The following is a 54730-nucleotide window of genomic DNA, read 5'->3' on the forward strand; positions in this document are numbered from 1 at the left end:
CCAGCCGCTTCAGTTGAAGAGATTCCCACTCCTTCATCGAAAAGGCTGCGCATATCAGGCAAGGAGAAGGAAAAGGCTGATTCTCATTTGTCCACCGTATGGGGTGACGAAGGGCTAGCCATGGACAGGGCGCACGTAGTCGTCACTGCCGAGGACCTGAAGGTTTTAACCGGCATGCCATTCAATGTGGTCGCAAATCAACAAGTCCACAAACTCGTCCAGGTAATCTGCTCGTGCGCCTTTGGTATTTTTCTATCATTTTATTGACGACTTTAGCTTCCTTTTCAGGTGTTGGGGGAGAGTCTCCACATTGCTTCTGAGTACCTCACTTAGGAGGCCAAGGTGGCGTCACTAACGTCCAGAATTGAGGCCCTGGAAGAGGAGAATTCTACAGTGAAGAGGAAGCTCATTGAATCTATGCACGAGGTCAATACTTTGAAGGAAAGCACCAAGACTTTGACTTACGATCTCCGGGCAGAGCGTCAATTAACATTGGAGAAGGATGATCAGCTTCCGGCAGCTAAGGAGAAGCTCAAGACTATTGCTGCCAGGTCCGTCGAGGCTTTCCAGCAAACTGATGAGTACAACACTGTGCTCTTCAGTTGGTACTTCAAAGGCTTTGAGCTTTTAAGGCGGTACCTCATCAAGCATCCCACTGGAGTTGATCTGCAGAATTTGGATCTTGAAGTGGTGGACTAGGAGATGGCAACTGATGAGGCTGCCCAATCTTCTGCTCCTGAGGATGACGTCCCCGAAAAGGCTCCTGCTAATGATGCTGCTGCTGCCGGTGATGACGCTGTTATGGGTGATGATGCTGCTGTTGGCTCTTGAACTTCATACTTGTGAAAATTTCTTCTTTCCTTTTGTTAGCCCGCCATGTTTTGGGCTTTTTGTAAATCTAATTTTAGAACAATTTAATCTATCTTGAGAACAATTTTTTTTGTTGCCCAGTGTTTATGGGCCTTTGGATGTGAACGTAGTGATAATTGCCATCATTTTTGGGCTTTTAAATCCATGGTTGTGGACTTGCTTGCTTACTTACTGGTTCGTCATATGCTTGTGCTGTTTTACATTCGTCCATACCTTGTACTTGGTAGAAATTTTTAGCTATAACCTTTCCTCTCCCTTCGTCACTGATCTGCTACTTAGTCTGCAACTCACAACCCTTCAGAGGAGCTTGGATACAGCCTGAGCTTTGTTTTGATTTGTTGCAAGGTTCTTGTCCCTTTTTTTTTTTTTCTTTTTGGTATGCGGATTCGTCAGTAACCTACATCCATCAGGCAGAATCTTATCACTTGCACCTACTAAGGGATTGTGTCTTTGTCAGTAACTTACATCCGTCAAGGCGGAATCTTGTTACTTGCACCTACTAAGGGATCGTGCTTGCGTTAGTAACTTACATTTGTCAAGGCGGAATCTTGTTACTTAGCCGTTTGACTTATACTCGTTCAAGGGATTTTGTCATGTTTGTGGCTTCGTCAGTAACTTACATCCGTCAAGGCAGAATCTTGTTACTTAGCCTTTTGACTTACACCCATTCAAGGGATTTTGTCATGTTTGTGGCTTCGTCAGTAACTTACATCCGTCAAGGCGAAATCTTGTTACTTAGCCCTTTTTGGTTTTACTGCTGACTAGATCTATTTGCACGAAGACATCGGGTGAACAATTCTTTTATTAATTTCAGGAATGAACATATTCATTTGATACATCTATTGGTGGTACTTTTTCAAGTGCTCAATGTTCCATGGCCGAGGGAGTCTCTTTCCGTCTAAGGTTTCCAAGTGATAACTGCCTTGCCTGGAGTAGTGGACGACTCGGTAAGGTCCTTCCCATGTGGGGCCAAGCTTTCCTTAGGCAGGATCTCTAGTCGCTGTGGTAACCTTGCACAAGACGAGGTCTCCTATGTCAAGTTGTCTGAGTTTTACCCTCTTATTGTAGTATTCGGCCATCTTCTACTGGTACTTCGTCATTCCGCTGGAAGCTTTGTCTCTTACTTCGTCCAGGCAATCCAGGTTGAGTCATAGTTTGTCGTCATTGCCCTCCTCGCTGAATGCCTCTCGTTTGATGCTGGTTACCCCTACCTCGACCGGGATCACTACTTTAGTGCCATAGGTGAGTTTGAATGGGGTTTCTCTCGTTGGGGTTCTTGCTGTGGTTCTATAAGCCCAAAGGACATTGGGCAATTCTTCTAGTCTGACACCCTTTGCGTTGTCCAGCTTGGCTTTGATAATCTTGAGTAGTGTCCGATTCGTCACTTCTGTCTACCCATTCGCCTGGGGATGCCCTAAGGATGAGAATTAGTTCTTGATACCCAGACTCGAACAGAAGTCCCTAAAGCTTTGGCTGTCGAACTGCCGCCCATTATCTGATATGATCATCAGTGGAATCCCGAACCTGTAAATTATATTCTTCCACATAAAGCTCCGAATTCTTACTTCAGTGATCGTTGTTAGGGCCTTTGCTTCGACCCACTTCGTGAAGTAGTCAATAGCAACTAGTAGAAATTTTACCTGACCTTTACCTTGGGGTAGTGGACCGACGATGTCGATTCTCCATTGCGCAAATGGCCACGGAGAGGCTATCGTCGTCAGTCTCTCTGCTGGAAGCCGCTGGACATTCCCGTATCGTTGGCACTTGTCACACTTCTTCACGAGCTCCACTGCATCCACTTGCATAGTAGGCCAGAAATAACCTGTTCGAATGACCTAGGGCTGATGTGGTCCCCACAAATCCCTTCGTGGATTTCTTCCAGTATGTACTTTGCTTCTTCTTCGTCGACACACTTCAAGTAAGGCATGGAGAAGCCTCTTTTGTATAAGGTGTCATTAAGGATCGTAAATCTAGCCGCCCTTTTTTTGATCTTCTTGGCCTCTTCTGTGTTCTGAGGGAGGTGCCCATCCTGGAGGAAAGAAACGATTGGTGTCATCCAGCTGTTTGTGCTTTGGATTGTGAATGTTGGAACTTCTTCAATGCTGGGGTATTTTTGGACTTCCATTGCCAAGCCCGTGCTGATCTTCCCTTCTTCTGACGATGCTAGTTTCGAGACTTTGTCTGCCACCATATTCTCCCTTAATTTGCCCGATCAATAGCTTTGAATCACTTTGGACTAACAGGTTCTTAGCTCCAAGTGCCTTTCCGAGCCTCAGTCTCGTCAGTATTCCTTCGTATTCAGCCTCGTTGTTGGTGGTCGGGAATTTCAGTTGGACTCCGTATTTGAGCACTTCTCCGTCAGGGGTGCTTATGACAACCCATACTCCCCCCCTTCTTTTGAGTTGACGAACCATTAGTTTGTATTGTCCATCGTTCGGCTTCGTTGGTGGAGCTGTCCTCGTCCTGAGAGGTGAACTCGGCGATGAAGTCCGCCAAAACTTGTGCCTTGATGGCTATTCTGGGATGGTACTCAAAGTCAAATTGACTAAGTTCAATTGCCTACTAAACCATTCTTCCGGCTGCCTCAGGTTTGTTCATGGATTTTTTGATAGGTTGATCCATCATCACCAGGATAGGATTCGCCTGAAAATATTGCCTTAGTTTGCGTGAGGCTACTATTAATGCAAACGCAATCTTTTCAATCCTTGGATACCTAGACTTAGCCCCTTGGAAAGCTTGGCTAGCGTAGTAAACTGGGAGCTGTCTCTTGCCTTCTTCTCTAATCAAGGCTGCACTTACTGCTGTAGCTGATACTGCCAAGTACAAATATAGGTTTTCCCCTTCCTTGGACGGACTTAAGAGGGGTGGATTACTCAGGTAACGTTTGAGTTCTTGGAATGCTGCTTCACATTCGTCGGTCCAGGCGAAAGCCTGCTTCAAAGTCTTAAAAAAGGGTAGGCACTTGTCCGTCGATCTAGAGACGAACCTGTTTAAAGCTGCAATTCTTCCTGTTAGCTTCTGGACTTCCTTGACGGTCTTGGGCAATGTCATATTGATTATGGCTTGCATTTTCTCCAGGTTTGCTTCTATTTCTCTTTGGGACACCATGAATCTTAAGAATTTCCCTAAAGCTACACCAAAAACGCACTTACTAGGATTCAACCTCATTTGGTATTGTTTGAGGGTGGCAAATGTCTCCTTTAGGTCGTCTAGATGCGCAAGCTCTTCTTTACTCTTGACGAGCATATCATCCACGTATACTTCCACATTCCTACCAATCTGTTTGCTGAACATTTTGTTCACTAGTCTCTAATACGTAGCTTCGGCATTCTTTAATCCAAAAGGCATTACCTTATAACAATAGAGTCCTTGACTCGTGATAAAAGCAGTTTTCTCCTGATCTTCTTCAGTCATTCTTATCTGGTTGTATCCTGAGAAAGTGTCCATGAAAGTCAGCAGCTTGTGTCCGGCCGTAGAATCCACAAACTGGTTTATCCTTGGTAGAGGAAAACTGTCCTTCGGGCATGCCTTGTTCAGGTCCGTGAAGTCCACACACATTCTCCATTTCCCATTTTCTTTCTTCACTAGGACGACATTTACGAGCCACTCAGGATCGTACACTTCCCGGATGAAGCCTGTTGTTAACAGCTTGGTAACTTCATTTGTAACTGCTTGGTCTCGTTCTGGGGCGAAGACTCTTCGTCTTTGCTGGACGGGTTTTCTTTCCGGGTTCACATTCAACTTATGCTGAATGACTTCTGGAGCTATGCCCAGCATGTCCCCGTGGCTCTATGCGAAGACATCTAAGTTTTCTTTAAGGAACTGGATGAGCCTTGTTCTCATCTCTGGGCTCAGCGTCGTCCCTATCTTCATCGTCTTGGTTGCCTCTCCTTCGATCAGTTTTACTGTTTCCAGGGCTTCCATTTTATCTTCTTCCTTCTCTTTAATCATCCATGTGTGGTTCTCCTTTGCAGCCAAGACGGCCTGATAACACTCTCTGGCTAAGACTTGATCTCCCTTTACTTCGCTAACACCGTTATCTGTTGGGAATTTTACCTTCAAGCAATAAGTGGACGTGGCTACTTTCCATTTGTTGAGCGTGGGCCTCCCAATGATCACATTGTAAGATGAGGGGCAATCTACCACCAAGAAATCTAATTGATGGGTCAACTGCACTGGGTAGGTCCCCACCGTTACTATCAGTGTCACTATACCCCTAGGATATACCCTGTCTCCACTGAAGCTGACGAAAGGGGAGTCAAATAAGCGTAGTCTCCTTGGATCTAGCTTCAGCTGCTGGAAAGCAGGGAGATAAATGATGTCTATGGAACTACCATTGTCCACGAGGATCCTTTTGGTGTTGAAGCCCTCTATAGTCAGCATTATAACCAAAGGATCATTGTGAGGCTGCTTCATTCCCTTGGCGTCCGCTTTATTGAAGGACATATCCTGGTTCGTCCGTTTCTACTTAAACGGAGGTATCATGTTGACGATATTCACCTGTCTTTGGCATGCTTTCTTGAGGGATTTGAATGACCTTCTTGTGAAGGGCCCTCCTATAATCATCTTTATCTCCCCAATCACATCCTGTGGAGGTTGGAATGGACGATCGTCACTCTTGGAAGAGGACTCATGCTGGCTCTTATTGCCGTCTCTGAACTTACTATATTCCCCTTTCTTCACTTATTTCTATAATTTCCATTTCTGTATTAACTCCTCTATTTGCTCCTTTAGGTCCCTACAATCTTCCATGTTGTGGCCATGATCTTTGTGAAATCGGCAGTACTTGTTCTTATCACGGACGTTAGGGGATGAGTAATGGTCTTAGGCATTTGAGATAGTGCTCGTCCTTAATCTGCATTAAAATTTTGTCAACAGGCATAACTAGAGGGGTAAATTTTACCGTTCGAGGACCTTTATCTTCTTTTCTTCTGTTCCCGTCATTATGCTGACGATCTGGGCGCTTCCTCTTTTGACCCCTACGCTTGTCATCCTTTCTTCCTTTGTCTCCTGGCTTCTCTACATCCTTTATGGCTTCTAAAGTGTCTTCAGCATTCATGTACTTTTGTGCTTTTAGGAGCATTTCTGCCATCGTCTTTGGAGGGTTTTTCACGAGTGAAGCCACGAGATCTCTGGATCTCAGTCCTATTTTGAAGGCCATCAGCTTTACTTTGTCATCAGCTTCGTCTACCTCGAGGGTCTCCCGAGTAAAGCATTTCACGTATGACCTTAAGGTTTTCTTTTCTCCCTGCTTAATGGTGAGTAAGTGGTCCACTGGCCTCTTAGGACGCTGCCCCCCAATGAAGTGATGCAAGAAAGTGTTGCTCAACTGCTCGAAGTTGTCGATGGATGATGTTGGCAACTTTGTGAACCATTCCCTTGCAGCTCCTTTGAGAGTGGTGGGAAAGGAACGACACAGTATCTCGTCGGGGGGCTGTTGAAGGCCTAGCGTCATTTTGAAGGTATTAAGGTGATCCTAAGGGTCTTTAAGCCCGTCGAACGGCTCAAATTAAGGTAGACAAAATTTTGATGGCACAGGGCATTCAAGGACTGCTGCAGTGAAAGGCGAATCCGTGGCCCTTACCATTCTGTCCACGCTTCGATCTGTTTTTCCCTTGATGGCATTCCTCAATTTTTCCATCTCCTTCCTCATCTCTCGAAGGAGATCTGAATTCTGCTCGTCCAGAGTAGTAGGTCTTTGATGAATACTCCTCCTATGGCTATCTCCCTCCCCCTTCGAATTATCCTTGGACCGGTTCTCTTCCTGTTGAGCCTGCTGAACCTGCTAAAGCCGTAGCTTCATTTCCTGATTTTGTTTGGTGAGTTCTTCAATGGTGGCCGCAAGAGCTTGGACTTGCTGGGCCAAGGCCGCAGAATCTGGATTGGACTTCATCTGAATATAGAAGTTGATGGAAACTACGTTTTCAAATATGAATCCGAAAATGTCGTCCCCACAGACGGTGCCAGACTGATGAAGCGTGACTTCGTCAATCGAATTGAACGTGCCCAGATGGATCCAAATCCTTGCCTGGATGTCTGTGAAGTTGACGAGACTGCTTCCATAATGGTGGTCATTGGTGTGGTGCTTACCACAACGTCTTCGATGCCAAAGTCAGAACGAGAGAGTATATTGTAAAATGAAACAAAGCAGTAAAATGGCAATCACTATCGTTTTAGAGTATCTGTGTTTTTTTGTGTGTACCTTGTGGTGGCAATGTAGGGCGCTTTATATATGTTGCCCTGGATTCTAGCCGTTGTGTTTGGCATTGTGATGTTAATGTCTTCCTTTGGTAATGCCCCCTGCCTTGTAATGGAGCTTTTAATATGCTCTCAACGGTCTGTAGAGTTGGTTCTGTAACCGTCCGAGGCGTTATTGGTGGCATTGAATGGTCCAGCTGTCTTCGTCAGTGACGTGGGCAAGGGTTAGGCTCTTCACTGGGGGATGGTCTCGTCAGTCAGGCTTATTTCGTCAATCCTATCAAGAATTGCTTGGATTGGATTTTACATTGCAATATAAAGTCTCAGAATATACTTTTAAACTCAAATTATCAACCAAAGGTGGCAAATTTTGGTTTGTCAAAGCCACAAAATAGAGGTATTCTTAAGAATTCACGCTTCTCAAAGATAAGAGGAACCTGAAGTTACATGGCTCTAGAGTGAGTTTTCAATCTAACTATCACCTCCAAAGTGGATGTTTATAACTATGAGATTGTTGTGCTAAAAATGGTAACTAGAAAGGGGCCATCAAGGAGTGTCCATGCTATAGATGATGGGAGGGAGGTAGAGCACAAAAGGCTAGTTACGTGGCTAAGGGAAAAAATGAAGAAAGTGGCTGCAAATACTTCATCACTTGAAGAGATCATTGATCCAATGTTGGAAGGTAAATATGACATGGTTGAGTTGGAAGCTTCGGTTTTACGTTGCTTTACAATGTGTAGAAGAAGACAAAGATGTAAGACCTACTATGAGCCAAGTCGTTGAAAATTGAAATACTTTTACACCAATAAAATAATTCTCAGTGTGCTGGTACGGTGTAATAATGTATGACTAGTGCCAACTTGTGGCCTGCAAAATATGGTACGCCTAGTGGCTATATATATAATTTGTTTCTTAACGCACAGCATAATTGTGAATCTATTAAATATTACCCAACAAATTGGAGTGTTTCGATCCCGGAAGGTACTCTCAAACAAAAGGAAAAACAAATAAAAGATCATGATGCGATTGTGTTTTAAATTTTTCAATAGGTTAAAAACAGCTGCCATGCGATTTAAAAATTCAATGCATTGCATGGCATTTAGCTTGCACGCACTTTGAAGTGAATTAAGAACTTGAACCCGCTCCTCCTTTTTTCACTAGAGTACATCCTATCTTCAAATTTTGCATGAGTTTGGTGTTTGAGTGATAAATTTAGGTGATTCTTTTTTAATAGATTTCATTTTTTCCTAGGTAAAATATTTTCCTAAATGCTCCGCATAATCTTATACTCTCTCTTTCTTGTTCTTTTTCTTTTTTTTCCTTGAGTGAATCCTTATAGCATATGATCATACTTGACCAAAACGTTTACAAAGATGCAAGACATAACATGAGCCAAGTAGTTAAAGCTGAAAACTTTTGTTGAAAGTGTAGAAAATAGATTAAAAAATAAGATAAATAATATAGTGAGACCCATAAATAGTATTAAAAATTGCAATGGAACCCATAAACAGTATCAAAAAGTATAATGAAATTCATAAATAGTAGCAAAAATAAAATAAAAGTATAAATAAACTGAATTTTTCAAATGCTTATGCTAAGAAAAAGATTCAGCAGTGGCGAGTAATATGTCTAATAGCTTTAATTTCTTTGTAAAGCAAGCATATATAGTTGTGAACACTGTTATTCAACAAATTGAAGTCTCTCCACAGCGATAGGCTTTGGCTTGCACTTTGAAGTCTATTAAGAATTTGGCATTTTTTAAATAAAAAAATTATTTCATTAGCGTGCATCTTTTCTTGAAACTGGACATGTAACTCTGCACGCAGGAGGAGAGACAAAGATTACTGGTGTTCAGTCATCTAAAATGACAAAATCATCATAAAATAAAAGGTAAATACAAAAACAGGCAAAAAAAATAATGTGATGGTATTGTTTCCTTTCATCACCTAAATGATGACGAAATAAAAGACCAAACAAACTAAAGAGTTTACTAAAGAGGCCTAACAATCCCAACAAACCATACATACAAAGCACATAATTTCCTTTTTACCAAAAAAAAGAGCACATAATTACATAACTAAAATTCGCTTGGTTCTCTTACGTGGACTATATATATCTTTAAAAAAGCAAAAATAAAAAATAACACCTAAAATTTGTTATTAGCATTTATTGTTTCCAAAGGTCAGGAGTTACATAAATAATCTCTCTTATTATTGGAGACTATAAGGTTGTAACTTTTTTTTTTTTTTTTTTGGAGTAAAATAAGGTTGCAACTTTTAATAATATAAAAGCGTGTGATAGAAAATAAATTAATTGGCACCAAACATATATAAGAGAGCATTAAGACTAAATTACTTTTTTTAACCTGGTTGTTTTTCATCTTAGTCCCTTAAGTTTAAGATTTTTACATTTTAGTTTATCAAATTTGATAATGTTTCCAAAAATAGCCATTCTCTTCATCTCTATAATTGATATGGCCGTTAAATGTTAACAAAATTATGTTATTTTTTTTGGTTTATTCAGTATAAACAAAATCAAAGTAGATTAAATCTAGGCTTGTTTAAATTATTTGCAATCCACTAATTTAATGTTACTTAACGTTCCAATAAGCTCTTTTATAAATGCATGTTTAGTGTTCATTAACTTGATTTGAAAGTATTCTCACCAATGATAAGAGTCGCATACTTATACATCAAGCTTCTTTCTCAAACATTATAACTTTATGGCCTACATTATCATAATTTGAAATTTGCTTAATGAACGTTATTGGTCTCTCAAATTTTAAAAAATCAGTGGAATCAATCATTCTATTAACACCCATTAGTCTTGTTAGGACATATGTGAATCATGTTAGGAACATATGTCATTTAGAATTGGCTAATCCTTTGACAAAACGCACTTTACTTGTAATTGACTAGATCTAGGATGTGTTTAATACTTCAAGAAACAAGAGTTCAAGTCAAAGTGTTAAAACCATGCAAATCTGTCCAAGAATCAAGTGAAGAAGTGCAGGATTTTAAAACTCAACAGATAGCATCTATCGAGTTTTAAAAGGGATCTTCAGCCCGATGCTTGACAGCTGCTCGATAGATAACCTATCTATCGAGATTTACAAAAATCAGTTTTTCAGATCTGATTTCACACTAATTCGTGTATATTTGTTTAGGCTTTCTTTTCTCAAAACCCTAAACATATATAAGGATTATTTTAAGGGCTATCACAGCTGATATAAGTGGATGCAACTTAATGCAAAAGTTTTTTTACAAGTATATTGTGACTGGAAATATAAGCCCTAGTTTATCTTTCTCTTGAAGAAGCTGTTGCATTTGTACGCCATAGGGATTTGTAACCAAGGAGCTTCATGATCATCATCGTGTTGATAAACTGAAAAACTTTGCAGTCAACATTCTTCTCAAGTTAGTGGTTAGTCACGTACTAGAATCTGTGCATCGATTGGTTAGTAATGTACTGGGAGTCGTACATTGAAAATGAGAGATTGTCATTACAGAACAAGTCCAATTGGGTATTGGGGTAAGGGTTTAACTGTAGGTTGGTATAAAGTACTGGAATTCCTTTACTTGTAACTGCTTGTTTTAATAATAGTGGATTCTTGGGAGTAGTGACCTTAAATTCACCCGGTGGGGTTTTGCCTCGGTGGTTTTCCTCATTCCTAAACAAATCATCTGTGTCAAATTTATTTTCCATTGCATTTAACTTAGTTAGTGATTTGTTTGTACTACCACGTTTATTGCATGTTAATTGACTTAATTAATTCACTTGGCTAATTAATTGGTTAATTCATCACAAGGAGTCAATACATTCTTGGCCTTTCAAGCAAGAAAGTGAAAATTCGTACCGTATTGGCCAGTACGGCCGAAAAAATTCGTACCAGTCACCAAACCGGTATCGAAAACGTCTTAAAATGTACCAGTTTAAATACTGGATGTTTCGGTTGATATCAGATGTTTCCATTTGTACCGTCCATTTCGGACAGTTTTTTTACTTCCAGCCAGTATTAGAAATGCTCTTCAAACCTAGTCGCAAGCGCCTTCAACTTCTTCTTTGTCGCTGCGTTATTTTTCTCCTCTCCTTTTCGTCAGCGTCAACAACTCTTTGTAACTATGTATTCATCGTTTCTTTCTTTTAGCTTCTCTTTCTATCTTTTGCTTTCTCTTTTTTACCCCTACTCTTTTATTTCATTGCCATGTTTCCAAAAGTAAGTGAAAGTCTACGGTCTACCCACTAAAAAGTTGTGGACAAATCAATGAATTTATGTGGATTGTAGGTGGCAAATATTAAGTTACTAATTATAAGTTTTGATTTAATTTTTTTTTCATTCTCAAATTAGCAGTTAATATATATTTATATTGAATTTTAACACTTGGCTGGAGCTGAACATATTAATTTGGGATGGACTTCTCATCAAAAATAAATTCGGGATGGACTTAATTACAATTTTCAAAATTTTTAATAGATTATATAAAATATTTATTAATTTAATAATAAAATAGCAGTTAACCTGAAACAGTACACCAGTATTAACCGGTACCAAAATATACCGTTTTTTTTTTGCCAAACCAAAACGACTTTCGATACGAAATTGACTCCCTTACTTTCAAGTTTTAGTGTCTAGGTACCTAATTAGGGATATGATGGGGCAAAATTTGAGTGACATTACATCAAATTTATTTTTTATTTTTAAATTAAATCACATAATCAGACTTTAGCTTCAACATCCATGCCCCTCTTTCTGCCTAATTTATTTTCATAAAGTAGTGTCTATTACACACTTTGAAATTGTAACTTAGGCTGCGTTTGTTTTGGTATAAAAGCATTTCAGGAAATGATTTTACACCTCACCATGTGTTTGGTTGCATATGGAAAATAAAATTTTCCGGAAAAGCATTTCATTTGACCGTGTGTTTTGTGGCTTTGACTTGGAAATTAGTTTACATTTTTATTTTCACTTCAAACCATTTTCGGACTCATTAGATGCGCAAAGAGAGAGAGAGAGAGAGAGAGAGAGAGAGAGAGAGAGAGAAGAAAGAAACTAGCTCACTCACAGTCACACCGATCCACCCACACCGATCCAAGCACCGGCGAGTCACACCCCAGCACCGGCGAGATCGCGCCACGAACCCACCCACCGATCGACTCACCTCGTCCACCGACGAGATCACGCCATGAACCCACAAACCGATTGACCCACCCAATGAGTGACCCACTCCTAGATCGAGCCGCCACCTTCATATCGACCCACCTCGGCCACCGGCGAGTCACACCCACAAACCGATCTCTCTCTGTCCCTCTCTCACGATTGGTCTTGTGATTTTGATTTTTGTTTCTTGTGTTGTTTATATATTTTGATTCTCTGTAATAATATTTGTTTGGATCCTAAGAAAATGTGAGAAACATGATAAAAATGGATTTTTTAGAGCATTTTCAGCAATACAACCAAATACTAGAAAATATTTTCCAAAGCATTTTTTAGAATGCAACCAAACACTTGAAAATATTTTCCTTTTCCAAAAATATTTTCACCTAAAAATATTTTATATTCAAAAAATATTTTAAATTCAACCAAACACAGCCTTAATTCCTCTTGTAAATTATAGCAGTGTCTGTGTACACTCAGCCGTGTGCACTAGTCATTCTCAATATACCTGTCTGCTGTCATATTGTCCCCCATTGGTACGTAGAAACGTGAAACACTTCTCTATTAAAAATAGAATGTTCTGTACTTTTTGTTGAATAACAGTGCAAAGTCACAGCAGCAATAGCTTAGAACTTTCAAGCGAAATGATTAAATTAGATAAAAAATTTGTATCTTTGAGACTGCATGTCACTCCATCTTCTCGACAAATTGCATGAAAGCAGATGAAACTTGGGAGGAAAATCCCTCAACTTATCTTCTTCCCCAATACTACGTCATTCAACAAATTTTATGGATGTCGTATATCTTGTCTTAAGAGTGTAAAATAATATACATCTCCAGGGCCAGCTCAACAACTTTGGAACTTAGGCGAAAATTTCAAAAATTACCTTTTTATATTTAAATATTAATTAAATAATAGATATTGAATTTTTTATTTAAAATCTATTTTTCTTACTTTTTAAAATGTAAAATTACTAATTAAGTTTTTGATATAATACACATCAAATTATTAATTGGTATAATAATTTATACCAATTGATTAAGTGAGAAAACGTGTTGCCTTATAAGTGTGGACTGCACTGTGCAGTGCAGCCTGTGTTGCTGTGTGCCTGTGTAGTGCAGATGTGAGATGTCCAGCCTGTACTCCTATGGCTAAGTGTAAAAGCAAAAAACGGGTCCTATCATAGTGGAAAAGAGTCCAATTAAGGGAGGGGTAGAAAAGGGTCCTATCATAGTAGAATTTTGTATCAATATTTTCCCAGTCTGTCCAATGACTAAAAACGTGTCTCATCAATCAATTGTGCAGTAAAATAAACTAAAATAATAGAGATATGCTACGTCCATAATATTTTTATAACAAATTGTAAGTGGTTAGTTGTTATTGGTTCAAATTTGAAACTAACACTAAGATTACTTTTTTGCTCCAACAATAACAACCAATAACAACCTATCACTTAGAATTTGTTGTAAAAATATTGTGAAAATATTGTGAACATATCATTTCTCAAAATAATATATAATTTAAGTTAAATAAATAGCAGACTAATCATCTTCATTTTCGGAAAGATAGAAGGGAAGAAGATTACCTTTGGTACGCGTCCCCTTTTTAATTTTGAATTTGCTGTGAATTGAAGGGAATCAACAAAGAAAAATTTCAAGCTAGACTGAGTTTATGGAAAAGATCAAGAATCAAGATGAAGATGGAGAAGAGAAAGGTAAGAATATAGAAGGATAGGCAGAGAGATAGAGAGATAAGAGATTTCTCTTTTGTTTTTGAAATTTATAATCTTTATTTTAGCATATTTCAAAACAATTACGTTGTGTTATTAATGAATTTGTCTAGTATTAATTTTGATTTTAGCATATTTCAAGAATGAGTTAATAGATCTGTCTCCTAAAATTTAATTTTGTTAGCTGAAGTTTGACTATTTTTGTTTTTTCCCTTTTTAATCTTCTACATTTTAGAATACAATGGGGCATTTTTAATGCATTTTATTGACCAATAAAAGTGCTTAAATTTTTTTAATTAAAATATATAGATAAATATATATATTTCAAAGTTTTTGTTATCCTTTTTTTTTTTTTAACAAGTGGGAGCCTTATTTTATTTAGGGGCCTTAGGCGATTGCATCAACTGTATCACCTATTGAGCTGGCCCTAATCTCCCCTATATTATTTAAATTTCTTCTTCTTTTTTCTATTGACACAAATTTAATAAAATATATTGAATTAGTCCTGTTGGGCGAAGACCACTTCAGAAATTTCACCCAAAAAAAAAAAAAAAAAAGACCACTTCAAAGTTTTCAAACTCTATTGATGTTGGATAAATTAAAGCGTGTTTAGAGCGCGTTTAATTTTTTATGTTTTTTAACTTGTGCTCCAGTCTACACTCTACATCAGAGTTTTTTAACAATTTTTTTTTCTGGTAGGGATGGTCTTTCAACTTTAAATAGAAAATCAATATGGTCTTCCTTTACCCAGTACCTCTCTAGCTCGAGCTTGCAATCATGGGTTCACTAGTCTTCTTTCACTTCCTTCTACTCTCTTTGTCATTTCCATTCCCACTTTCATCTTCAGCAGTCGTTATCAGTAATGGCACATCCCTATCGATAGAGAATCCAGATATTCTAATATCACCAAATGGCGACTTCTCTGCTGGCTTTTATTCAGTGGGTGATAATGCCTTTTGCTTTGCCATTTGGTTTAGCAACTCACGCACCGTAGTCTGGATGGCAAACCGTGACCAGCCAGTTAATGGGAAGCACCCAAAGCTCTCTATCCTCGAAACTGGCAATCTCATCTTAACTGATGCCTCTAACTTAAATGTCAAAGTTTGGGCCACAAACACTGCCTCACTCTCCTCGGTCCAATTATTTCTCTACGACACCGGTAATCTTGTTCTACGTAACAAGGAAGGTGTTTTGTGGGAAAGCTTTGACTTCCCTACAGATACCCTTCTTCCTGAACAACGTCTCACCAGAAACACAAAGCTTGTCTCCTCAAGAAGCCAGGCCAACTATTCCCCTGGTTTATATGAGCTTTCCTTCAACAACAGTGGCTTTCTTAGACTTCTTTATAATAGTTCTGATTCCAGTAGTTACTGGGTGCCGTCACCTTTATCATGGCCTCTGTACAATAATAGCAGAATTGCTGTCCTTAATGTCATAGGGAACTTCAGCTCATCCGATAATTTTACTTTTTTGTCAGCTGACTATGGAGCAGTGCTTCATAGAAGATTGACACTTGATTACGACGGTAATCTTCGATTGTACAGTTGGGAAGAGGAGGGGCAGACTTGGGTTGTTTCATGGCAAGCCATTCAGAGTCCTTGCGGGATTCCTGGTGGTTGTGGGGCCAACAGTTTTTGCAGTTATGGTATTGGTACCGGCAGGAAATGTTCCTGCTCACCAGGATACAAGATGAAAAATCGTAGCAATTGGGCTGATGGCTGTGAACCCGAAGTTTATATCTCTTGCACGGAAATGCCGAAAAGTGAGTTAGGCTTTGTGCTGTTATCCCATGTTGACTTTTTCGGGTATGATTTTACAATCTTCCCTAATTACACCTTTGATCAATGTTCGGATCAATGTTTGACAGCATGTGATTGCAAAGCGTTCCAATACCGTGGTGATTCAAATTGTTATCTGAAGACACGATTGCAGAATGGAATTCGTTCGCCACATTTATGGGGAGATATCTATTTGAAACTACCAAAAAGCAAAATCTTGTCTGATGCCAATCCTTTAGAAGAATTCAGTTTAATTTGCTCAAGTGATCATACACTACAAAGTTGTAAAAAAGGGACAATGAAATTCATGCTCTGGTTTGTTGGTGGAGTGGGTGGACTTGAAATTTTCTCTATCATTGTGGTGTGGTGTCTCTTCATCAAAACTCAGAAAAGTTTATGTGTTTATAAGCAAGCCTATGATCGGGCTGCCATTGGGTTCAGGAAATTTACATATACTGAGCTAAAAAAGGCCACAAAGAGTTTTACTGAGGAGATTGGAAGAGGTGCAGGAGGAATTGTCTACAAAGGGGTGTTGTCTGACAATCGAGTTGCTGCAATCAAACGTCTCCATGAAGCCAACCAAGGAGAAGATGAATTTCTAGCTGAAGTAAGCATCATTGGAAGGATTAACCACATGAACCTAATAGAGATGTGGGGGTATTGTGCAGAGGGAAAGCATAGGATTTTGGTGTATGAGTACATGGAGCATGGTTCTTTAGCAAAAAACCTATCATCCAAAGTACTTGATTGGGAGAAAAGATTTAAAATTGTTGTGGGTACTGCAAGAGGCCTAGCCTATTTACATGAGGATTGCTTGGACTGGATTTTGCATTGCGATGTAAAGCCCCAGAATATACTTTTGGACTCAAATTATCAACCAAAGGTGGCAGATTTTGGCCTATCAAAACTACAAAACAGAGGTGTCTTTATGAATACAAGCTTCTCAAAAATAAGAGGAACTCGAGGTTATATGGCTCCAGATTGGGTTTTCAATCTACCTATCACTTCCAAAGTGGATGTTTATAGCTATGGAATTGTCGTGCTGGAAATGGTAACCGGAGTGGGTCCATTAGGGCACAAAAGGCTAGTTACATGGGTGAGGGAAGTAATGAATAGAGTGGCTGCAAATACTTCCTCACTTGAAGAGCTTATTGATCCACTGTTGGAAGGCAAATATGACATTGACATGATGGAAACTTTGGTTGAGATTGCTTTACAATGTGTAGAAGAAGACAGAGATGAAAGACCTACCATGAGCCAAGTAGTTGAGATGCTATTAGGTCAGGAAAAAAATTCATAAAGCAAGCATTGTTATGAAGCAATTATCCAATAAATTGGAGTCATTCTTTACATTGGGCTGGCATTTAGCATGCACATTTAAGTGAAATAAGTGTGTATGTTTTTTTTAAAAAAATTATTTCATATTTTCATTGGCTTGCAAGAGTTGCGTATCATTTATATAAATGTACTATGATAAATAGTAGCTAATTTTAATTTTACTGGTCAAAATAAAGGAGGACAACTATTATAATTAATATATTAGGAAAATTTTTAATTTATATTATACTGTAATGTAAGTTTTACATTACAGACTAAATAAATGCGTACAATATTGTATATATTTATTTTCTTAACAATATAAGATTTATATTGATATTACAATTTAAACCTATAATTACCCTTATTATTATTATTATTATTATTATTTTATATGATAAATGAGAGTGCCAGATAATATATTTTTTTGCATTCGTTTAATACACATGGAAAGCAAATTCAATTTCTTGGTTGTTATAGATAAATATTCACCATCCTTTCCAAAGAATAAAACTTCAATAATATGTTCAAAAATTTTGGTTAAAATATATCGTTGATTTCTAAATTTTAGCATATTAGCAATTTTAGTTCTTGAAATTTAAAGTGATCACTTTTGGTTCTTAACAAACTTGAAGTGATTGCTTTTAGTATCTAAAAAATTTAAATGGTCAATCTTGGTCCCTAACATACTCTTAAGTGATTACTTGTTCATATGGAATGATAGTAAGTCCACTTCTAATTTGCCCATATCATCTAACAGATTAAATACAATCGCTTTAAACTTTAGGACTAAATTCACTAATCTAATCTAATTTAAAACTATATATAAAAGCAAAAAGCCTTTAAGGATATGCTGTTAAGAAGTGATAAATAACATTGTTTGGTAAGGCTACTGCACCGTTTAAAAGCCTCTCATTATAAATAAATAAAAAAATTAACCGGTTTAAAAGACTCTCGTTATAAATAAAAAAATTAACCGGTTAAACTTAGATGCACACCACGATAGAGATAGAGAGAGGCGATGAGTACACGAAGAAAGAAGCAGAGAAAGAGAGAGGCGGAGAAATCAAAAGCCTAGGCAGAACGGTAAACAGAGAAGGCACGGAGTGGGGACTGGGGAGAGAGAAAAATCTGCCACCATCATCCATTTTTCTTCACGCTGCCACTCTCTAATACACAAACCCAAATCGTGAGATAGAGTTCGTAAGAGGGATAACCGTTTCGGTACAAATCAAAAGAAAAAAGACTGGGATAGAGAGAGGGAGTTCACTAAGCCGTATGCCCGCAAAAGTCCGATCTCCCACCACCATCAGACTCCTGTAACTCCACAGGTAATTTTTTTTTTTTTTCATTGTTAAAATTTATGGATTAATTATTGTTTAGATTTGATTACTTTGGTCAGATTGATATCAATTTAGGTGTTTGGATTAAATTTGATTTTGATTAAGGTATCTGGGTAAGAATGCTTTAGTTTGGGGTATTCGAGTTAAATTAGGGATTGGGTTTTTATTTTTATTTTTTTTTCTCTTTTTCTTTTCTTAGGTCTAAACGTGGGAATTGGAGTCCATTTTTTGGGTGGGAGTGTTTTTTTTTTTTTTTTTAATCTAAACGTGGGAGTGTAGAATTGTGGCAGTGTGGGAGTGCTTTATTTATTTATTTTATAAATTCTAAACATGGTAGTGTTTTGATATAATTATATTCCATCTTCCCAATTAATTTTTTTCTTTCTCTTCCATCTTTTTCTCCAATAGCAGTTTACTAATTTTTTGTGCTAGATAAAGCCGTTGGGTATTCTGCAAAAAGAATTACTCAATCAAGGTTTAAGGTTTGGCTACCTATTACCCTAATTTCCCATTTATTTTTTCAATTTCTTTAGGTATGTTTTGTCAATTATTGTATTGGTTAGATTTTGTTTTTGTTTGGAAGATTTTTGCTAGATTTGTACTTTTTTGTTTGCCCCTGAAATTTGAATTGATTTATGTTTTATTGATTTTTGTATTTAGGTTACATTTGATTTTTATTTGGCAGTTTTTTTGTTAGATTTGTATTTCTTTTTTTGCTTTCCCTTGAATTTTGAATTCATAGGAAAAAACATAGAAATTATTTTTTCGCTTTCCTACAATTAATGATGTTGTGACACATAGGATAAAACACCGATCTAAAAATTTGTCATGTTCACAATTAAAAAGTGAAACATTAATTAAAAAAATTTCAAATTTCAAAAATTTTTTTTTTTGGTTGATGAATGGCTTTGTTTATCTGTTAAAGCATAGTGGGTCACCACACGTTCAATTCCATTGCTAAGGACAGCTAAGGTTGTATTTGGTAACGGCTTTTATTTTCTATTTTCAAAAACTTGTTTTTGAGAATATAAAGAAAAAACAATTTTCTTGTATTTTTGAAATAAAAAACATGTTTGGTTAGTTGAAATTAAAAAGATAATTTTTTGAAAAAAAAAATTGAAAATACTAAAATATGTTGTTACTAGGATTTGAACTCTAATGCTAACTTATTAAATGAGATAGATTCATTAAATTAAATGCGTATTTTCATTGACTTTTGAAAATTAGAATTTGAAAACAGCATTTTACATGTTTTTAGTTTCTTTTACAAATTGAGTTTTGAAAACAGTTTTTGTTTTCTATCTATTTTGGGTTGCCAAACAAGTTTTTTAGTCTCAAAAATAGAAAATTGTTTTTGGAAACAGAAAATAAGGGGAAAAAGCAGTTACCAAACATACCCTTAGTGGTTCAACATTCCCTGGTGGTTAGTCAGCTAACTTTTTCTTGACCTGTCTATATTTGATAGATGATGGTAACTTGGTAAAGAAGTGGACTACTAAAGAAAATCTCTACCCAATCTGCAAGCTTGATCAGTCTAAAGTAAGTATTGATAGTGTATTATTTATTTATTTATTTATTATTATTATTATTATGATAAAGGGAGTACTTTTTATTGTTTGAAATTTCCCCTTCTCTAAAATCTTTCTCCTGTGGTTTTTTTAGTTCACATTAGAAGAAAAGAACTCTGACAGGGTTTTAGTGGTTATAAGTAATGAAGATTCAAGTGATTGGATGAACTGGTCTAAAAGGTGATTTGGGTTTTGAAAGATTGGATCTTGAGGGCAAAGAGTAGCTGGAATCAGATCTTTAAGTTGCAGGACTAAATTAAATGGTTGGTGTTTGATAGTTATTTGGACTATGGTTTAATTATATATTGGAGGGTTTAATTTGAGAGATTATATAAGTTTACCATAATATTTATGTTTATTGTGCGTGAGTTCATATTAGTAGGTTTCTAAAATTTTGCTCAAGTTTTATTGACAAAAAACAGTTCTGAATTTAAAGTTATTGTTATGATCTATGTAAAGTATTAAAACTATTGATTTTCATATACATATTTTGTGGTCTTTGGACCTATCAAAAAAAATATTTTGTGGTCTTTGGTGAACTTGCATTGGGTTAGTGATGTGAAATTAAATTAAATAAGACTATTTGGTGTCAAAGCATATGAGAAAGTGGATTATTGATATATGGATGCATTTACAATTTCTTATAGCATTATTCTTGACAAATCAAAAGTAATCTATTACTCCTTTATGCAAAGCTTTTTTGTGCAATTGGCCTTATACTTTTTAGAATGGTAAGCTTTGATTAAGAACCATTAGATTTTCCCCATGAGGATCTTCACTTGGAAATCAGATTGAATTGCTTATTTGAGGTTTGAACTTGAAGTTACAAAATTAGTCAAGATTGATAGATAAGTTTTGAAGACAAGATAAAAATCAGATTATAGACAGATGTGCTCTAGGATTTCCAAATTTTTTTATTTGCTAGGCTTGCATTGGATTGGTTTTTTTGGGATAGTGCTTTGAGATTCCTTTATATAGTGGTTTGTGGAAAATGAGTTTTCACAGCTTTTAGGGTAGTTTTAGGAAACTTCAAGAAGTGTCAATCAAGTTGCAAAACTTTGGCTTTCTAGGTATTTTAAAATAAATATTAAAAATGCTGTGTTTTCTTTCCCTTTTTATTTTGCTTTCCTATTCATCAACTGTATGTATATATATATCAAACCAAGGAATTTTGAGTTTTAGTTCACAATTTTACATTTTTTTAAAAACCTAATGAGAAAGCTAATGAAACAAGCCGGACTGCTCTCAGCCTTTTTTCTGGAGCCAAAACCACATAAACCTTAAACTAGAGAGAGAGAGAAAAGAAGAATAGGAGGTTGTGGGTTATTACTTATTAGCAAAAAATAACATTGAAGTTATGCCTGAATTTGTATGCAGGAATTCACACTGTATTTAATTGTCCATGAATGTTTTTTTTTTTTTGGTTGAAGAAGCATTGGAAACGTGAATTGCAGAATTTTGTCACCACAAAAGACAAATTTGGATTGGGATCTTATTGTCACACAGTATTTGTTTAGTTAAGAAGAAAAAAGTGGATTTAGTTTTAAAGTTCAAAGTAAAGTTTATTTCCCTATAACATTGAATTGTTCATATTGTAATTTGATTCACTTTAAAGTTTATTTCCCTATAACATTGAATTGTTCATATTGTAATTTGATTCACTTAGTCAATTTGGTGATGCCCAAGAAACTTGAGGAGATTGCATTTGGATGTCTCATACCTAATTACTCAGGAGGCAAGTAATCTCTTCACTTATTATGACAGGAAAAGTCCACAACAACTGCGAAGGTCAAATAGCCAAATTGTTTTCCTTCCCTAAATGTGCTAGTTTCGTCAGACTCTCTTCTTTTACATTAAACCTTCGTCTCTTGGTTTCACAACCACCACATCACACCCTTTCTCCCTTATATTCCTAAATTTGCAACCCCTCTGTTCCTTATATTTCTTATGATTCTTGAAGATTACAAACCTCTCCAACACTGTAACTATTTAGTCAAAAGCCTCTCTAATCTGTGAGATTATAATATAATCTCAAGTATTAGTTTTGCTATGACCCAATTACAATGTCGTAAACACTCTGCTTATCTATGTAAGGTCAGTTTTTCTTTGATTTTTTGGGTATTTTCTAATTATTTTGAGAGTTTTTTTTACATATGATTGTGTAGATTGGATTTCTATGTGGGTTATGTTCTGTGTAAGTCTATCTTTCTTGGGAAATTTCAGTTCCTTTTTTTTTTCCTTAAACTTCTTTCTTCGATTCATCAGTTTTGAAAGATTTAAATTTTGAAGACAAGCAATGAGTTTTACATTTTAAAAAAATATTTAATTTTGACCAAAACGTTGAAGCAAACAGAATTTGTACTGCTTTATTTAATTAATTGGGTCGGTAGAGGAATTCTGTTGATGGGCTTTGTTGGTGATAGAATGAGATATTTGAAAGATCATTTTGAACAATTTAGAAACTACAAGATGGGAACAACCCAGATTTTGTGGTTGAGGTTTTGTCTATTTTAGAAGCTATGCCTAGAGCACTGTGACTCATGAGTATTTGTAATCTATGTAGTTAATTTAGGGAAAAGTTTGTTTATTGATTTATTTTTTGTTTATGGGTAAAAGGAAATACTTTACTAATAGGAAAGATGTTTACTAATTTATTTATATATTTCACTTCTGTAGAGAACAGAAAATTGAGGCTTTAAAATAGGTAGATGTCCATGTTCATCAGTTTGAGTAGTAATACTAATGCCAAATATTTACCCTTTTTTCTCCTTTATTCTCTATTGTCTCTTTCTGCATCATTATTGGTAGTATGTTTTGAGAAAGAATAAATTCTTTCAAACAATCCTGTGAACCTTTCACTTTGAGAGAGATAAATGTACACACATGGAAATGAATATTTCATTTTTTATGTTTTCTAGCAAACATAGTTTTAACTTTTAATGAGCATTTTGCCTCATAAAACTTTTGTTTTTCATGTAGACACTAAATAATGAATATTAATTTGATGTTTGTGATGTTCATTCGTGATCAGATTTGTATTACTAGAAGGGTCATTTTTTAGTGTATGTTTCTTGAAGTTGTTCTCTTTGAATTTTGGAACTGACTCTGTATTTAATTTAGTTTAGTGTAGTTGTTCATCTTTTCTTTGCGGGATCTCTTATTGTCACTCTCATATATAACAAATGTTTGGAGAAAACATCATTGTCTGATCCTTTAAACAAAAATATAGATACTAATATAAAAGTGATTTACACAATGAAGGCACCATTGTCATCTTTTATTCATGATGAGTTTCACTTTCACAGTTGTAGAACCTTTTCACAATTATGGGGTGCTAATGCTGGATGGCACAAAGGCAAAACAATAAGCCACATAGAGCAAACGGACGGAAGTCTATATACTTGAGGGTGGCCGATGCAATAATAGATTTGCCACGAAGTGTTTATAAAAGAAATGTTCAACCTGTGTTGATGCAAAGGATAACTTCCACTCTTTTTAGTTTATGAAATTTTATATGTTTTACTTTTGTGATCTATTGCCTTTATGAAATTCTAGATATGTTTCTGCAAAACTTGTGGTTTAAAATGTGACAGAATGTATTATTTAAGTGTTGTAAACTAAACAAAAAATGAGAAACCTTTAAATATTTGAATTCTTATTTTCAAATATGCCTTAGTGGTTTGCAAAAACAGTCGTACGCATCTTTTGTAATAAAGGCATTCTCTTTGTTGGTGTAAAAGTAAAGCCTTTTTGGTTGCTATGCTAATCCAAAAGTACGCATTTATAATCTTTCAATTGCTATTAAAAGTGTGAGGAAAATTATTAAAATATAACAAGATGCTAACTTTTGTTTTTTGTTTGACTTTGTGATTCATTAGATTGATTAGAAAAGCTTTAAGAAATTAAAAAGTTTTGTTGGTTTTTGAAGTGGTGCTTCAATTTTATTTGTGTCTACATAATTTCAAAATCATATAATTATGATACAATTTTGTCTCTGTTTTAATGAAATAACTTAAATTGAAATATTTCACTATAGGTGCTAGAAAGCCATCTTCACATGGAATTGAAGTTGGTATTGTCATTGCAATTTTGTCATGTTCTATCATATTTGATACTTTGTACCTGTTGGATGAACATTTGGTGAGTTTGGAGGTTGTTTACGACGTAATCCAATTTTAAAAAATTTAGAGGAATTACCACACATTATATTTTTATCTTAGAATTAAAATTCAATTTTTAAATTCTAATTCATATCTCAAGCTTCAGAGAATACACCTTAATTAATTTTATCTTTACACCAAATTTCATGATTTTAAAGTATTTAGCACACCCACTCCTATTCTTGCCTTTGTTTTTTTTTCTTCTTGGTATTTAATTTTACTATTATTTATCTTTTGATTTATGGCTCTGATCTACTGAAATGCTTTTTTTTTTTTTTTTCCTCTTGATATTTAATTCAAAATTGTTCTATTAGACTTGGTATTTGTTAATTTTTGTACTGCTCAGGCTATTAGGTTTAGTTTATTGGCAGGGTTTTTAAATATGTTGTTGTTGTTAGCTTTGCTTATTTTGTTTATTCATTTGTTTTTATTGTGTATGTCACATTCTTAGTTTTAAACAGAGGTAAACCAGGTCATATGGTGCCAATGTTGTTGAATAGTAGTTAACCTCCTAACTTCTAAAATTCTTATTCCTTTTAAGTTTGACATTAATTATGATTGAATTATTGTCAAAGCTGACAGTTTTTTTTTTTTTTTTTTTTTTTTTTTTTTTTTTTTTTTTTTAAATGGTTGCATTTTCTTTTGATTTAGGAATTACTACTATTTTGACAAGTAATAACGTAATAACTCAATTGTTAACAAAAAAAAAAAAAAAAAAAGTATTGTGAAAAATATGCTGTAGATGATGAATGATTTATTTAGTAAAAAATAAAAGATAACAGAAAGATTCAAAAGACTGAACATTTACTTGACGATATATATTGTCACTATTGTTTTGCTGATATATATATATATTGTCACTTGGATCAAACATGATCCATGCATTCGATGAAAGATTTAGAAGACTTAAATGGGCTATGTTTAGTATTGACTTTGAAGTCTTTTGTCTAGGAGTTCATGTTTTACCAGCAAGACTTAATATAACGATAGATGTGGCCAGTCCGTTGAATGGAGGGCCAAGAGAGAGCAACGAAATCTAGAACTTGAGTTTTGACTCAAAAGACAATTAAAGAGGAAGTTATGTTTGACGAGAAGGAGATTCCCAGTCCATTATAGCTTTTTAGTGGTATCATCTTAATATCTTTTGGTTAATTTTTTGTTTATAGTTCGTGAAATTTCAATTGCTATGGCAGCCTTGAAATCTTTTTTTCCCCCTAATTTTCTGGGGTGGTGTTGTTCTTTTATCTTCTCCTTTCTTTTTTTTCTTATATCTGCATATGGGATTTGATGATCTGCGTATGTAATTACATTTTACGAATTTTATACGCCTTGATGTTTGAATAAAAATGAGCTTAATAATCTCATATTAAATTCGTTATATCATTTTTTATTTTATTTTATAGGCTGAGCAGACAGCTATTCTTTGATGATAACTTGACATTATCCAACCAACTGATGTGGATGCTCTTAGGTTGTGTATGTATCTATATCTATCACACACACATTGAATCCCTATATTTACTTGAAATTAAAAGTTACTGTTTGGCTCATATATGCAACACTATTCATTCTAAATAAACAAATGTATTACTTTACTTTAACTTGGTTGATTCAAGCAAATTTAAAAATTAATCATCCTTATGTTTAGTTTATTGCTTTACCATCAACTTGCAATTCTTTCATATGACTTCTAATTTTACTTCTATATCATGTACTTTTGAATTTTATATATGTAGTTATAGAATACAACTTTTATGATCTGCACGATTACTTACTTTAATAATGACATCTTGATTGTGGATGCAAGCTAATGATAATCTGGTATTGCATGCTTTCTTGACATTTGGTACCATGGTAACTTTTTTTCTCATAGCAAGGAAGTACACACAAGAAGTGATTTGAAGAAACAAATTTTTAGTTGGTTATAATATTGAAACTTCGCTTCAGACATTAGTTCTGGTGAATGACTTTCATAAACTTGTAGCCATTATTTCCATTTAAACATTTTGGTTGTAAAATTGAAATTGTCTTGCAAATTTTAGTTCGGTGTGATTCATTGGGTTTTCTAGGAATAGTAGATTTGCTATTGGAAATTGTCATGTAAGTTTTAATTGCTTAAAGTCAGATTTTTTTTTTAGTCTCTCACAGCAGGGAAGTACACACAAGAAGTGATTTGAAGAAACTAATTTTTAAAATTTTTAGGGGATATTGGACACTATATGTTTAAATATACTACATTATTAAAGTTTGAATATATGTAGTAGAGGTATGATAACTAAGTTTATGTTAGATGCAAAGTTCATTAATATGTAAAACGATCCCGCGCATTGCGCACGTTAAACACTAGTATGCTTAATTTTGGAAACCAACAATATATTTAAGCGTAAATAATATCACTTATAACTGTATAAGTTTGTAACTTTAATAATATGAAAGCATGTTTTGAAGTTCTTATGTATGTCGCCTTGTGGAACGAGAATTCCCAAAGGATTTCGGAGCTCCTCCAGCCATATTTATAGCCAAATAAGCACAGGCTAATTTGAAGTTTGAACCCAAGCCAAGCACAATTATCAATTATGGGGAGCATCACCTATAACACCTATTGCTCTTATGAATTTGTCACTTTATATTTTCCTAAACGCTCTGCATAATATTAACAAAACAGATACCAAAATGATCAGTGGACCCAACAATTATGGAACACAAGTGGGGGAAATGCAAATTTCATGATAATGAACAGTTTAGAAAACATGTTTTAGTTTGAGAAATTTCTAACTGAGTCCTGCAATAAGATCATTTTCAATAATAATGTGACAAGAATGATTAAATGATGAAACACAAAGTTTCTCAAAATAATACCATGAAACTATATACTGTAATCTGTGAGCACTACCAATACACTTTCAAAGCCATAAAATCCAACATAAGGTAATTTATCGCAAATATACCACACTATCACATAAACCGGTCATGGGATTCACCCATTCACAACTGGCATGATATTGTCCTCTCTGATATGTAGTCTCTTGGCCCCATGGATAGCAGCCTCACCCATACTCTCAAGGTTTTTCTCTCCCCCCGTGGGTAGCAGGGAGAGCGCGTCAAATAGGACCTCTTTTGCATGTGGTCTTTTGGCCCCACAAGCAACAACCTCACTCACACACAATCAAGGAACCTCTTCCCCCTATGGGCAACAGGGAAAAATGCGTCATCCAAAGTGAAAGGACACTGACCTGGATCTGATTCCGTTGTCACAAAAACTACGGAAACCAAATCGGGTGATCACCGGGAAACCACACATGGCATGGTGCTAAAACCACATAAAACACCCAGGTTACATATACTTTGAGACACATAGTTTATATCTAGGTAATTTTAGAAAAACCTTAAATAATTTAACTTTCACAAGGTTTGTAAGATTTTCAACTTCAATCTTGTCAAGAGATTTTCTATCAATTCCCCACATAACAAGACAAGATAAGCATTTTTAAATTTTCTAATATACCATAAAATCCATGATTTCTTTATCAAAGATTAAATAAAAGATGCTCATTTTTCCATATCAACAATTCATGCATTTCTCCAAATGCAATACCAAATATGATGCACTTTTCGTATATAGTAATATATAATAGGGTCACAACACAACACTTTTATGAAAACATATATCCATATAATTTTACAAAATGTGTTTGACCCAAAAACAATGCTTATGCAACATGGTTATTTTCCAAAAATTCCATTAAAAAGCTACTTACCTCAGCAGTCCATTCCAAATTTACCTCAACCGGGTACCGCATTCAACCAATCAAGTTACTAGTTCCATCACCAAGTACCTTGGAACCTAGAGACACAAGTGTGGGGACGTAGGCCCAAATATATATTTGGCCTTGGGCCTTGTTCGAGGAGCCACAATGGTCCGAGAATGGATCAATAGCAAGAGAGATGTGATACTTCGAACTTCACGAGCAAACTATGATCATAATGGCTGGGAAAGGTTGTCTGAGGAGGAATATCCCCTCGGCTAAACGCAACGAATATCAAGATGTGCCTCCTATCATCCAGGGTGATGTACCGGTAGGTTCTACTAATAAAGACATGCACTATGAACGTACTGGAAGAATGGGAGCTAGGAAATATCTAAGAAAAAGTTGCTGCCACCGCGTTGAATGCTCTGCAGCTAACTTTCTGGCCGCATTTATATGGAGAAGACCCCTGAATAGTACTACCTTGGCTACCCCAACTCATAAAGGGCTAAAGAGGGTGTCCAATAGGACAAGCACTCAAGTAGTAGCCTAGATGATCAACAAATGGAGGGCTAAGATCATTGAAAGGGAGATATATAATGTAAGAAACCCTTGAGGAATGGGGGATCGAGAAATGAAGGAAAAAAGACTGTAGCAATCAAGAACTACATTTGTAACCAAATTTAAGAGAAATATATAAGAACTGATCTCCTTGGACTTTGCCGAGAATGGTTTTCTTTAGTTAAAACTTGCCTATCTTCATTCTCTTATCATCAAGATCTACCTTATTTGTTGTTTGATTCATTAAAGCCTAGTTTTTCTAACCCACTCTCTACAAATTCATTGTTTTGGGATTTTTGGACCTAAGTCCATCAATCTTTTGGGCTAAGGACTCAAATCAGGTCCTTACAACAAGTATCAAGCCTATTAATAACAAGGCCTACTACAAAATTACGCTATCAAATTTGTCTCCATAAATCGGAAAGGATTCTCTCAAAAATCAAACCTAAGGCCTTAAAGCCTAGCTTGACCAGCCCAAGACAAGTACCCCTACCCAAAAGGGAACCAAACAAGCATACAAAAAACTCATAGGACTACAACACAACCAAAGCCTTTAATTTCCCTTCTACAAACAATGTGCATTTACCAACTTGATACAACATATGTCACTACCAAACCATGATAAAATTAGCCAAAGTAAAACACTTGTCAAAGAAAGCACATATGAAATTACAAAAGAAAATTACTATAATTTTATTACTATTCCAAAAGATTTGAGACTTGATTAACCATAAAACTACATGTGTTAACACACATAAACAACTAGGATTATAGCCCATAACCTAATATAACAACCATCACAACACAAGTCAAGAAATTCAATCCTATAATTCATATAGGCAATACATCAAACACTGGGTAAGCAAAAGACACATGCTCACATTACTTGCACCACAATCACAACCACATATGCCAAAAACATTTCAAAATGTAAGGAAACCCTCTTTCAAAAATTAACCCCAATCTCCCATATAAATCAAAAACCCAAATGATTTCTCAAGAAACCTAACTCACATGGTTGCCAAACAATAAATCCATATCACCCCATTAAATTAAAAACCTCCAATCAAGTCTTAAATGTCCCAACAAACACAGCAAAACAACCCCTAAAACAAAACCCACACAACAAAGAGCAATCTTAACAATATAAGATAAAAGGCCAAAGATATTAGAAGGTGGGTCATGGAGATTTTACCTTACATTCATGTTGGGAGAAGACAAACCATGGAAAAGAGTTTGATGACTAAAATTTTAGAAGCTAACTGAGAGACCAAGAGAAGGAGAGATTCGGGAGAGCGAAGTGGAGGGATTTGTGTGTTTGTGTTTGTGTTTTGAGTGTGAAAGAAGAGGGGTAGCCGGTCAAGATGGAGAGAGATATTTGTAAAGATGTGTGGTTGAGAATAAGTGGGTAGGTGGGGAGTGTCATGTGTGGGTCTAAGAATTTGACCTTTTTTTTTTTTTTTGGTGTGTGTGTGGGGGTAAAGATTGGGGTGTTACACTTTAGCTTGCACTTTTGAAATCTATTAAGAATTTGATATATATATATATAGCCTTTTCATTAGTGTGCATCTTCCCTTTAAACCAGCTATGTACCTGCACAATGTGCAAGAGACAAAGATTGATGATGTTTAGTCAATCAAAATGACAAAACCATCATAAAATAAAAGTAAAGGGAAATGTTAACCGATTTCCTTAGGGCATCGTTTTAGGAGCTATTTTTGGAAATATATATTAGGAGAATAATAAAACAATAAATGTTATTGACAGCCTTTTATATTTCTCAAGAAAGTGGTGTCAAAGCATCTGTTATCATGACCCTAAAAGTAAATATAAGAAAATAAAAGCATTTTTCTTTTCTAACTTAATGTGATAGCATTGTTTACCTTTCATCACATAATTAGATAACTAAAATTCGCATGGTTATTCTCTTACAAGGACTATTTTTATCTAGCACAGTTATACAACTAAGATCAAAGTTCACACCACAAGCTAACCTAAGTAAACGATATTAGAAAATTAAAAATAAAAAAAAATAAAAAAAATAAAAAAACAATCAAACCTAACATTTGTTATTAGCATTTATTGTTTCCAACTTCCAATGCTAAAGAGTTAAATAAATAATCTCTCTTATTATTGGATTCTATAAGGTCAGAACTCAGTGGCAGGAATTTTTTCTAGCGTGATCACCAAAAAACTTAAATTATACAAAATTTAATAAAAAGAGAACTTAATATATTGACAAAAAAACATGCAAATACTTAAATTCTCACAATTTCCTTATATGAATTTTCTTATTTTGAAATAGGAGCATGATAGTCTTATTATCAATAATGCAAGCTACATCTCTTTCAAAATTTTAGTTACATAAAATTTTTCTAAGGCCTTTTCTTTTTGTTTGTAAAGACCTAATATATTGTTAAGGGGACCAAAGTTTAAGGACAAAGTTTGGCTACAAACTTAGTTGAAACCTAAAGCTAAAACTCTCATTAAACAAATTAAAATGGCTACACATTTTGAAAATCTAATAATTGAATTGCATGTTCTATATGTTCTTCAAACACGTCAAATTTCATGTCAATCAGATGTTATTTATATTTGATCCATGAATTTATTTTTTATGTATAATTTTAGACTACAAAAACTTGAAATTTAAACATTTAATTAATGACATAGCTATTGATCTTTGATCTTCTTGAAATTTTGTAAGTATGGAGGATATAAGAAAAAAGAAATGTAATTGATGTAGAACAGACCGCCATGGCCTTTTTGGAGTTCCAAGCGCACCTAAAATCGCGCAAGGCATTAGTAGAAATCACATGAAATTTGGCAGGCTAAAGCGAAATGGCCTTCTGAGCAATAGTCATTGCTTTGCCCCGAGGTACCCCTGAAAATGGTGAATTCCTCCATTTAGGCACCAAAAACTGCAATTTTGCCATTTATAGTAATTTTTTATTTCCTTAATAACTCTTTATTCAAAAGTCAAAATAAAATCTTGTTTGTTTTGGGCCGACCCTTAAGGTCAGTAGCTTATGATTTTGCATTTAACTCAGTTTTGCCATTTTCAGTAAATTTCGGTATTTGGTCACCTAATCTTGTAATTACTAATTAGTGTGAATTGGGGTTTTAGACATTTTTCTCAGTATTTATATGTTTTGTAGCCGTTATATGCAAATTAGACTATTATCAATAAAATACAGACTTTTGTCGAATTCTATCTCTGGTGGATTCCAATTTTATCACCTTGCGGATTCAAGGAACCCCTCTTGGATTCGAGATTTACTACCTAGAAACTAAATTTCTAAAAATTTAGTTTATGTCCATCAATGAGAACATCGTGTGTGCTTTTTTTAGGTTTCCATGACATCAGTAATACAATAATGGATTTGTCAAAATTCTCATCTAATTAAAAAAATATTGAGTGGAGTTGTAGCCTTAGTCTACAGACTACAATCAAGTTTGTTGCCAAAATTTGTCCAATTATGTTGGGCCCAAAATAATTTAGGATGGTCACAAAAATTTTTTTTTTTAATGATTAAAAAAATCATAATGTTTTTTAAATTTATATGTAATAAATTTTTTTTTTTTTTTTTTAAGTCAATGTGGTCTTGTGACCATCCTGGACACAATGTGGAGCTAGCCACCCCTCTTATAACTTTAATAATATAAAAGTAATTAATTGGTTCCAAACATATAGAAGAGAGCGTTAAGACTAAATTGCATTTTTGACCCTCAAAGTTTAAGGTTGTTTTCATCTTAGTCCCTTAAGTTTAAGATTTTCTTTTTTTGTCTATCAAATTTGATTTTATTTTCAAAAATGGCATTATGTTCATCTCTATGATTGATATGGTCATTAAGTGCCAACAAAAAGACATCGTTTCTTTTGGTTTATTAATTTAAAAAAAAAAAAAAGTTAATGTAAATTATTTCTAAGCTTGTTTAAATTTTTATTTGCAATCCACTAATTTAACGTTACATAAGCGTTCCCATAAGCTCTTATACATGCTTGTTTAGGGTTCATTAACTTGATTTGAAAGTATTCTTACCAATGATAAGAGTTGCATAATCACATCTATTAAGCCTATCGTAATAACTTTATAGCCAAAAGCCATTATTAGTCCGTGAAGTTTGCTTAGTGTCTACTTGACTAACTGAAGGTATGATGGGGCAAACTTTGAGTCACATTGCATCAAATTTGATATTAAAAAATTAAATCACAAAATCTGACTCTAGCTTCAACGTCCATATCCCTTTTATATCAAATTTATTTCCATATACCTGTCAAATTGTCCCCGTTGGGACGTAGAAACGTAAAACTCGTTTCAATTAAAAAATAACAGTGCAAAGTCACAGCAGCAATAGCTTAGAACCTTTAAGTCCCCTGACCAGGCTAATGCTCACTGCCATGGACTCCATCTTTTTGACCAAGCAGATGAAACTTGGAGGAAAACTCTCAACTTATCTTCTTCCCTAGTACTACCTCATAAAACAAATCTATGGATATCGTAGCTAATGTAAATTATGTGCAAGTCATTCCTCTCTTATGCCTAAAATGCGTTCCATTTCTCTATGAATAAAAATTCAAAGTTAAAATATATCATCGGACAAAAGATCAGCAATAAAGCACAATAAAGGTGTAGTAACTTTGAATTTTAACCATTGTGCTCCCAGTCTACACTCTACATCAGAATTTTTTAACAAATTTGTTCGGTAGGATTGTCTTTTTCGGCTTTAAAAAGCACATCTTTATCGTCTTGCCTTGCCCAGTACCTCTCTAGTTTGAGTTTTCAATCATGGGTTCACCAGTCTTGTTCCACTTCCTTCTACTCTCTTTGGCATTTTCCTTCCCACTTTCATCTTCATCCGTCGTTATGAGTAAAGGCACATCCCTATCCGTAGAGAAACCAGAAATTCTAACATCCCCAAATGGCGTCTTTTCTGCTGGCTTCTATTCCGTGGGTGAAAATGCCTTTTGCTTTGCCATTTGGTTTAGCAACTCACGCACCGTAGTTTGGATGGCAAACCGTGACCACCCAGTTAATGGAAAGCACTGAAAGCTCTCTCTCCTCAATAGTGGCAATCTCATCTTAACTGTTGCCGCTAAGTCAAATGTCACCGTTTGGGCCACAGGCACCGCCTCGCCCCACTTAGTCCAATTATTTCTCTACAACACAGGTAATCTTGATCTACTTAACAAGGACCATGTTAATTTGTGGGAAAGCTTTGACTTCCCTACAGACACCCTTCTTCCTCAACAACTACTCACTGGAAAAACAAAGCTCGTCTCCTCAAGAAGCCAGACCAACTTTTCCTCTGGTTTTTATAAGCTTTCCAAGTCCAACAGATATGATAACATTTTTAGCCTTTTTTTAAATTGTCCTGATGTCTGTAGTGTTTATTGGTCATGCCTTGTGTTTAACAACAGTAGAATTGGTGTCCTTAATTCCTTAGGGAACTTCAATTCATCCGATGATTTTACTTTTATGTCGGCCGACAATGGAGTAGTGCTTCATAGAAGATTGACACTTGATTATGATGGTAATATTCGATTATACAGTCGGGAAGAGAAGGGGCAGACTTGGGTTGTTTCATGGCAAGCCATTCAGAGACCTTGCTGGATTGATGGTGCCTGTGGGGCCAACAGTTTGTGCAATTATGTTACTGGTTCTGGCAGGAAATGTTCCTGCCCTCCTGGATACAAGATGAAAATTCGTAGAGACTGGGCTTATGGTTGTGAACCTGAAGTTGATCTCTCTTGCAACAGAAGTGAGCCAGGCTTTCTGCAATTATCCCATGCTGACTTCTACGGGTATGATGTTAATATCTCCCGTAATTACACATTTGATCAATGTAGGGATTTATGTTTGGCAGAATGTGATTGCAAAGCGTTCCAATACAACTTTGACGAGTATGTTGGTTTTTCAATTTGTTATGCTAAGATACGATTGTTGAATGGATACCTTTTGCCAGATTTAAATGGAAACATCTACTTGAAACTGCCAAAAAGCAAAATCTTGTCCCATACCAATCCTCCAGAAGAATTCAGTTTAAATTGCTCAAGTAAAGGTACTCTACAAAGCAGTAAATACTATGAAAACGAAACAGTAAAATTCCTGTTATGGTTTGCTATTGGGGTGGGTGGACTTGAAATCATCTGTATCTTTGTGGTGTGGTGTCTCTTGACCAGAACCCAAAAAATTTTAGATGTTGACAAGCAAGGCTACGTTATTGCTGCCATTGGATTCAAAAAATTTACTTACGCTGAATTAAAAAAGGCCACACAAGGTTTTGCTAAGGAGATTGGAAGAGGTGCAGGGAGAATTGTATACAAAGAGGTGTTGTCCGACAATCAAGTTGCAGCAATCAAACATCTCAATGAAGCTAATCAAGGAGAGAGTGAATTTCTAGCGGAAGTAAGCATCATTGGAAAGATTAACCACATGAACTTAATAGAGATGTGGGGGTATTGCGCAGAAGGAAAGCACAGACTCTTGGTGTACCAGTATATGGAGCATGGTTCTTTGGCAGATAACCTCTCAGCCAATACACTTGACTAGGAGAAAAGATTCAAAATTGCCATGGGCACTGTGAAAGGCCTAGCCTATTTGCATGAGGATTGCTTAGATTGGATTTTACACTGCGATGTAAAGCCTCAAAATATACTTTTGGACTCAAATTATTGACCAAAGGTGGCAGATTTTGGCCTGTCAAAGTTACAAAACAGAAATGCTCTTAAGAATTCAAGTTTCTCATGAATAAGAGGAACTCAAGGTTATATGGCTCCAGAGTGGGTTTTTAATCTGTCTATCACCTCTAAAGTGGATGTTTTTAGTTATGGGATTGTTGTATTGGAAATGGTAACCGGAAAGTGTCCATCAAGAAGTGTTTCGGATGTAGATGATGGAGGGGAGGCAGACCACAAAAGGCTAGTGACGTGAGTGAGGGAAATGATGAACAGAGTGGCCGCAAATACTTCCTCACTTGAAGAGATCATTGATCCAATGTTGAAAGGGGAATATGACATGGGCAAGATGGAAATTTTGGTTTGGATAGCTCTACAATGCGTAAAAGAAGACAAAGATGAAAGACCTACCATGAGCCAAGTAGTTGATATGCTCTTACCTTAAGAACAAGATTCAGTGATAGTGACTAAGATCTCGTGGCCTACTATATATGATATGTCTAGTGGCATCCTAATTTCTCTCCTAAGGCAAGCATACTTGATACTTGTGAACCTGTTATTCAACAAATTGAAGTCTTTCCATGGAATTTAGGCTTTAGCTTGACTTTGAAGTTAATTAAGAATTAGGCTTTTTTGTTAAACGATTAGGCTTTTTTTTATTTTTTTCTTTTTTTGTGTAACCTTTTCATTAGAGTACATCTTATGATTCTTATTTCCTATAAATTAGATATGTACCTGCATGATGCGCAGGATGAGAGACAAACTTTAAAGGTGTCAATTCAAATGAGTAAATGACAAAATCATAAAATAAAAGGTAAATTCATAAGTTGGCGAAAAATGCATTTTGTTTTATAACAAAATGTAATAGTATTTTTTTTACCTTTTATCACCTCAAATTAAGATGAAATTTAAGATCAAACAAAATAAAGAAGCCTAACAATCCCAACAAATCATAAATTCATAGCTATAGAGCGCATAATAATTATATAACTAAAATTCGCGTGGTTCTTTGATTTGGACTATTTATATCTAGCACAATATTACAACTAAGATGAAAACCGAAAAAAAATACAACTAAGATGCAAAGTTCATGTGACAAGCTAACGATATAAAAAATAACTAACCTTTTTTTTTTTTTTTAATTTTTTTTTTTTACCATTGTTCTTCAAAAAAAAAGGTGGTTTTACCATTGTTAATAGGTTATATTAGAATTATGTTCTTTTTTCTTTAAAAAAAAAAAATCAGAATTATGTTAAATGGAGCTAAATCTTCCTTAATCTTTGTTTTTAAATCGGATATGAGAAAAGTTAATTGGATATTCTTATCCTTCCTTTTTACAAACAGCCCTCATAGAATTCCGCATTAAAGTTTTGTGAACCATCAACCACACAGCTATATCAATTGGGCTTCAAGTTACACCGGCCATTGGATGTTCAAATTTGGACAGTGCAGGCCTTGAGCAAGGAAGGTGCAAGAATTTTAAGATTGGATTTTCAGGGACCCCATAAGCTTATAGCTGTAATGAGTTTTAAGCAGCCTAGGACCAACTTAGATTTTCCAACCATGACTAGTAAGATGAATTCTGATTTGTTCAAGAAGTCCAGCCTATTAATAAGGTTACATAGTCCAGAGTCTACCTCTAAACCTTTTGTTCAATCATTAAACCATCGACAAGGCTAAGCCTGAGACTTCTGAACGACCACAAGCCCATACCCATCAACAAAATAGAAGGTCTGTTTCGAGGGTTTAATGGTTTATGGCATGGTCGGTTGGTTGGTGCCATAAGAAGCTTCCAATAAATGTGAATCAACAAATAGATGCACTTATAATTAAATCTACAGGTTTTAGAGATTCATTGTTGGATAGATTGTAATCCAAAAATATATTTAAATAAAAAAAATTAATAGTAATGGTTTCAATTAACTCAACTGGTAAAGTTTCTTGACATGAAATAAAAGATTTGGGGAAACTAATTGGTGTCTTAAGTCTGATGATAAAAAACAATCATTATGGTGTAAAACTCATAGATTGAATTTCTATCCTATCTATTAAAAATATTCCTAAACTAGTCCTAATTGTTACACTACCATTGTAGTACTCTAAAGGGAAACCTTAAAAACACCTAAAATTAAGGAAATAAAATCCTAGTTGCTAAAAGAATGAAAATTATCTAAAAATTCAAAAATTAACAAATGATAAAATTTAACCTCTCATCTCGTCCTACATCATACCCCTCCATTTGAATGTGTAGAAGAAAGACAAAGATGCAAGACCTACTATAAACCAAGTGGTTGAGATGTTTTTACGCCAACAAAATGATTCTCAGTTAATGTATTGTAAGGTATAATTAATGTATGACCAGTGCCATTTTGTGGCCTGCGAAATATAATATGTCTAGTGGCTATATAATTTATTCTTAACGCAAGCATAGTTGTGAATCTAGTAAGAAGAATACCTTCAAGGAAGTGAAGGCAAAATTGGCTACGAAGTTGGCAGGTTGGAAGGAAAAACTGTTGTCCAAAGCTGGTAAGGAAGTCCTAATTAAAGTAGTAGCCCAAGCTATTCCAACGTATACTATGAGTTGCTTTAAAATTCCTGACTCTCTTTGTGATGAGATGACAAGCCTAATTAGGAATTATTGATGGGGGCAATGTAAGGAGGAACAGAAAATGGCATGGATTAGTTGGGAGAAACTCTGTGCTCCAAAGGCTTGTGGGGGTATGGGTTTTAAGCAACTAAAAAAATTTAATCTGGCTATGTTGGCAAAACAAGGCTGGATGCTCTAGACTGGGACTAATTCTCTTTTGTATAGGGTTTTTAAGTCCAAATATTTTCCTACTTGTGATTTTGTTGATGCTAGTCTTGGTAGAAATCCTTCCTTTGCTTGGAGGAGTATAATGGCTGTTGGGGACATATTTTTATGTAATTGGCATATCCTTTGACAAAATGCACTTTATTTGTATTTGGGTAAATCTAAGTAGGTTAAAGATGATCATTACAAGTGGTTAAATTGAAGACATGAAGACAACTTAAGAACTGCTCAAGAAAAGTGCAAATCTGCAGGCCTCGATACCTCCTCGACAGAAGCTCGATCTGTCGAGATTCATTAAATCTTGACAGATGTCTCAATCGATTGAGCTTACGAGTTTTCAAATTATAGCCAGTAATGTTTTTATTCTAGAATGTTATTTGTTTATGAGTTTGTATAATCCTTATTGGACTAGGAAAACCCAAGGTTTGTGTAAACCTATTTGCAATAGGAAAGCCCATTAAGCTCCTATTTAAAGGAGGAGGGAAAAAGAAAAACCTAACCCTAGAGAGTTTCATAAGGTTTTCTTTTTGAAACCCTAGCCTCCTCCTACAGAAGAAAGAGTTCTTGTTGCGTTTCTTGTACGCCTTTGGGTTCTGTAACCAAGCAAAGTCTCTTGCACCAACATTGAAAATCTTATTGGTGTTTCTATGTGAAGCTGCTGCAAATCAACTACAACAATCAAAGGGTTGCTGTGGAGTTAGTCACGTACTGGGATTCGTGCAAAGAAGTAAGTCGCGTACTGGGATCCGCGCAATTGGTTAGTCACGTACTTAAGAGCTGTGCATCGAAAGGAGAACTTTCACTACAGAACAAGTCCAATTGGGTATTGGGGTAAGGGTTCAACTGTAGGTTGGTAAGGTACTTGGGATTCCTTTACTTATAACCGCTTGTTGTGATAATAGTGGAGTTTCGGGAGTCATGACTTGAAAATCACCTGGTGGGGTTTTTGCTGTTAAGTTTTTCCCATTCGTAAACAAATCATTGTGTTATTTGTTTTCCGCTGCATTATTAGTTTATTGGTGATTTGTTTGTACTACCACGCGTTTGCATGATAAATTGATTAATTAATAACTTGGCTAATTAATTAATTAATTTCTAACACAAGAGGTCATTCAGTTTGTGGCCTATCAATGGCTACCTAAGCTATAGTTCAAAAAGGCAGAAGATGGCAAGTTGGTAATGGTCATAGCATCATGATTTGGAAGGATAAATGGTTGTCCTCTCCCTCTACTTATGAAGTTGTTTCTCTGGTTAATAACATACCTGAGGATTCTTGGGTTGCAGCACTGATAGATGAAGAGAAGGGTGCTTGGAAAACTGATTTAGTGTGTAATGTTTTCCTACCTCATGAAGTGGATTTGATTTGTGGTATTGCCTTGTGTGCCAATCTGCCAGAGGACAAGCAAGTGTGGGCGCTAACAAACAACGGTCTTTTTAGGGTTCGTAGTGCTTATAAGCTTGCTATGGAGCTGAGATCAGATGCACAAGTGGGAACCGGGTTTGATGGGAGTCACTTGAGGAGGTTCTGGAGGTCCATTTGGAGCTGCAACATCCCACACAAGATCCACCACTTTGCATGGAGGGCTTGTAGAGATGTGCTGCCCATGAAAGAGAACCTGGTCAGACGTAAAGTACTCTCGGATTGCTGTTGGGATGAGTGCAAAATGGCTGAAAACATCAGGCCACCTCTTTTGGAGTTGTCAAAGAGCCTGTGACATTTGGTGGTTGTCTGCTCTGTTTCAGGAATCACGGGTCCAGCACTTGGGTCATTCATGGACATGTTATGGTACGTGGTTATGGTTGCCCAGTGGGAGCACAGCGACATGGAGAAGCTCATCGTGGTGGCTTGGGCGCTTCGGTTAAACAAGAATGAGTGTAGGAATGGTTTGGGGGGGGGGGGGTGGGGCAAAGAAACCTTGTTAGGCATTGCTGCAAGGGGCGTTGGAGTATTTAGAGGCATACCAAGCATGTTTGGTGGCATTTGAGAGCCCAAAGAAACTAGGTGAACCTGTGAAATGGAAGCCACCCTCTCTGAACCGATACAAAGTAAATGTGGATGGTGCTGTGTTCAAGGAACAATGCATGGCAGGTGTGGGGATCTTAATTAGGGACGCTGAAGGTCATCTAATCGGTGCATGTAGCAGGAAGCTTATAGCTCCTTTGGGTGCCATTGAAGCAGAAGCAAAGGTCGTGGAGTTGGGTCTTCTGTTTGCAAAGGATATGTCCATTCAAGATTTCACATTTGAGAGCAACTCGTTGAATTTGATTAATGCGCTCCAGGACCTTTCTCCTCCGCCCTTATCAGTTGCAACGCTGGTCTATAGTTCAGTTGCCATGTCCCATTCTTTCGGAGGTGTAGATTTTTCACATGTTGGTCGTAAAGGCAATAGGCCAGCCCATTTACTTGCAAGACATTCTTTAGGCATTGCAGACTTGTCTGTTTGGGTTGAAGAGTCTCATTGTTTCCTTGAACAAGCTCTCAACCAGGATGTAGTTGTTATTTCTTTTGATTAATAAAGTTTTGTCGTATTTCCCATAAAAAAAAAAATTAATAATTTATTGGAGTGTGTTGATCTTTGGATGGTACTATCAAACAAAAGACAAACAAATGATAGATATTGATCTGATTCTGTTTCATATTTTTAATAGGATAAAAACAATTGCCATGTGATGAGAAAATAATTTCCAAACTATTTATAAAATAAAAAATAAAATAATAATAATAAAAAAACTCCACCGCCAGATTGAAGCAAGTAAATTAAATAGCTATTTGCACCTTCATGTGCCTATAACAACTATGATTTTTTATGAATTTGCTAGAATTGAGTTCAAAGCCTTTCTCTTGACCAATGAATCAATCTCGTAAGATTTTGTCGAAAACCACGTTTGCCGGTCAACTCAGCTTGGTTCAGTGAGACAAGGTTGGTACTGGTCGGTAATGGTTGTTGCTTGAACAACCTTAAATTGACATTCAGTTGTTAAATATTTTCCTAAATGCTCCGCATAATCCTACTTGCCCAAAGCATACACGAGAACAATTAGTGGCACCAAAAATTCAAGATGCCATCTATTTTTCTTTTAGAAAATTTAAACCTATGGCATTTGTTTCTGATGATTGTGCTCTTTACCATCAAACCAAAAAATTAGTCGGTTTTTGGTGTAGATGGGAATTGAATCTTAAATCTCTTATTAAATTATCAGAGACATTACCAATTGAATAAACTAAAACCCACAAGATGCCATTTATTGCTAACTCATAGAGTCAACGTCACGAGAAAGTATACCATGTTTCAGTAATACCAACTCAACATTTGTTTTGGTATTTCCTACCCAATAAATGAGTGACACCTGTTTCAAAAAACCACATCAAACTATTCCAATAAATAATTAATTTATCTTCTCGATAGCATTAAAAAAATTTATTAGTAGTAATAATTAACAACAAGAAGTCAACAACTCATACTCGTACCCACAACAAAGAATATAATAATTAATGAGAAGTGTGTTTGTTTGTTTGTTTGGTTTTTTTTTTTTTTTTTTTTTTTTTTTTTTTTTAATATAAGATAGAAATTCTACTCTAACCTAATCTTGGTGTATATGTATGTGAAGTTCTCTCTTGAAAACTTGAACCCTAACCCTTGCCCTCCACACCCCACAAGCACTTAATACTTGTGAAGTGATTATCACGCCAAGGATGCGTTGTGGTGAGAAGTGTTTATTACACACAAACTATTTTACACATGTAAGTGTAACACATGCACCCAAAAAAAAAAAAAATGAAATTGAGATTCTCAAGTTTAAACCATAATTATAATAATGAGGTTGGATTTATGGACCAGATGTATCCCATTATTAAGAAATAGTTTAAAATTTTGAAAACAAAAAAATTCTTGTCTCATGCTTTGTTTTTGTCTCTCTGTTAAACATATATTTGGGTTTATATGGCCCAAGATGCCCACTTGTTTTTTTTTTTTTTTGATACCACACAGGGGAGAAAAACAAACCAACAGACTACACAACAACTGGATTAAACTAGCTACAGTTCAGAGGCATTTGACATGCCAAGTTCGCAATTGACCAAACAGAATTTACAACAAGTTTAGGCACTAAGAACACATCACAGCAAAACCCATTATGGTTCAAAAAGTCTAAATCAGCAAGCCGGATCTGTTGCAACCGGTTTGTGGTCTTCCTATGCTGAATTAGATTAACTAACTGTCTGCTGGTGCCTAGAAACAAAACAAACTGGAAACCATGGTTTTTTGCTTTGAGAGCAGCTTCCACCATAGCATCCAACAGCGCCCCACATGTTGTATCAGCTACACTACTATTAACACCATAAAACAAGCTATCTCCCTGCCTAGTAATAGCTTCATAAGCTGAAGACCAGCGATTTGGCTTCTTGCTCCTGGCTCCAGCAAGCCTAACGATCAACTGCCACTGCCCTGAGGCTGAGTAGTGTTCTGGTTGATATCTTCTTGGCTGACAAGTGTCTCTTGGTTGGTCAAGGAAAGCCTCTTTGTACCTGCAAGCCATAGATTGAGAGATTAAAATCACGCTCATAGGATTAGGTTGTAACCCATCATATAGCACTCTGTTCCTGTGTAACCAAATATGCCAAAGGGTTGTAAAAATTGCTTGTAAGTAAGCTATAGAAGAAGGCTCCCTGGATTTGAACTTCATGAAGATTGTGGAAAGCCAATGCTGAACACTTAAACTCCTAAAGTCAGTAGCATGCACAGCCAATGTTGATCCGTGCCAACAAGCTCTAGTAAATGGGCAGAGGAGAAAGAGATGAGTTGAGGATTCAACATCAGAATTACAGAGGGGACATGTTGTTTGGGTTGAGATGCCTCTGTTGTTTAGATTACTAAGAGTGGGTAATCTGTCCTGGATAAGTTTCCAAACAAAAGTATTGATTTTCAAAGGAACTTTGACTCCCCAAATCAGATCCCACACATTTTGGTCTCCGTGAATATTTCCAGAAGAAAGGGAATCTTGTATAAGAATCTCATAGGCTCTTTTGACTCCATAGTTACCGTTAGCCTCATTGGAAAACTTCCAAAGCAACTGGTCTTGCACATCATGAGCTTTAGGTAAAGGAATTTGGAGGATTTGTTTGCTCAAAGGAAAGTGGTATAAGGTTCGGACCAAATCAGCTTTCCAAGTTTTGGAATTTTGGTCAATAAGATCCCCCACTGTACCAGTTTGTATTTCAGGATGATGCAGAGTACCATGAGCACTAGGAAACCAATTTTGATGAGTAAGAGGGATATTGAAACCATTACCAACTCTCCACTGCCCCTCCCTAAGTCTAGAATCACCTTGCTTAACAATGTTCTTCCAACACCAAGTATGATGAGACTTTGGAGTGTATTCTTGTAAAGAACAATGTGGGTAGTATTTAGCCTTAAAAGTTCTTGCCAGCAAAGAGTTAGGATTTTGGTACAACTTCCAATATTGCTTTGCAAGCATAACATGGTTCATGGGACTAAACTTTTTAATACCAAGACCTCCCTTCCTCCTAGGTTGACAGATTTTTTCCCAATTCAAAAGATGAAGTTTTTTCTCACCTTTCCCATGCCCCCACCAAAAGGCTCTAATAATGGTATCCATCTCATTACACACCTGATCAGGAACCTTAAAACAAGAGAATGTGTATAATGGTAAAGATTGAAGCACAGAGGAGATAAGAGTTGTTCTTCCTGCTTGTGATAATAACCTCGCCTTCCAACCCTGCAATTTGGACTGGAGTTTTTCAACCAAGAAGTGAAAATCAGCTACTTTGTTACCCTTAAGCTTAAAGTTGAGGCCGAGGTACTTGGTAGGAGTATGCACCAGATTAACTTTCAGCTTTCTAGCCAAGGCTTCCTGGTCTTCCATAGGCATATTAGGTGAGCAAAATAAATCAGATTTGAGGGGATTGATAGACTGCCCAGATACCCTACAATACCAATCCAAGATTTTCAGCAAGGTGTCAACAGAGTGCTTATCCTTCTTGAAGAACAGAAGGGAGTCATCAGCAAACAGCAGATGGGTAAATGAAATGCCATTCCTTCCAACTTTAACCCCTTTTAACTTGTTTAAGGTTTCAGCTTGTGTAAGGGAGATGGAGAGGATATTAGCACAAAAAAGAAACAAGTAAGGGGATAGAGGGTCCCCTTGCCTCAACCCTTGAGTTGGTGTGAAAGACTTAGACATGTGACCATTAATGAGTAAGGTAAATTGCACAGAGGTGACACACTCCATAATCCAATTAATCCATTTGGAGTCAAACTTCATCACCACAAGCACTGCCTTCAGAAAATTCCATCTAACTTTATCATAAGCTTTGGTCATATCTATTTTCAAAGCCCCAAAACCGAATTTCTTCCCTTTCTTCCTCCTAAGGTCATACATGATTTCATGTGCTATAAGAATATTGTCAGAAATGTTTCTTCCTTTAATGAAAGCATTTTGAAAGGGAGTAATGAGCTTATCCATAAGTGGTTTTAGCCTATTAACAAGAATTTTGGAAATAATCTTATATAAGACATTGCAAAGACTAATAGGCCGGAAATGAGTGACCTCTTCAGGGTAATTGACCTTAGGAATAAGGGTAATGAAAGTATGGTTAAGCGGTCTGAAAAGTGAACCAGAATGGAAAAAGGCTTGGACAGTATTGATCACATCTAGCTTGACAGTTGGCCAATACTCTTGATAGAAGAAGGCAGGGATACCATCAGGTCCAGGAGCTTTGTGAGGTCCTAATTGGAACACAGTGTCTTCAATTTCCACACTTGAAACTAGTCTAATAAGAGAAGAACAATCCTGGGCAGATAAAGTAGGAATAGGTAAACCTTGGAGCTCATCAACTAGTTCCTCCACACTAATGGTATTTGTAGCCTCAAAATTTTTCTTAAAGTGATCATTTAGTGCGGTCTCAATCTCTTCAAGCTTATCAGTGAAAATGCCCTGATCATTCTTGATGTGAAGGATCCTACTTCTAGCTCCTCTCTGTTTAACCACTGTTTGGAAAAATTTAGTGTTCCTATCCCCTTGAAGGAACCACTTAGTCCTTGCCTTTTGGGCCCACATCAGCTCCTCTCTATCTAACAGGGTTTCAATCTCCATTCTAAGGGTTTTTTCGGCTTTAGCATCCTCAACAGAACTGATAGAATTCTGGAGAACTTGCAGCTGAGCTTGTTTCTCTTGAATCTCAGTTTCCACTCTACCAAAAACTTGTTTATTCCACTCCAGAATACTCTTTCTCACATTAGATAATTTGTTTCGAAGTTGTGTAGCTCTAGAACCAAAAGAATTAAAATTTCAAGACTACTTAATCAAATCATGACAAGTACGATGTGAAATCCACATGTGCTCGAACCTAAAGGGTCTTTTCCTATAAGGACTACGAACCTCCAAATCCAAGATAATAGGTCCATGATCAGAATGAATGATAGGAAGGTTCCTTAAAGAGTATAAAGGATACATATTGACCCATTCAACTGTGGCAAAGGCCCTATCCAACCTTTCCATTACTAGATCCTCATCATCTCTATTATTAATCCATGTATATTTCTGCCCAGTGGCCATTAAGTCACACAAATGAAGATCATCTATCACCTGTTGCAACAAATTAGCACCAACAATGTTGCCCTGATTGAAGGACAGTTTATCCTGAGAGTTTAGGACTTGATTAAAATCCCCAATACAGAGCCAATTTGGATGTGAATGATCCTTCAAAGATTTAAGCTGTTGCCATACAAGGTCTCTTTTGGCATGATTAGGATGTCCATAAACAAAGGTGATTGAAAGAGGATTCCGTTTATTGTCTAGTAAATTAATATGGATGAGATGTTCAGATGCAAATTCTACAACAAGACTCTTCCTAGGCATCCAAGCCAGTATCAGCCCCCCACCAAACCCTACTCTTGGAACCTCCCACCCATCAGAAAACCCACACTTATCCCAAATTTGTTTGCCTTTGCCTATAATTAACCTAGTCTCCATAAGAAACAAAATGTCAGGTTTCAACTCCTGGGCTTTTTTCTGACACTTAAGAACTGCAGAGGATTTGCCCAGACCTCTACAGTTCCAACTCATAATCCTCATGGCTGTTGGGGAAGCTGCTTAGGGCCAGCTTCCCAACACCCATTTGGATATTCAAGGAGCAATTCATCATTAGGAGGTACATGAGACAAGGAATTAGGAAGTGATTTAAGCAGAGAAGAGTCATTGGTACCTTCTTTTTGGAGAAAACCACAGAGTAACCTCTGTCTAATGTTCCTTCCTAGCCTCCCCAAATCAGGTCCGAACCTCTTCCTAGCAGCACAGGTTGTCCCAGGCAACACATCACAATGCAGACTTGATAGATAACCAGGATCAGAGTTAATAGAGGCAGGTGAAGGTGGACCTGGGCCTAGCCCATGCCCCTCAGAACCAAAAAAGGAGTTAAGGCCAGTATCAAGGCTTATAGTCTGTGATGGGCCTGCCTCAGAAACTCTTCTATCCTGCGGCCCAGAACTAATATCTCTGTCCACTCTGTTAGCTACAGGTTGAGCAATAGGGGCAGCAACTTCAGGAATTTGTCCTGCATCCCATGCATCGCTATGTACCCACTCAGGACGACCTTCATTCAGCATATCCAGATTAAACATCCTCACCGTTTCAGAATCACTGTCTGTATTTGAGTTCACCCTTGTTTGAACTCTCAATTCCCCAGTTGTGAGAAATGGGCCTGTACCCTCTATCCAAGTCTCCCTAAGGGGATAATTGAGTCTAGCTTCTTCGTTAATCGAACCTTGCAATGTCTCTTCTTGAACCAGATTCAGGTCCGTGGTGGTGGTTGGGTGTAATGGAGTATTATCAGTGGATGAGGCAGTGGAATTCACAGGGGTATTACCTAAATTGAGAGTAAAAATGGCGGAGGAGAGATTTGCATGGTCAGTCTGCTGGTGTTGGGCCGTGACAAGATTAAGTGGTTCAGAGGAAACCTGTACATTCTCACCATGGGATAGAGGACAAACAGTTGGTGGTTGAAGAGTAGTATTTGGTTCAGGATGATGCATGTGACCAGGGTTATGAGCTTGCATGTTATTATTGCCATCATGTGAATGATGAATAGGATTTGGGTCAGGATGATGAGGTTGATCATGATTATTAGGTTGCATGTTGTCACCACGAACCTGAGTTGTCCAATGCCTCCGTCTATTGTAGAAGGCCCTCAGCTCATTGTGGAAGTGAGGTTCCATAGACTCAAAACCATACTGCACATGAAAGATCCGCTGTAAACGTTGCCTTTGACGAATCAAACACCTCTCCACCTCATCCATGCTCACATTGCACTGCCTTCTACTGTGACCAATCAAACCACACCTGGTACATAATTTATGTACCCTTTCATAACGGCATTGGATCCAAGTTCTAGACCCATCATCTAGGCGAAGTACAAAACCATAAATAATTGGCATCCACGGATCCAATCGCACACGGACTTGCAAGAACCTAATATTTCTAGGAAGACGATCCTCCCAATCTACCCTTTCAACAAAACCTATCAACTGACCCATCTGCTCAGCCATTTCCGAGTACTGATATTCAAGGGGTAATCCATGTAGTTGAACCCAAATAGACACATGATTAAGATGAAGTTTGTTCACCACCAGATTAGGCCTCCATTTCTCCAAGACTAGAAGGGCACCATCAACAGCCCACGGACCTTCAGCACACATAGCCTCTAAATCTTCAGCCTTTTCAAAATGGATCAAGTAGAAAAAGGAATCTCTACCTACTACAGTAGCCACGCCTCGGAGTCGCCATGCACTGCTGATAAGTTGTTGTAGATGCGCAATTGAGAACTTTCGGTAGTCCAGAATAAAGCCAAAGAAGGTACAAAGAGGCTTTCCTTGACCAACCAAGAGACACTTGTCAGCCAAGAAGATATCAACCAGAACACTACTCAGCCTCAGGGCAGTGGCAGTTGATCGTTAAGCTTGCTGGAGCCAGGAGCAGTTGCCCACTTGTAGTATAAAGCCATCTACACTTAATACTTGAACTTACAGCTTCTATATAAACCCTATTAACGTCATTGTAGCAAAAATGTAGCTATCATTGTTTTATATCATTAATATAAATTGTCAAGGTTGAACCACGTGAACCATGTAAGTTTCTCCAAAAAAAAAAAAGTTGAACCAAATAACTGTTGTGTTTTTGTTCTCTCTTCGCTTCAGCGTCCATTTAATTTATATTTCCTTCAATTTATCTATAACAGTTTCCATAATGTGCCGATCTTCAAAATCAGTAAGGTGTCTTTTTTTTCGTTTCCGTTAACCCCTTCAAATCGTTGCATCTCCATCTTCTCAATTTTGGTTTTTTATTTTTATTTTTTAATCTTCAATTAAAAAAAGAAGAAGAAGCTAAATTGTTAATTTGGTCCTCTAATATACTAGGTAAAGCTCAATTTGGTCCCTCAACCAAGACCTCGTTCATGTATCTACTATCTACTTCTCTAAATATTGGGTAGAGCTCAATCTTGACCAAGCAGAAGAACCTTGGGTAGCATGTATCAACTTCTACATATACAGAGAAGTCATTGATGAATGATGATATGCTAATCTAATTCCATGTATGGGGTCGTTGGCGCCATTGTCATCACCACAGGTCTAATATTCTAGTTTTGAGTGTAAATGTTTTACATCCAGCATCTCTCTCCTATAATTGAATGGAATATCTTTTTTTTTTCTTTGGCCAAAAATTGAATAGAATTCCTTGAACCAATCCTATTGACGAAAGATCATTTCAGAGTGTAAATTTAGATTTAAAGTGGAATTAAATGTCTCATCGGGAAAAAAGCAAAAACGTTGGAACCTATGAACTTTGACCATTGTGCTCCAGTCTAATATTTATAGCACAATTTTTACAAAAAAATTCAAAGTAGGGCTTGGTTGGCTTCAATGCCGATGACGGATGAGTACTCTTGGTCTGCTGACTTCTGCCTTAACATATCCATATTTGACATTTTTCTGTTTTATGATCACATTTATTCACTCCAGACTACTGATTGCCCAAGTCAATCTCTTTCAAGAACATCATGGCTTGGCCAGTTATGGCCCTTCTACTCTCTTTGACATTTCCTTTCCCACTTTCATCTTCAACATTAGATGCTAAAAGTGGAGGCACATCTCTCTCAGTAGAGAAGAAGGAAGAAGCTCTGAAATCACCAAATGGTGTTTTCTCTGCTGGCTTTTACTCCGTGGGTGATAATGCCTTTTGCTTTGCCATATGGTTCAGCAACTCACACACCATAGTTTGGATGGCAAATCGTGACCAGGCAGTTAATGGAAAGCGATCAAAGCTCTCCCTCCTTTAAACTGGCAATCTGATCATAACCGATGCTGGTAAGTTCACTGTTGGCCACAAACACTTTCTCAGTCTCCTTAGTACAATTATCTCTCTACAGCACCAAAGAAAGGCATTGAACTAAATTCTAGCAAATTCATTGGTCAAGAGAAAGACTTGGAACTAAATTCTAGCAAATTCATAAGAATCATAGTTGTTATAGGCGCATGAAGTGCAAATAGCTATTTATGAGTGGTTGACTTTGCATCTTCATTGCTTTATATTATTAATATAAGCTGTCAAGGTTACGTGGTACAACCTTGACAGCTTATATTAATAATATGAAGCAATGATGGCTACATTTTTGCTATATGATGGTCCATAGCATACATATTACAATGACCTTAATAGGGTTTATATAGAAGCTGTAGGTTCAAGGATTAAGTGTAGATGGCTTGTTTCTCCTCGCTAGCGAAAGGTGGGTCTCCATCTTCCCCTAGGTCGTAGAATAGCCGTCCCTTCTTTGAAGGAGTCTGTGTCCCCCAAGGCAACAAGTTTCCCTTGAGGCTTTGTGGTTTCTTTTCTTCCAGGGGTTTAGGGAAACAATTTTCTTTATTCCTTAGGATGGATGACCTAACGAGATCATGGAGTTGTTTAACACTATCGAAGTGCGAAGGGTCAAATCTTCGAATTTCGGAAGAACAGGCAGCAACAGAGTACACATTAGCTGCAAAATTCTTGACAAAGCGAGCTCTCAACATTGATGCTATAGCCAAAACGTTCACACCATTATGGAGATCAGTGAATGGTTTTAAAATCAAAAAAGAGGGGGATCATGTGGTTTTGTTTACGTTTGATAATAAGGAAGAGATGGAGAAAGTTATTGAAGCCGAGCCATGGTGTTTTGATAAACATCTCATGGTACTACAATGCTATGACAGAGATATAGACATGAAGGATATGGAGTTTAATAGAGCTAGCTTCTGGGTGCAAGTTCACGACCTTCCAGTGAGATTTCGGAGGCGAAAAGTGGCCGAACAAATATGTGAGGCGGCAGGGAGGATTAATACCTCGACTGATGATTCTGATTCGGAAGGAGAAAACTTTATGAGAGTTAGAATCTCAGTGGATATCACTCAACCTTTGTGCAGAGGAAGGGTAATTTCACTTGACAATGGCAAAGAATTATGGGTGTCTTTCAAGTATGAACGACTCCCCAATCTGTGCTATTGGTGCGGCTGCCTAACTCACAATGATCGTGATTGTCCTCTTTGGATTGAGAGTGAAGGAAGCTTGAAAACTGAATCACAGCAGTTCGGTTCCTGGATTAAGGCAGCGCCATTTGTGTCTACAAGGAGAAATACGGTTAAAGTCCCTGGTTTTTTTGCTAGCAGGAAATCGGGTGCATCGACGACGAATAGCGAACCAGTTCAGAAGCCTCCTGTGGTGGTTGTCCGTTCAGGTAAACCTTCGCCGGAGGTTATTCGTCCTGCTAAGGAAAGTATCAATCAGTCCTCAAGTGCAAATCTTGCTCCAGATTTCCAGGAGAAAAATATGGAGAATTTGCCGCCACAAGAGTCAAGGAGTGTCACGAATATGGAAAGATCAAATCTGTCGGATTTTGGGGAGAGAAATAAGCAGGCCTGTGAGTTCGAAGAAGTAATAGAGGATATTGATAAGGAAATTCGAAAGTTTGACTTGGTGGATTCGAATGTAGCTGAAAACAGAGCATGTCTTGGTAAGGTACATATTGTAGAATCACCTTCTATTAAGGATTCTAAGGAGCTGCATGTAGAAGCACGTGCACCACTTAACACCTCCTTAACACGTGCCCCTCAAGCAATGACTTCCAATCTTCAAACCAGACCCGTGCATGTTGAAGGCTCATGGAAAAGAGTTGTTAGAACTGAGATAGGGACAGACACAGTTATGACCGAAGCAGTAGGGGAGAAACGTGTGGCTGAGGAAACAGAAAGCTTACTTGAGTTACCAAAGAAAAGAAAGGTTTCCTAAGCAGGCACAACCAAGAAGAAGATATTGGCAGAGGCTAAGTTCCAGCCCTGCCAGAAGCAATGAGTCTACTAGTGTGGAACTGTCGTGGGCTTGGGAACCTGCATACAGAAAATGAGCTCGTTACTTTGATACGGGCTAAAGATCCCTCTGTCGTGTTCATAGCCGAAACATGGGCAGATGATGCAAGGCTAGACCGTACGTTGAGCAAAATAAATCTTGATTAGAAGTGGGTGGTGTCGAGGGTTAACAGAGGTGGTGGCTTAGTGTTATTTTGGAAGAATTCTGTAAACCTTACTGTAGTAGATTCACACAGGTATTATATTGACACTATTATCAATGGGAATTCCGAGAATGAGTGGAGATTTACTGGCTTTTATGGGGAACCTGAGACCTCAAGGAGAATTGAAGCATGGAACAAATTGAGGTCTTTAAATTCAAGGCAGAATAGACCTTGGCTCTGTGCCGGGGATTTTAATGAAATTATTCGGCATGATGAGAAGTTGGGTGGACCTAGGAGGGAGCACAATCAAATGCAGTTATTTAGAGATGTGATTGATGAGTGTGGCTTCATGGATTTGGGTTTTGTAGGTTCAAAATTTACATGGGCAAGACACTTTGATGATGGACACTCTGTTAGACTAAGATTAGATCGGTGCTTGGCTACTAATTCCTAGTTTCACAAATTTCCGAGAACTAGAGTCCATCACCTTCAATCTATGTCATCGGATCATTTTGCACTTTGGGTAAATTTATTGGGATTGGAAGAGCCGAGTAGGAAGAAGTGCTTCAGGTTTGAGGAAATGTGGTTGTCTGAGCCCTCTTGTGGTGAAACTATTGAAGAAACTTGGAATAATACTTGTGATCCGAATCCAGGCTTAGCTATCTTGAAAAAGGTGGCTCAATGTGAACAGGAATTAACCCGGTGGAGTAAGCATAACTTTGGTCATGTGAGAAGGGAATTAGCAGAGAAGAAGAAATTGCTTGTGGTGGCTGAAAATGAAGCAATAGTCAGTGGGAACAACTCTTGGGTTAGGGGTCTCAAGGCTGAAATTAATATCCTTCTAGATAGAGAAGCTAGAATGTGGTGCCAAAGGTCACGAGTCTTATGGCTTAGTAAAGGCGATAGCAATACAGCTTTTTTCCATAGCAAGGCAACAAAGAGGTTCAGGAAGAATTTAATCAAGGGGACTAAAAATGCTAGAGGTGAGTGCTTAACCGAGAGGGAGGAAATGGGTTTGGAGTTAACGACCTACTATGAAGAGCTTTTCTCCTCTTCACATCCGAGCCTTACTGTGGAGGCTCTTGAGAAAATCCCTTGCTTGGTGACGGAAGAGATGAATGCAGACTTGGTGTGTGATTTTTCAGAATTGGAAGTGTGGGAAGCTTTAAATCAAATGGCACCTTTAAAGGCTCCGGGTCCGGATGGAATGCCTCCACTCTTCTATCAGCATTTTTGGGAGCTTATGAAGTTTGATGTAACCACTGCTATCCTCTCTTGGTTAAATACAGGTACTTTACCCAACTCTATAAACCATACTCTTATTACTCTTGTGCCAAAAGTTGATAACCCTGAACTTGTAACGGAGTTTCGACCTATTAGTCTATGCAATGTTCTCTACAAAATATATTCCAAGGTCCTAGCTAATAGACTAAAGAAATTCCTTCCATCCCTAATCACTGAACACCAATCTGCTTTTGCTAAAGATCGCCTAATTTCAGATAATATTATGGTTGCCTTTGAAACCCTCCATCATATGAAGCATCATAGCTCGGGTAGACATGGTTTTATGGCCTTAAAACTAGATATGAGTAAAACTTATGATAGGGTTGAATGGGTTTATTTGGAGAAACTTATGGAGAGAATGGGATTTTGCTCTAGGTGGATTGCTCTTGTTATGAGTTGTGTTAGAACGGTGACATATTCCATTTTGGTTAATGGTGAACCCATGGGAATGATTCATCCCAAACGTGGTATAAGGCAAGGGGACCCACTCTTCCCATTCCTTTTCCCCCTCTGTTTTGAAGGCCTACATGCTCTCATTAAACACTCGGCGAGAATTGGTGATCTCAAAGGTTTTTCCTTATGCAAGAGAGGCCCGAAATTAACCCATTTGTTTTTTGCAGATGATAGCTTGCTTTTTTGCAGGGCAACCTATGAGGATTGTAATAATATTTTGAAGTTGCTTGCTGAATATGAGTCGTTGTCGGGGTAAAAGATCAACAAAGACAAGACTGTAATTTTCTTTAGCAAGTCTACATCGGAAGAAGCAAAAGCAAATATCAAAAATCTTCTCCAACTTCAAGAAGTTAAATCCTACGAGAAGTATTTTGGGCTGCCATCTTTTGTGGGTAGGGGAAAAAAGGCGAGTTTTGATTATATAAAAGAAAGGGTATGGAGGAAGCTTCAAGGATGGGAGAGCAAGTTGTTATCACAAGCCAGTAGAGAGGTACTCATTAAATCTGTAATCCAAGCTATTCCTTCCTATGCCATGGGTTGCTTCAAACTCCCCATTGGGCTTTGTGAGGATATTGAGGCTATGATAAGAAGATATTGGTGGGGCCAAAGGGGGGATCGTAGGAAAATTCATTGGCTTCGTTGGAGTGAAATAACAAAATCTAAGATGGTAGGAGGAATGGGCTTCCGTGACTTGGCTCATTTTAATGATGCTCTACTAGCTAAGCAAGCGTGGCGTCTTATCCACAATAAGGACTCTCTCTTTTACAAGGTGTTTAAGGCGAAGTTTTTTCCTCATGGCTCTCTAATTGATGCAAAAGAATCCTCCTCCGGATCGTATGCTTGGAAAAGCATCTTGAGGGGTCGTGACATGGTCCTAGAAGGAGCTTGTTGGAGGGTAGGCAATGGGAAATCTATCAAAATATGGCAACATTATTGGCTGCCACGAAAACACCCAACTATGGTAGCATCTCCAATGGTGGAATCTATGGAGGAAGCTACTGTGGATTGTTTGATAGATGAAGGGACATGCACATGGAATGCTGACATGGTGGATGGAATGTTTGCACCGGAAGAAGCAGAAGAAATTAAGGACATTCCATTGGCCCGGGTAGCTACTGAAGACTCACTATTTTGGCCACTAGCATAGGACAGTAAGTTCAATTGCAAGCTGGGGTACCGGTTCTTAAAGGAAGCAGAGGATGGTTCTCACAGGGAGGCTCGGCCTGATCATGAAAAAGGCTTATGGAAGAAAATCTGGGCTCTGGCATGTCCGAATAAGGTGAAGAATCTAGTTTGGAGAGCTTGTCGTAACTCCCTTCCATCAAAGAGCAATCTTCTGCGTAGAACTATTATCACGGATCAGACCTATGACCGTTGTCGAGGTGAAGCGGAAGACATGATTCATGCAGTATGGACTTGTAAAAACCTGGATTGTGTGTGGGATAAGGATACCGCATGGAGTTTTCGGAACCAGACTTTCTTTTCCAGCTTCAGTGAACTGATGGCTTGGGTATTTGAGCATCA

The 54730-nt window shown here is 37.0% G+C and overlaps 3 protein-coding genes, 2 long non-coding RNA genes and 1 pseudogene across 10 annotated transcripts; 3 read left to right on the plus strand and 3 right to left on the minus strand.

Moving 5' to 3' along the window:
• Window positions 1–5674: 5674 nt before the first annotated feature.
• Window positions 5675–6325, minus strand: LOC126716194 (uncharacterized). The gene has a single exon (XM_050417221.1). It carries the CDS (start codon window positions 6323–6325, stop codon window positions 5675–5677), a length of 651 nt encoding a protein of 216 aa, XP_050273178.1.
• Window positions 6326–14706: 8381 nt separating this feature from the next.
• On the plus strand, window positions 14707–17235 carry LOC126709964 (putative receptor protein kinase ZmPK1). The gene has a single exon (XM_050410350.1). The coding sequence runs from the start codon at window positions 14731–14733 to the stop codon at window positions 17029–17031; it is 2301 nt and encodes a 766-aa protein (XP_050266307.1). The 5' UTR covers window positions 14707–14730; the 3' UTR covers window positions 17032–17235.
• Window positions 17236–18017: 782 nt separating this feature from the next.
• Window positions 18018–23631, plus strand: LOC126709996 (uncharacterized). Of its 6 annotated transcripts, none has more exons than XR_007649548.1 (5): window positions 18018–18379; window positions 19857–19930; window positions 20054–20222; window positions 21626–22053; window positions 23265–23631. It is a non-coding gene; the product is annotated as an uncharacterized LOC126709996 (long non-coding RNA). The 6 variants fall into 6 exon arrangements; XR_007649549.1 differs by having other exon boundaries at window positions 21724–22053; XR_007649546.1 differs by lacking the exon at window positions 21626–22053 and having other exon boundaries at window positions 18020–18379.
• A 3241-nt stretch (window positions 23632–26872) lies between these two features.
• Window positions 26873–29883, minus strand: LOC126710018 (uncharacterized). The gene is made up of 2 exons (XR_007649554.1): window positions 29622–29883; window positions 26873–27429 (listed from the first exon to the last, which is right to left on the minus strand). It is a non-coding gene; the product is annotated as an uncharacterized LOC126710018 (long non-coding RNA).
• Window positions 29884–33279: 3396 nt separating this feature from the next.
• On the plus strand, window positions 33280–35687 carry LOC126709975 (putative receptor protein kinase ZmPK1; annotated as a pseudogene).
• A 6364-nt stretch (window positions 35688–42051) lies between these two features.
• LOC126709986 (uncharacterized) lies at window positions 42052–47408 on the minus strand. Its single transcript, XM_050410371.1, has 2 exons — window positions 46142–47408; window positions 42052–42442 (listed from the first exon to the last, which is right to left on the minus strand). Exons 1-2 carry the CDS (start codon window positions 47367–47369, stop codon window positions 42348–42350), a joined length of 1323 nt encoding a protein of 440 aa, XP_050266328.1. The 5' UTR covers window positions 47370–47408; the 3' UTR covers window positions 42052–42347.
• Window positions 47409–54730: the final 7322 nt, after the last annotated feature.

This window comes from Quercus robur, chromosome 2 (genome assembly GCF_932294415.1).
Source record: "Quercus robur chromosome 2, dhQueRobu3.1, whole genome shotgun sequence".
In the NCBI taxonomy this organism is placed as follows: domain Eukaryota; kingdom Viridiplantae; phylum Streptophyta; class Magnoliopsida; order Fagales; family Fagaceae; genus Quercus; species Quercus robur.

Coding starts and splice junctions, on each gene's coding strand:
- LOC126716194 (XM_050417221.1), bottom strand. CDS start 6,325: ATGACGCTAGGCCTTCAACAGCCCCCCGACGAGATACTGTGTCGTTCC.
- LOC126709964 (XM_050410350.1), top strand. CDS start 14,731: ATGGGTTCACTAGTCTTCTTTCACTTCCTTCTACTCTCTTTGTCATTT.
- LOC126709986 (XM_050410371.1), bottom strand. CDS start 47,369: ATGCCAATTATTTATGGTTTTGTACTTCGCCTAGATGATGGGTCTAGA. Junction 42,443..46,141: donor TGGTTTTCTCCAAAAAGAAG/GTACCAATGACT, acceptor TATGGCTTGCAG/GTACAAAGAGGCTTTCCTTG.